At 46.1% G+C, this 72,089-nt stretch overlaps 1 protein-coding gene and 1 pseudogene across 1 annotated transcript; both read right to left on the bottom strand.

Annotated features, from left to right (window-relative positions):
* Positions 1-30,763: 30,763 nt before the first annotated feature.
* On the bottom strand, positions 30,764-46,023 carry LOC142559288 (5'-3' exoribonuclease 2 homolog). Its single transcript, XM_075670908.1, has 10 exons — positions 45,957-46,023; positions 44,096-44,203; positions 42,301-42,380; positions 41,033-41,090; positions 39,582-39,639; positions 36,053-36,102; positions 35,915-35,959; positions 34,540-34,596; positions 32,493-32,584; positions 30,764-31,013 (listed from the first exon to the last, which is right to left on the bottom strand). Exons 1-10 carry the CDS (start codon positions 45,996-45,998, stop codon positions 30,764-30,766), a joined length of 840 nt encoding a protein of 279 aa, XP_075527023.1. The 5' UTR covers positions 45,999-46,023.
* A 10,955-nt stretch (positions 46,024-56,978) lies between these two features.
* On the bottom strand, positions 56,979-57,160 carry LOC142562578 (U2 spliceosomal RNA; annotated as a pseudogene).
* Positions 57,161-72,089: the final 14,929 nt, after the last annotated feature.

Below are 72,089 nucleotides of genomic sequence, written 5' to 3' on the forward strand. Positions count from 1 at the left end.
GCTCCATTTGCTTCAGCACACTGGTTATTGAAGACCGTGAGATTGAAGCGGAAAACACAGCCATGATAGTTAACCTATCGAGAGGAGGGCTGAAGTTTCCGCAGCCATGCACCCTGCATATGGTACTGATGACTAAATTAGTTGCAGAGAAATTATTTTTCGGAGTCAACGCGAAAGATTTTATCTCCTGTGGTAATCAGCGTGGTGTTGTGAGCTCGCAGACGATTTCTCTCCTGGAAGAACCAGACATTGAGACATGCGAGAATGGTCATAGTGCACAAACTCTCTTGCGTTTGGTAGTTCGTGTTGCAGCCAATGTAGTTTTAAGCAACTTTTGCATCTTAAGAAATTACACTATAAAAGACAATGCGCAGCAGAAGGCGGCAGCCCGCAAAGCAGCAACGCTGAAGAACAAGTGAACGCAATAAAAGTGGATGCAAGTTCTTTCTAACGCAATAAAAATGCTTTTGCGAACACTTCACTGCTGGCGTCTCATGGTTTCTTATTACAGTGGTTGGACTAGCTACATAATGCTTCACTTGTGCACGCAAAGACGACTTATATGGCACGCCGTAATAGCATTTTGCCCCTATTAACACATATGGTTGAACTCTGACAGCTCAACGTTCTTGTGAGTGCACGCCGTTATATCCGAATGTAAAATATTAACAGCGAAGCAGAAGACATTTTACAAACTTCCTGAATGCTCAATATAGTATCGTCGCAGAGTATGTGAAAATGTTTAAATTAATAAGGGAAAAAACTTGATTCGGAGCTCAAAGCGGGAATATTTTTCAGTATATAAGGCGTCCTGTAATAAAGAAACCAATTATAAATAAAGCAGATAAAAACCAGTATTAGGCATGCACAAACTACTCCGCTTCATTTTTTTTTTTTTTTTGCGGTAACCACGAAAGAAAAATGAACAAATCACTCTATCAGACAGTTTGGAACTTCTTGGCAGCTAAGGCGGCAGTACCCTAACTGCAGTGCAAACGGGCGAAACGCTTCGAAATAGCGAAGCGCAGCGCCGGCACGGTCACTTGGCGTGACGTCATGCGACCGGTGGAGAGGCCTTGAAGAATATTGAGAGGGTGTTGCTTCACTTACACAAAGTACAAGCTCATGTTCTAATTTTCAATTTGGTACCGCCACATGCCCACTGTTCATGGAGCCGCTTCGTACGGGCTCCAACCTATTCCTCATTCGTTCAAGCAGCAACGATAACACCAGGATCTTAAAATCTTTTATGAAACTACAATTCTAGACAGCGAACATTTCCCGGTGATCAAAACCTATTACAGCTGATCGCACAAGTACAAGAAAACTTTTATATAAAACTCTGAATGCAGGAAAGTGAAGTTCGTCTGAAGCACAATTATCACCAGGAAAAAAAAATATGTGCATTGGACGTGCATTTTGGGCTTTATATGAAGGGAAACTTTACTAAATAAGGTATTTAAACGTTTTGCAGCAGCTATGTGTACACATTTTTTTTTATTTTCATCCCATGCCATCAGATCAAACGAAAGGCTGGCATACAGGCACGGCAGATACGCGGTTGCGTCAGGCACATTTATTCTTCCTGGTTTACGATCATCACTGTTGGTCCTACTTGGAATCAGCTATATTCGTAGCCGAAAATTCATTATTGCAAGCCATATTTCGTGTTAGCCAGTGTCACCTGCTTGGAATACCCTCCACGTAAACGATCCTGTCACTGTCAGGCAACATAACGTAGTTTTGAAAGGCTCAGACACCATCTCTTGACAGCGACATTAACTTCCTCGAACAAAAAAGAATGACAGAGAAATGGAGGCTGGGGGTGGGAAGGGGAGGTGGTGGTGCGGCAAAGGCGTTGTTTTCTTCAACGCTTGTTCGCTCTACAAAAAAAATGCTATTCCTAGTGTCCCTATAAGAACGGCTAAATACCAAATACTGAAACTTTGATGAAGGTACGAAATGACAACCACTACTGGCCAATCAGAATACGCGTTATCGCTGTGTCTGGATACTGTACTAGAGCGGCGCCGAGACAGGTGCGACTCTCAAACGAAGACAAATATTCCGCACATGTCTGGTTGAGGACAGCTACATTAATGAGAAGGAAAAGTCAAAACAAAATTTATTCTCATGTATGTCAGAGAAGCTTGCCTTCTATCTTCGCTCATCGTTTCCTGGCGAGCTACGCGATGAAAATGAAGTATGGAAAAGTGTAGCTCGCATTTCCGCACATACTAATGCTTTGCATAATATTGATTCTCAAGAGCGTCAAAAGCATTTAGCAATACAACCTTGAGCCCTTCAGTGGTAAAGAACCAACTGAATTAGTAACGCAACATAGACCTTTTTCGCTTAAGCAGCGACATTAACAGAAGGTTCTCAATCTTTTCGGAAACTATACTCATAAAATCTGCGAACATTTCTAGGTGATCAAACTTCGATAGAGCGCATTCAACAAGAACCACAGAGCTTTTCGTTCGAACTTCTGAGTCAAGAAAATCAATGTTTAGGTAAAGCATAATTCTCACCGAAATATTGTCCAGTCGTTCACATTTTTTTTTTCTTCGTGCTCAAGCTTTTGGCGATTTCTCACATGCATTTGAAACGCTCCTGGGCTATTTCCTGCCAACTGACCCAACCTTGACGCTCGACCATCGGAAGTTTCCAATTGCACTTGTGAGGCCTTTCAGCATAACTCGCAAAGCCGCTCCTTGAAATGCCGTTAGAAAAATAGTTTTTCTTCTGCTATATAGCAGCACTGTAACATTATCGTAAGGCACGGAACTATGCGTCACACAGACACACAAAAGGAAGCCCTGCCTAGATTTTGAGAGTGACCTTTTAGGCGAAGCTGCATTCACGATGTCAATGCATTTTTTGTGATGAATCTCGGTATCTGGACGTTTTCGTGGACTGATCCCGTCGATTCCGCAGTCTAAAAATATTTGCTTCTAGGGCTTAGCCTGTACCTTCCGCACATACAGGTTGCTCCACCACTTGCTGCTCCTCTTCAGATTGTGGACTTTATTCGTTACCAGAGATTAGGAGGTTCTTTGTTTAATAGCGTACTTACAATATCCAAGATATAAGGGGAAGTGAACTGAATGTGCTGGAGACCCGTCGAGCTCGCTTGCGCGACAAACGCCTTGCGCCTGCTGGACTCTCTCCTCGATTTGTGTCCACTGCGCGACAATTCTCCGGGCACGTGTCCCTCTCTCTCTCTCTCTCTCCCTCTCTCTCTCTCCCTCTCTCTCTCTCTCTCTCTCTCTCTCTCTCTCTCTCTCCTTTCGTCACCTTGACCCCCTACTCAATAAAGACGCCTAAGGGAGGTAACCGAAGGCCAAGGAGAACAGAAGTTCCACCAGATAATTGGCCTTGTTAATCGGAGCGCACGACAGAACTCACCGAAATCACTGCACCGACTGAAGTGGACCAGTGCCGTGGGTACCTTCGCACGGGAGTTGTAGTATGGCCACGCTGGCAGCATGAGCAGCATGGAGCCAGCTGTGGTAGAAGAACACGACCAATGCGCGAGCAGTGGTATGAGCGAGTCTCAGTGACCACGTGAGTGAGTGAGTGAGTGAGTGAGTGAGTGAGTGAGTGAGTGAGTGAGTGAGTGAGTGAGTGAGTGAGTGAGTGAGTGAGTGAGTGAGTGAGTGAGTGAGTGAGTGAGTGAGTGAGTGAGTGAGTGAGTGAGTGAGTGAAGAAACATTTATTGTAGGTCCGGCGAGGACGCGAACTCGTCGCGCACCCGGCTAGTCCCACGTCGGGACCGGCAGGTCTAGCCCACCGGCCCGGTCGCGGGCACGCCGGACAGCCAGGATTTGCTTTTCTAGAGCGGGGCTACGCAGAAGCGAGTCCCACTCCTCCTTGATGTACTTGGGGTAGGTCGACCCACACTCCCACAGCATGTGCGCTAGAGTGGAGGTCTGCCCGCAGGAGGGGCAGGCGTCGTCGCGATACACGTCCGGGTAAGCCTCGTGGAGAACGGACAGACACGGATACGTACTGGTCTGCAGAAGCCTAAGCGAAACTGCTTGCGCCCTATTCAACTTGGGGTGAGGGGGTGGAAAGACTCTTCTAGACATGTAGAAGAATTTAATAATCTCGTTGTGAGTAGCGGGAGCGTCCCTGTGGCTGTAGGGAGGAGGGGAGTCGGTGCTTCTTGCAGAGGAAGCGCGGTCGGTGAGGTCACGCGTAGCCTCGTGAGCAGACTCATTGAGGTTCGGGGGAGCACCCTCGACCGACCCTACGTGAGCTGGAAACCAGTGGATTGAATGATGCGTGAGAGCATCTCGACTCGAGCTGCTAAGGAGACGAGCAGCTTGCTTGGCGATGCAACCCTTCTGAAAAGCCCTAACTGCCGTTTTGGAATCGCTATATATCTCGGACCCACGACCGTCTAGCAGGGCGAGGGCGATGGCGGCTTGCTCGGCGACACCGGGGTCTGAAGTGCGAATGGAGGCGCAGTTGGAAATGTTGCCGCTGGAGTAGCGGCAAGATTTCTCCCCGCCGTTTCAAACGAGTTCGAGAATATTGCTCTAAATGTAGAGTATGTTGTGAACCTGCTTTTTCGCGCTGCGATAAGTCGGCACTGGGCTCATCGGGATACAGAAAGTGCAGCTCCATGAGTAGCCTTGCCGAGCTACCGCTTGAATTTCGCGGTATATTGACGCACGTTGTCACCTGACATTTGAACGTATTAACTATATCGAGGTTGCACCAGTGGCGTTAGGAAAAAAATTTGCCGACGATGACGCTTCTTGGTAATGCGATTTTTGAGCGCAGCTGCTGCCTTATTTCTAACAGGCAAGCACATGCAGAACATGCAGTGCCGAACGGAGACGGTTTTGCGTTTCGGGTTGGGCCGCACACACCGCCATCCGCTGCTATCAAACGGGTGCTCCGGCGACGCGCCATCGAGCCATCTTATCGTGGGTCACCGCCACGGACAGGGAGGGGGGGGGGGTAGATTGGCAATAATTATTTATTGTTTCTTCTGAGGTGGGATGGGGGAGGGAACGGGTGGAGAACAGGGGTATTGAGTAGAGGTGACACACTCATTCACTCACAGACAGGCCTCAATGTGGCCGCACAAGGTTGGGGTGGGAAGTGGAAGTAAGGGGACGAAACGCTATAACTGCCTTTCGAGTCACCAGACCGGCAATACGCCAGGTAATGGTAGGTATAGGGCAAGAGTGGAGGCGGGAGAAGCACAGCCAGGTGCAAGCACTGCCAGAAGCGACAAATGTCACTTAGGAACGCGGCGCGCAAACGGGTAAGCGAGAGACACGGCTGAGAGCCGTACAGCCCCGCGACGTGGAGACGAAGCAGCTGAGAGCCGTGGATCACGCGCGAAGCAGAAAGGAGCGCCCGCCGCCAGCACCGGGCCAGTGCCGCTACAGCGGGAGAAAGGACGGCGACGGTGGAGTGCACTGTAGCGGCGAGAGTCACCGCAACAGCGCTGCACGGAGGAAGGGGGCGAGAGGATACGCGAGAACACGCAATCCGGCTTTGGAGAACAAGGCGAGAGCAATGCTGGCGCCGTGGCGCGAGAGATGGCGCCAGGAGCGCGCGCAGCTAGAGCAGCGCTCGCCCCGGCTACGGAGCTGGTTACGGCGAGGCACAACGGCTAGGCCGACGGCGACGGGAAACGCGGAAACGGGCGCCAAAGAGCTGCGCTTTGAAGTGAGTTTAGAAAAGGAGATCGCCATAGTGTGCGTGGTATTCTTTGCAGTTGCTTACGTTTTAAAGTACGGCAGTCATGGTTTCAAGGGCACAGTAAAGGCTTCATAAGTAAAGATATTACGAAGAACGCTAGGCAATACGTGACTATTCCCCAGTGGGCCGGGAGCTTCGCCCCTAATTTTTTTGTCTTTCTTTAACGCACCCATACTTCCCCCGTTACAAAACCAGCAAGCTTGGTTTGTGCTGTGCCCATGAGTAAGGCTTAACACACTACGGCAGATCAGCCATGAATCGTGGGGCAATAGGTAAAAAGGGAGAGAAAATAAACAGTATTGTTTGACCAGAGTTCTTTGACTTGAGTCCAAAGCTGGGTGGCCTCCTCAGTACAGGTAGTCATGGCTCGCTGACGCCGCCTGAGCCCTGTTCACCAACTGTAGCTAGTCTTCAGGGTCTTGCGTCATCAGCAAGGTCTCCCACAGGTCTTCCCATTTTTTCTGGTTCCGCTTCTATCTGCGCGTTACCGCCTGGTGGTGGTGATGACGGTGGTACGTCTGGGTTATTCCTGCACCCCAACATCATGTGGCGCAGGGTGTTGGGCGTGTCTGGGGGGCAGAACTTGCAGTCCCGCCCGTATGTCCCCGGATACATTGCTTGCAGCAGTGTTCCATGCAGGTCTGTTCCAGCCTGTAATCTTCTGCCGGTCACCGCTTGTTCCCTACTCATCATCCTATGTGCCGGCGGGTAGCGACCCCTCTGCTTCCTGTAGTGCGCCAAGATCTCCGAGTACTTCTTGGATATCCGTTCATCCCCTACGCTACAGCCGTTGGTCCGTGTTCTCTACGTGTCGGAGATGGCTCGGCATGCATGATACCGAGCCGCGACGTGCGCCGCCTGGTTCCCCGCCAGAGATTCGTGTGCCGGCGTCCAGAGGGTGTTCGCTTCTTCATTCTCTGTGCTTCCTAAGACCTGAAGTGCTGCCTTTCCGATCTCTCCGTTCGTATACCCTCTGCACGTTTCTTGCGAGTCCGTCTTTGCCATAGGCCGGGTCTTCCCGCATGTCGCGATTGCCAGGGCTATGCCCAGCTCTGCCGCTGTGCTCGCGTCCCGGGCGGCACGTATGGACGCGGCTGTGTGTTCTTCGCCCTTCTCGTCAGCCACGCTGATTGCAAAGCGGTCGTTTGTTCTCTGCACCACTGCGCCCGTGTATCTCACGTTTTCTTCTCTGCTGCTCTTTGCGTTTGGGCCTTTGCTTGAGCGCTTGTATTCTCGCCTGTCACCGTTCCTTGTAGTACTCGGGATGCATGTTTCTGAGCATCGTGCTTACGTGTAGCTTGTCTCTTATGTCGTGGGAGATACGCGAAGGTCGGTGCTCTTTACCCTCTGCCTGGTAGCCCAGATTTTGGAGCAGGGCCCTTCCCGTCTTTGTCATCTTTAGTCGCTTCAGCTGGTTGACGTAGTGCGCTTCTGCGAGCTCTTCCCATATGTTGTGCACCCCCATTTTGAGTAGTTTCGCTGTGGACGTGGTCGGCGACACGCCCATGGCAATTTCGATAGGCTTTTTCTGATGAGGACGTTGATTTTGTCACATTGACTGTTCTTCGTGTCAACGTATGGGGTTCCGTACGCGACGATGCTCGTGATCAGCGCTTGTATCATTCTGGTGCAGTCTTTTTCCTTGAGTCCGGGACTTTTGCTCGTCACCCTTTTGATCGAGTTGGAGGTAAAAAAGGAAGAATACTTATATAGAATTTTGTAATTATAGAATGAGACATTAAATGAATACTAATGGCCAGTTATTTGAGACGCTCGGCTCGTTGTACCCCTTTCCCCTTTGTCTTTCCTTCTGACAGCTCACGCTTTGAGACACCGTGCTAGATTAGAGTGCACAATCTCTGTGACCTACCCACTTTGGCCGATACTTTCCTCGTAGCAACTTACGCTACGTACAAGCACTGAGGCGTCGTGCGGAATTCATGATCGCCCAAATTAATCAAGATTTATCATTTCTTCGCCGTAGTACAAATGTCATCGTCGTGTTAGCATACACGACAGGTAGTAGTACTAGGTGCGTACGATTGCAGATCAAGTAGTGGCTGCAGATGACGTCACAATCCGCGCTTCTCTCGCTTACGCTCATCCACTAAATAGGTAGGAGCAAACAATCACAATGACATAGGCTATACTTAAACGAAATGACCAATTTATTTACCAGAACGTGTTTAAGTGCACCCTCGATTCCTATTTTACCGGATACAGCGTCAGTGCATCCAGATACAGAAAATTTTGCCGGCAAAATAATTTTGAGAAAGCATCGCTGAGCTCCAGAGTTTCACCACCTTGGCTTCTGCATGCTATTATAAACAATGGTGTTCTTCAGGGCTATTGGAATATACATACGCCAGAATATGCTACGCATCCCACAAGTGACTTTTTATTTTCGTAGAGCTGGTATGATGTCCCCTAACTACCACGATTGTAAGTAAATTGTATCAATAGACGTATTGTTTTGATCATGCCGCAGGTAATAAAACCAGAGAAAGCTATCACTCGAAGCTCCAGTCTGCGAAATAGGGTTCCGATTATTTATGCCGGTAATATTATCATTTGGGGCCTCGACACTAGGCTATAGACGCAAAGTATGTTGGGTAGTTTTTTTATTTTTCTTACCTCAGGAAAAGCGATTACCGTACCAATTATTGCAGCTTTATTCTACCTACCTGATCAGCACTTATTTCACTGAAATTTTATCTTCATGTTCTTCACAAACAGTGTCTTCACTCTCTGTTTGCTTATAACCTGGCTCTTTTAAAAATTTTCCCTTCAGTTAGTCTGACTGCTGTCTCGCATACTAGACTAATTATTCCGGTATCTCCTTTTGTTTTCTCCTTTTAATTTGCGTTTCTCCTCTACAAGTAACAATTCTCTTAAGTTGAACAGAATTCTGGGGTCGTACGTGCCAAAAAACCCGGTGCGATTACGAGGCAAACGGTAGTGGGCAACTCCGGATTGCTTCTGACCACCAGGGGATCTTTAACGTGCCGCGAATGCACGAGACACCGGCCTCTTTGTTTTTCTTTTGCATTTCGCTTTTATCGAAATTTGATCCCGTGACCTTGTGCCTAACATCTCTGCACCATAGCTGCGAAGCCACCGCGGCGGGTAATTCCTCAAGCTTCCCCTGCCGCCCGATTCGTGGCCTAACCACCTTCAGTGGGTGCGAGCCATGAAAGAGGATCATCACCATCATAATCAATTCATCTCTGCGTGCTGATCAAACCAATGCTGTTTCTGATGAAACATGTATCTTTCAATATGTCAGTGCCGGCGCGTTTCTTGTGCTTATATTGCCCCGTAAGAACTTTGGGGGGGGGGGGGGGGGGTGGAAGGAGCTAGAAGAGATTTCTTGCACGTTCGCCGGCAAGGCACGAGAAGTTCAGTTCCAAATATGCATATATGTTTTCCTCGCGTTGCTCTTACCAATGTGCCGTCAGATAGACTGAAGCTTAGCAAACCCGTGGGTTTGTGTAGTTTTACAAGACCAAAAGAGCCTCAGAATCGGACCACACCTACGGTTCGAGATCCATCGCAGTGCCTTATCCCGCGTCTCACTCTAACGCGGCCAGCGCAGATTATAGGTGGACAAACAAATTGCAACACCGTGAGGGCTTAGGCTAGTCCGTTCACGCTCGACGGGAGAACAGCGCGAAAAAGGAAGGGGAGCACACTCCAGCGCTGGCGTGTGTTCCCCCTTCTTGTCCTTCGTCTTTTTTTCGCGCTGTTCCCCCGTCGACAAACATACGGCCGGCAATCAATATGAACCTCGACGTTCGTTTCGCGTGTCGCCCTCTTGGGCCTGCACCCATTGAGCTCGACCTGCACCATTTACGCGCATCTCGTGCTCCGTCGTAAGCTGGTGCCCAGTAGTGCAGTCGAATCGAACGGACGTACAGCGTTCCTGGCCTAAAAGAAGCGAACGCAACGTATTAAAAGGACGCTCCAAATGTATTGCACGGTATTTACATTTTTGTCTATCGGTGGTGCGCAAATTAAAGCACGCGGTGATTGCATCGCGCTTGTCTTGGCCGCAGCGAACGTGTGCCATGCCTGGTGCGGTACGAATTGGTGGTGCACCGAGCAGTAAACCAAATTTTCGGCTAATAGCACGGTCATAACTTTCAAACACCTTTATTTATTTTTTTTACGGCGTCACGTCGTGGCTCGAAAGCTTCGCAAGCCTAGAGAAAAAAAAAACACTGCTCTTCTGTCGCGGTTGCAGCGAGCGTGAGGCGTCGTCTCTGCAGCTGCGTTGCAGTTCAAGGCACAGCGCTGTCGTTCAGGTACCTCTGGGAGCAGTACGAAAGTACAAAGTGTAATTAACATCAAAAATTCGAACAAAGTAAGGCGCTGAGCGCGGCTAATTTTGACGCGATAGCGTTAAGTAGCCCGCGTCGCACAAAATCCGGCGTCCGGCGCCAGACATCACCTCAGCAAAAAGAATTTCATACGAAATTCCGGATCCCCAACCACTTCTTCACCACCAAAGTTGCTCATACCTTGTCTTTCATTCTTTACAAATTTATTCCTCGGAATATATATATATATATATATATATATATATATATATATATATATATATATATATATATATATATATATATATATATTCCTCGAAATATTTCTTCGTCAGACGTCTTTGTGTATTATTCATTTATTTTTTTATCAAGCATCGTATTAGACCACACACAGCGATACCATAAATCTGTGAGTTAATGCATAACCAGTGCGGATTGCTGCAACGCAATAATCATTTTTTTTTTAATTGCCACAATTTGCAAGAGTCACAACGTCATTTTAAGCCGGCAGGGCACAGTTTCGGCAAAGCCAACTACTTCCTATGATTCCCACGCTGACCAAACCAATTATACCTGGAGCTCCCTGGAAGCAACAGCGTCATAGTTCCCTCTAGTAAATTTTACTGCGATAGCAGTTATATGGACACTCCAGGCGCATTTCTGCCGTCGCCGTGATGCTCCATATAAAGTCCAAAGGCGATAACATCGTCGCAGCACGCCGTATGCTGCATGTGCGAGTGAAAGCGTGAGAGGGTGAGTCGAAGATGACGTCTCAATCTCGTGCGCGCAAGGTAGGAAAGCGGGCAGGAAGCGCCCGTCGCGCACAAGGCACCGGGGGGGGTTCTACTCTGGCGGCTGCTGCGTATAGCGTTGCCATACGCAGCCGCAATCTGCGATGAGTTTGCACAGTCTGGGTGCGCCGACGGCTCATAGCTCCGTCTGTGATGTTTTTTCGCTGCTTAGTTCGCGTTGAAGCGAGAGGCAGCACGAAGGCAAATTCACTCGCTGCTGCTGCCGCGCTTCAGTATTCCAGCGTTTCGACTGCGAGTTTCTGCGGTCATCGAGTGATGTGTGTTCATGTTCGCTTGTGCCCGCGTGACGCTGCGCTTGTTGATTTGTTAGTATGTCTATGTTTACAAGGTTATACGGACGACAAAACTACTATCCTTACTTCCTATAGCTGTCCACTAATGTGATATCCCAATCGATACTTGAACTTCATGGTGAAAGTGCGACTTTTTTTAAGGGAACTACGTCTTGCAGACGCCAATAAAGTTCTTTGTGCGCACACATCTTGACTGGGCACTCGTACTCAGGGCCTTGGCTTGTCGACCGACTGTCCAGAGTATATACATGGCTAGAAAATGCACCTCAGGCCAACCTCTGAACTTTTTCTAATTAGACATTCTACGCTCCCTCTGCCAATTCAGCAATTGCAATCTGTTGATTTTACGGTGAAATCGAAAAAAGTTAGTTCACTAATAATAAATAAAAATATCAGTTTTTTCTCTCTATTTCCGATATCTGCAAGGATATTATGCTGCTCTAAAGGTAACTCCCTCCTCGCGACTGCTCTGCGATAAGGTATTGCTGGAAATCACAGGTGTAACAAGCTGTATTCCACATGGGTGCTTGTTAGAGCCCAAGTAATAAATTTGTGAGCGCTAAGGATACCAAGATGCGAATTACCATAGTTTTTCGAAGAAAGAATCTTTTATGGTAGCTACAGCGTGACGGACGCGGACAAAAGGAATAGAAGGGGACACAATATGGCCCTGACTAACAACTAAAGTTTACTAGAAGAGAAGGAATAGTTACTCACCCTATTTGGAGCTCCTGTGGCGAACGCTAAATAAAGCAAGAGGCACAAGGAAGAAAGCTCCTCAAGAAGTTATCAAATTATAGACTGTGAGAGAGCGATGTAACTGCAGCGTTACTGTGCGTAATGACACGATTCAGAAATTTACACGTAGATAGATCTATTGTGGCTATATCTACGATACTTTATGGCAATTCTGGGGTAAATGGGTAGATTATTGCCTGCTCTTGAATTGCGAGAATGGTCGATGTATGCGCAAACGACAATGCAAACTGTTAACAACGTGTTTCGTGCATCCAATTACTACTTACACATCCGATCCTTGCGACGTCATCCAAGTCTCACGTTTATTGCTGATAGCGAAACACTGTATTTCTTGCCTTGTGATGCTACCTTTACCTTATTGAACCACTGCAACAACTGAAAGGCATTAGGACAGGAAACTATTTTTTTAGCGGTTTAACCCTAGGGCTTTTAGCCCAAGTTGGCATCAAAGAGGTTCATTTGAGACTATCACACACCGAGTGGCACATATCCATGATAAGCGAAGACAGGCTACGCAAAACTAGGGTTAACGGTGCTAGCACGTGAGAGTTTGTGCTCAGCCAAAGCTAAACCGTCAGCCATATTTTTTTTCTGCGGAGTAGGAGATGTGAGGGGCAATGCAATGCGGTTGTGGGTGGCAGAGGGGCCCCAATAAACACCGCAACGCTGTTGGCTTTAATTAATGAAGGTAAATTTTTGTTTGTTCATTTTAGGCCAGTACAGCTTTACATAGATTGCGCAGGAGCTGACACTGAAGCTGAGGTAATTTTATAAATGATATGCGAGATAGGTCACGTTGGTATGGCTTCAAAACCAGATTGTGGAGCGGGCATCTGCGTGAGTGTTGTACGCAAAAAAAATATATGCTACCACATTTAAAAATCTTGGCAGATCTAGTTTACCTATTGGCTGACTTACAAGAGAAAACGCCATCAGAAGGCAGTGAAGCAAAGGAGGCAGGCAGCGATTTTCGTACAGAATTCAAGACGCCTTGCAAATTTCTTGATTAAAGCTATTAGGAACTTACCAGACCCTCATTAAGTGACTCTCTAATATTCATGTCAGGTCCCCTGACAATCTGCAAAGTGTCACGTGGACCGCTCACACAACCGAGGAGTCTTTGTAAAAGCGCTTACGAGCGCGATTTCCACTTACTTGCGTGGTGGGACATCATAGAAATGTTAGCTTCACCCAAATGACTGTGCCCTCACTGCCAAGGTAACTTCGAAATTTTTTATTCATCGAGTATGACTTAACCGGACAGAGTATAAGACACTCAGCCTGCAAATGCTCTTGCATTCAACTACACGCTTTCTTGGCAGAAACTAGTAGGAACTAGCGTATCAAAATCAAAAATCTATCGCGCGCACCCTAGGGTACCAGAAAAATGGCGAAATCGGGCACTGCGACAATATCGCTCCCGCCCCGCGATGAATCACACCTGGCCGACAGCTCTGAGCGACAACTTTAGGCGGAACAAAGAACGGAATTTTTTTAATGCGATAGCATTCTAAAGTATAACCGATGGTGCGTGCCTTTGGTATCAAAGCCAAACTCCATTTCGGGAGGGAGAGCCGCTGCCGTACTTTGCAAGCAAGGAGAAGGGCAGATACAATCACGTGTAAAGGAGCGTCACAGGTCACGTGATGAGAGGGAGTAGAGGAGCGGAACAGAGGGTGCAAAACAATGCGCCGGCGGGATGCCATGCATTCGCTCATCAAGCGAATGGTCATCGAATGGTAAGAGGCCACAACGTTCTAGCATGACGGTCACGCGGGCGTCGCTTGGACGCTCCGCGAGTTTTTTAGTAGCAACCATGTGAAGCCTACTGTCGAAGAAGCCGAGGGAATGAGTTATTCTCTTTATTTCTTATTCAACTGACAAAGAGGTTATTATGCAGTAACTTCGATAAAAACAAACAAGGCAAACTTGAATTAACAATGGCAGAAAATGCAGCGTTTCCGCCGACAGTATAACGAAGCCTACAGCCCACCCGGTTGATGAGCGTCGTGATGCACCTGCTCGGCAGCGGCAAGGCCTGCGCCTGCTGACAACATGCAGAGTATTTTTTTAAAGTTGAACCGCGGAACACGTGACTGCCATCCGCGATTTCGGTAAATATCGAACGACTGCTCTTCGCGAGGCAGACACGGCGGGTATACAATACCCGGGCGGATGCGAATATTGTAAAAGACCACGTAAACCTAACGCCAGATGTGTTTTCGAAATAAAATCATGGAGTTCCTTCTAGCGGGACAGCCTAAAGGTGCTTACATTGAACCATCATTGGTCACAGCGATTCCTTTGTTAAGTTAGGTCACTGCACTACTGGTTCTTCTCCGCAGGCGGTCAATAATTGTATGCACGTTTCTGTAATCTTCATGAAATTGTTAATTACTTCGCACGAATTTCCCGTTATTTTCATAAAAGCAGCAAGTAAACATCGAGAAACTATCGTACTGTAAGCGAAACGCTTTAAATTGTGCCTTAATTCCTCATTTCCTTAGTCACTGGCTCCTTAGAAGTAGAAACAAGATTGCTTTATTAATAGCTCAACATGGATTCCGACGAGGCATTTGGTTTCGTCCGCTTGGGAAGTCGCCATTGCCACCATTGTGGCGTTTAGCTCAGAACGCATGCGCAGAGTGAGAAATACCATCGCCATCTAGCGTATCGATGCGTTTGTTTCTTGTCAAAGCTAATTTAAACGGTCGCTTTTCCCCAGAGCGCGACTTTCTGCTGTTTTTCAAAGTTCTTATCTCGCACGATGTTGTTCATATATATAGACGAAGGGCTCAGTTTTGAATGACGGGCATACGCTCACCATGTAACAGCGCAGTCGCGAATGGGGTCCACACCGTCTACCGGGGACGCCATGTCACTGAAAGGCAACCGGAGCAAAGAAAAACGTTGTCGGCATAACTTATCCTTCGTCGCGATTCGACGAAAACGGCGGCAGTAAAACTCACAACTGTCAAAAGCAAGACGCAACCTTTATCAGAGGGCTGCCATCACCGTCAATATAGGTTTGTGTATACGCTCAACAACATGCGTACTGGCTGGACGAATGAATGGATGAATTATTTAATTCAAGAATTTTGCAAAAGTTGTTGTAATATCCGGTAATCCGGTATGAAGGCATTAATTTCCGTATAAAGTCCCCTATTATTAGATTTGGTAGTTGTGTGAATCGTTTTTTGCATAGATGTCCGAGCAGCGGATAAATTAATTAAATTAATAATTAAAGCTTGCTCGTGTTCCAAAACATACAACGGACACGCTGCCGGGGCAGCTAGATAAAATTCGTTATATTCTGTCATTGATTTTTTATTCCTGTTTATTTTTTCCTTTACACACGCCGGATCAGTGCAGCAGGAATGTTCCAGACGAAGCCAAGAGTTGCGCCGTCATCGCCATAGTTTATTTTAATCAGCGTAATTATATTCACTAGGAAATTAACACGGCTGGGCTTCCGGCCCACAAGCAGCAGAGAAAGAGTTCGGCAGGACACAGGAGACCGATGCAAGGAAACATGTGACAGATAATTTTACCATTGAGGTGAAAATAGCTTCACGCACAAATTAAATTGGTTAATCGCACAACGGCCGTCGTAATGCTACACTTCAGTAAAAGCTTGCCCTTTCACTAGAAGAACACAGAAAAAAAATGCAGAGTGCATTCGTGCCACAGATTCACAATAAGTGATTCCTGGCGTGTATTTGTCCGCCTTGTTTCGTGCCAACAGCACCGTGTGCTTCCGTGTCCGGACTTCCAGAAATATATGTCAATGCCTTGTCTTCGTCTATTTTATGTGCTGAATTTCGTTGTGCAAGGCTATTTTGCGGTCTGTTATGTCCTGTTGTGCTGTGTTGTGTTATATTATGTATGTCGTGCATTGCAAACCGCATTTCTATGTTGTGTGCGCTTGTTGCTATTGCTTGTTCATGTAATATTATATCTGTGTACCTATATGTTGTACCATTTCTCTGCGCGCGCCCATGCGAGTACCAGCGGGTTGTTCCTGGTCACGTTAAGAAAATTTGTTGATTGATCGATCAATTGACTCATTGATTGATTGATTGATTGATTGATTGATTGATTGATTGATTGATTGATTGATTGATTGATTGATTTTACATTTGCAATGCTTACCTTCCTTTCGGAACCACGTTCTGGCTTAACAGGATTTTGCCTCCAATGCCGCTGAAGTACTGCGGCTCCAGCTCAAATTCCTGCATTGAAAAAGACCTATATAAATAACGTATGAAAAAAAGTTTATATTCGCTTGTCTTTCCTGACAACGAAAGCAACGTTATCGTGTCATGCGTGCCAACCAGTGAATAATTTATTCACAGCGGACATTTGCTACGGTGGCTCGATAAACGGGCCCACGCAGTTCCGAGCACAGGCACACACGCACAGAAAGCAGGAAGTCCTTTTTGGGATTTTCTTTCAAAAATGAGTTTTCATCCCACAAATAACGGTGTATAAACTGCACCTTAGCTGAAGCTTAAGTATTTCAACCTTCCTTGTATCGCGAACATAACCTTCCTTCGATCTCCGTTGTTAGAGCTACTGTACGAGCGTAGACGCCTAGAGGAATATTGAAACGTATACCTAAGAACATTGGCGCTTTGGGGGACATTTGGCCGTGTCGTGGTTAAGAAAAGCTCGCACAACTGTTGTGTCGCAGTGTAACACTATATTAAGCTTGTCTGGAACGCAAAAGCCGTCAGTGGCCTAATAACGTTTATGAAGGTTTTGTTGCACCTTTTTTTCGAACCAAAAAAAAGAAAAAAACGGAATGATCCAGCAGCAGCGGAACCTTTCTGGCACACAATGATTGATCAAACTGTCAAAACGTGTTACCATCCACATTGAAGTTTTCGGATATATAATCTGGTGCAGAATAACTTTTTTGTGTGGAGAAAGTAGCAATGCTGCGCCTCAAAGTGCGCCATATTTAGCTGAATGTCGCTCAGTGATGGTGATCACGGGGACACTGCAAAATCTCTTTTCTTATGAGTTAATTTTTCTCAGAACACTTTTGCTACTATTTGTTTTATTTATAGACTTTTACTGTTTCCTGCAGTGGTAAGTGAACGGTAGGAATGTAAAAAATAAAAAAACACTCCCGAATTTCTCAAATGGATTAAATCTCTAGGTAGTGCTTGCCTAGAAAAGCTCTCGGTTGCCTCACTAGCAAGGTATTCCGCATGTCTTTCGAAGTAGCCACAAATGCAGGCGCATATATCCTCCATTAGAACACAATGGCGGCGAGATATTGCACTTAGTCAACGCCCCTCGAAGAACTTCACCAGGGCACGTTATTGGCTCTTTACGTCAGCAAAACGTCAGAAAAGGTCGCTAAGGATTTTCATAACGACAAGCTTGTTGATGACGTGACGAAAACCGAGCTGAGTTAAGCTATTTTCTCGCCAAAGGATCGAACACTCTTCTGGTACTACACTCTTAAGCAAAACTGCACACTTTGAGTCTTACCTTTCCGCACAACAACAATCGTCATCTGTCTTGTCCGCATTTCCTTTCTTTAACGCTGCGAGCCCGGTACTTCCAAGTCACGAACGGAACGTGCATACAGTTTGTCACTATATTACCTAGAAGAAAATCTGGTGCTGCGACGCTGTAGTATGCATGTGAATGCCGGTATATTGCGACTTCGGATTGGCATCGTTCTCGGATAGCCAGGACACCTTGGAGACGCGCCTGGCAAGCACCGTTCCGTCTGCCACAATGATTCGTTTTCTACTAAAACAGCACGTAAAAAGGTGCCCTACCTTTATTACCACACAAAAACTTGTTTCGTATAACTATGCGAACTTGTTATTGCGTATGCAATCATATGAAACGTAAAAAAGTAACAGCGGGCCGCTAAAGTTGGCGGACAGACGACAAGATTCGCGCTCGCTTTGGAACAGTTAGTCGTCTGTTCTTGCTTTTCTTCGCTTGGATATGCATTGTAGGAGAATAAACTTCGCTGGAAGATGTAATACGCGTCAATGGAAACCAAATTTTATGAAAATTTTACTTTAACAATGCGTTATTTCTGTAGCCATATGCACGTTCTCGACGGAGCCTCTTACAGCACAAACCAACTCGCAGACACAGCCTCGCAGACACATATACCGTCATTCCCATGACCGATGCCTCCTTTAGAAGATTCCTGCCACGTCAGCTGAGAAGCTCGTTCCAGCCCTCGCCTCTTTCCTCCTCTCCACCAGCGTCGGCTGCGAGCGCTAGTTGCGGCGGCTGCTCCAAACTTGAATCACGTTTCCCTGCCTCCGAGATTTTAGCGGCCTCTGTTGCGATCCCGGAGGCAGGACCCGCGGTCTCTCGTCAAGCCATTGGTCGAGTGTGCGCTAGACAAGTAGTCGTCACTTCCTCCGCAACAGGAAGTAAAGTCGGCAGCAAGCGCCCTCTCTCCGCGACTACCCCGAACTACAGGAACCTCCACTCCAATGGGAAAACTGGCTACGTGGCAGGCATCTAGTAGAGGAGGCATTGCCATGGCACATCGCCCCTTAGGAAACTCCCATAGATGGTGGCGCAAGATTTCTCTCTAGGTGTTATAAAGTAAGAAACTCTATGGGCACGCGCGTTATCAGCGTGACAGAGCATTCTCGACAGGAAAGTATCGAGCGCAGCGTTTTCCAGAAATGAAATGCAAGCAAGCCAGATGACGATTATTTTGGTGCGTAAATATACGCCCTGAAGAGTGCAGATTTGTTTAACAGTGTACTAGAAAGTCGCCGATATCCTAAAACTCTTGCGGCCTTGCAATACCACGCCACGATAGGTAGATCATGGTAGCCGTAGCCTGCCGCCATGTCGCTGAAGGAGGAAGGATTCACTAGCAGATCCAGCTGCGTTATCTTATTTTTAATTAGTCGGTGACTACTTAAGAATTACGCACAAGGTCCTCTAACAAAAACACAGTGCACTTGAAGTTCACCTCTGAACCAGAGCAGAGAGCTTGCTTGAGTCTCCTCGCAACTTACAGAGATTGCTCTGCTAATATGAATTCTATCGTAAATGAAAAACAGTAGCTAGTCGTTTCAGGCTAAAATGATGGCCACGAATGAGCAGTGGTATCAAGATCACCCGTAGAATTTTCCCCGGACATTCAGGTTTCATCATACAGGCAGTGAAACAAAGGCCGATCTGTACGGAGGAAACAGTTGTTTCAAAGGCATGACACTGCTTGACGTCAGGCAAATAAGAGAACTTAATTGGCTGGCGCATCAATGCAAATTATGCTCAAGTAGCATACCCTGCATATAACGCTATCGTTGGTAGCTTGTCCCCTAATATACATCTGTGTGTGATTCGTTTACCTTCTAGAAGATGTTGCTAAGGCGGCTCCCATGGCGATGAGTGACAATGTAGAACTGCGAAGGCGCGCTACAATACTAAATTTCGAACCAACTTTTTTTCCAACCTGTCCTCAGACAGCTCGAACGGTTTTGATTTATTATGAAAAGTGTTCTTATACTGTCACACGTCTACATGTGTTGCCTGCCCTTCGTTACTCCTGAGGGCGGCACACAAGAAAATGAGAACTTCTTTTGTTTTCGGGAATAAACACCGCACGTCTAGCGTACCTCGTCGTAGTCATCGTAAGAGTCGTAGAGATCCGTGAAGTAGTCGTACCCGGGTTGTCCTTCGCGCACGTACAGGAGGACGTCACCTTCGGTGTTGCGGTCGGCTGCGTGTCGGGTTACGTGACGGAAGGGTTACTCGGTGGCAACTTGCTGCTGCGGGCTACGCACTGTTACAGATTACCTTAAAACTCGGAGAGAGAGCGAACGTTGTTAGCTGTAGTAGAATTTGATCTAACGAAGTGGGGGGAAGCTTCGGCTAGAAGCTTTTCGATCAGATCCGCATTACTATTCATGTTTAGCGGGGTGAACAATTTGACAAGGCCGATGGAAGAAGAGAAGAGGCCGACCGCAAATCGCGCACGCCTTTACGTCAGAAGCTAAAGAGCTGAGCTGTCGCATGTTTCCACTGTGTGCGATCTAGTTGACATGGGTGCGATCAAAAAAAGAAAAATGAACGCTGATGATTCCTTTTTTGCGGGAGTGAGTGCCGATGGTTCTTCCTTCGTTTGGCAGAGAAAAGTCACTTTAACTTAGCGAGAGTTCGAATATCGAAACTCAACAGAAGTCTCCTGGATATCTCGATGCTTACGTTATTTCATTGTTACTGACACATTGTCTTAACCATCTGCGCGGGTAAGACGTCCGTGAAAAATAAATACCCCTCTAGGTCTGCGGCACTGCTCATGAATTCCGAAACCCACTGAAACAATGAGTACATTGGCGACACGGGTGAAAATACAAGAAACGCTCAAAAAAATTACGAAAGTTGCCAGAAGATATTCCAAAATGAGTTTCAAAGGGGGTTATCTGCGCAGTTCGCCCTCGCGGGCTGTCAGTGGCGTTCTCACTGACGCCCATCAGCATTCAGTGGTGTTCGTGAGTCGGCAACCAGGTGGCGCTACATGGACAGTTTTTTGATCCCGTAGGGACACTCTGCAAGTTTCTTTACGGGATGCAGGAACATTTACTACTGCTGAAAGTATTGATAAACTGTAAGGTAGTGGACACGATATAGAGTTCACTAATAATAATGTCCCAATTTTACTTGCGGGTTGTCCCCATAGTGGCTGCGCTACCTGTTGTCAATTTTTACTGTGAAAAACCTGCTATGCGTCGCTACTTTTTCTCATTTACGTGGACCGTTAGGGCCAATACCACGCTAAATACTAATTCTCAGAAAGCTCGTCTCGTACCATCTTCCTGGAGTATCGCGAACGGCCTGTCGATAAATGTCGGTGTTCTTACGTGGCTCTTGCGAAGTGTTTCAGCTCGTATTTACTGGAAGGAACAAGAACTGCGACAATGATCAGGGCACTATGTGTACCGCCGTCAAATTTTTGAAGATCTAGTAGGGTTTATATGTCAAACACTTGCGCGCAGGTCCGTAGACATATTCACAGAAGATCACAATTAATGCTGCGTCACTAACCTGCGTTTACAGTGAGGTTGAGAGTATGCGCGAGTTATTATTCAGACCTACGCGAGCGTTTACGAACAGCAACTCTCTGCGAAGGTCACGTGACAAGCTAAACGTCAAACCGCAAAAAAGGCCGCCCTCGCAAATGTGAAGCATCTGCAAACCACGAGGTAGGTGTTACGACTGGGCGTCCGCTCAAGATACGGTCCATCAGAAATGGCGCCGCTTCGACGGTTCAATGGTAACCTAATGGATACTCGACGGAGGGATTAATTGCTACTAGTCGTACTTAGGACAAGTCATACGTTCCCAAAGACAATCGGGGTTGCGCGAGGATGCCCGAACGTGTCCATGCACGTTCCAAATTCATTCCCACTTTGTTGCTATAACAAGACCTGCTACCAGCTGTATCGAAGTTCATTTGAGAAGTAACGCAGCATTATTGTTTTAAACCTTTTCTGTCCAGATAGGCCTCGTGCACGTATTTTGAAGCATCACCAATCGACTAGTATTTCGGCAAACTTGCTCAAAAAGAACTATTTCCGATCTACTTAGCGCCCGTCTAACACTCGACACCACATACCTGACACTTGTAGGTCTAAATGGCCTTGCAGTTAAAACATTATTAGCGTCAGTGCTTACATTCGTTCGTGTCCAGGAGCGGGTATACCACGCGGAGAACTTCGAGCAGCCGCCTCTCTTCCACAAAGGGCAGCAGAGCGACACCTGCGTTCATAACGTGTCTGGTGTGACGAGATGTGTACACAGCGCACTTAGGGTACAACTCTGCAAACACGAATACTTGCGAAACTAGCGCTTGCGGACTGAATAACGCCTAATGAGAACACGCAACTAGCGTCACGTTAAGTTAGAATAAACTGGCAGTGACGTTCAAGGACGTGTTTTCTCGCATTCGCCGGCAAAATTATTGCGAAAAAAGTTTCACTGAAGACAACGATACTCCCTAATGCAAAATTTGAGCGCAGCTCTATTCTTGTTTTCATATATTGGCTTGCGCGGACAGTCTATCTCACGCGGCACTTTGCAAACGGAGCGAAAAGTAGCGCGACTGCCTCGTTAATCGGGAAGTCGTGAGAGGCAGCGCGCGATTCACACCAGCCGCCACAGATAGACGTTCACTCATGCAGCGCTTTATTTCCATATGTCTGACGCGCGCTACTCTGGCGCCATCTCGTAGCCATCGTCGCCGCACAACCCGCCTTGCGTGACACTACGCTTTTGTTCTCATGCTTTCGCCGTACCCGCCTTGTCCGCTTTCCGCCTCATGGCTCCGTTGCAGCCTCTTCCTCCTCTGCTTTCTTTCTCGCGTTATCTTCACGACCGCCGTCTTTCATCTCCCGCTGCGTTCCGCGTTCGCTTTCATCATTCGCCTTGCTCCTTCACTCGACTACGCGGAACTACACCGACGCTCGCCGGAGGAACCGGCTCCTCAGAGCTGCGCTCTAAGTAATTTCTAAAACCATGTGATGTTCCGCTTTTTCTTCTTTTATAATGCAATGTGATCCTTCTTTATCGGCAAGCAATTGGCTATGCACGACTTAACGCTGTCAAACTGGACGACGTCAAGGCTAGAGAGTGCGGAATTTCAAGATGGCATCGCTGTCTTTAGTGTTTGCGTCCCTTCAGGCTTAGCCAGTCTACCCACATCACAAAAACTAAGATTACTCCAAACGCACAAGGCTGGCTTACATGCACGCCCTAACTAAATATTGAAGTGCCTGTAAACAGTCACAAAGAAGCTAATCGAAAATTTCTTCAGCAATTTTCCTTCACTGCATAATAATATTAATTTTCAAAATAGATAAAAATGGAAGTGACAAATGTCTGGCAACATCTTGAATGTGTGGCCTCCATATTCTGCCTCCGAGCACGTCATAAGAAAGGCGTGTCATGCGACGTCAATTGCAGTGCTTAGGATGGCGAAGCGAGTCTCATAGCCCTCTCTCGGGGAAGCTCAATAGCACTGTCTCAGTCAACGACCGTTAAACATTTAGTCGCATATGCCAAGCAACCGAATCTATTGGCAACGAAGAACTTAATAAGGATAGGAAGGAAACGAGTCCAAATCCTTATATAGCACAAACCTTGCCGGTTCCACTTGTGGCCATTGAGGTCGATGCTGAAGTTCTTCGGGTAGAAATCAATGATAGGCGACTTCTAGAAGACAAAAGACGGCAGACAAAAGAAAATAAAACATTTTCCACGCAAATATTTCGTTCCTTACGAGCAATGTGGCATACAAAACTGAAGCAAGTACCTTATGGCGTGTGTCCCAGCTAACGTTAGCCAATTTGTTCGAGGAAATTAACGACTAAAAAAGTCCCGGTACAAGACACGTTGAAAGACCTACGGCGTTCGGTCGTCAGAGGTCTAGTGACCAAACACGACAGCTATTAAAATGGTATCGTGAATTGTTATTTTAACCTCTTCCACGGCCCACGACCGTGCGCGAGAACTTGCCCGCCGCGACGGTCCTACGGCCTCAGAGGGGCTGGACATTCAGTTTAATGACCCGCTACTCACTTATCACGAAATCACCTCATATTATCGAAAAGGCAGAATGAAATATCCGCTCCCGCACTCCAAACTCGAACGCGCGCAGGCGGCCGCGTTTCGAATGCTACAAACGGACTCGTATCCTTCACGAGGCCTACTGAGTCACTATAACTCAGACATCCCGGCAAATTGCCCAGACTGCCAAGAACTCTATTGCTCACTCTCGCACATGCTATGGCAATGTACCGCGTTACCAAAGGGCCCTCTCTCTAGTGAGCCCGAATGGGAAGCAGCCCTCAAAAGCCCGGACCTCAAACTCCAGCTCAAGGCCGTCCAGAGGGCCCAAGAACTGGCGGAGCGTCACCACGTTCCCGTCCCGACTTGGGCGTCGCCTACGGTTTCGGCCCGAGGAGCTCCCCGCATGGGATCTCTAACGGCTTGAAACTCCTCAGGACCTCACTGAAGTTCTTGACTGACTGACTGACTGACCTCTTCCTTGTAACCGCCTGACTAACGTTAACAGAGACACCCTTTTTACGCAAGTACACACTGCACGTTCACAAGCTCAAACTGCACTTGGCATTGTAATAGCCGGTTTACACGCTGTAACAAGATCAAGCAAATAACAAATTCCATTATGTACGGTTCGCGCTTTATTGTGGACAAACACTCCAGTACGACTAGTATTTCTTGGTTCTACTTTTTCTTCATAACTTCCTCTCGCTTTTTTCTTTGGGAGGAGGGGGAGTAGCTGCTTACACAATACTTGAAAAGAAATGAAAATGACAAGAAACGTATACATACAGCAATGATAAATTGCGCTTCCGAGCTGTTACTATTAGGATCTGGACCTATATTCCTTAATTTCTCATTCTCGAATCATTCTTCCTTGACATAGAACGGTGCGGTAATATGAAACATAACTCAAACCGTTGATGTAAAGATAATTTTCCTTGTGGCTTTAGTGAAATGAAGTTGCGTTGGGTGAATCCTTCAACAGATCTACGCAAACAGATATCAGCGAGGGAGGTTGTGACTTGATTGCTTAGAAAAATCGCATGTTTGAACAGAAACGAAATCTTCTTTTCGACATGTACAAGTAATTCACGATATCCACAAAGCACATCCTCGCGTGAGCCGCCACTCTGCTAAGTAAACTCCATCAATGGTTCCTTGTCACGCCTAGCTTTCCAGCATTAGGCGTATTCCTTTTAATATTGTATGAGTGTACCTCCTTTCATGTAGCAAGCCAGAAAATGCTGTAACGATAATATACATGACGATTGCTTTTGCAGCGAGAACAGTACGGCATTCTGCAGCTTTAAAGCTCAAAAGAAGCACTAAAAATATACAGCGACGCTACGCATATAAGAAAGGCAACTTGATCCTATAAGAAGGAAAAAAAGCAGCTCGGGGGCATCTGATGACGAGGAAAATACACTCCACCACGCGAATTTGCAAGACATAAAACATGCATAAGCTACAAAGCCGGGTGAAGATCCTTAAAAGAGCAACCTTCTCACGCGATGAATTTCTCATATTTGAAGAATGCAAGCACCTACCCGTAGGTGTTGCTAAGTATAATAACCACGCTTTTTTGTAAAATATTGCGTAAACAGCCGATGTTATAATTCTTGTAGTTCTTATTTAGTCGGAACCTGTATTGTTAGACTGCAAATGTATATATATACATACATAGAGAGAGAGCGAGAGGGAGATACTTTTTCTGACTGCACATTTGTATTTGCCATTTTGTAGCGACTCACGTTTTTAACGTCGCTGGCTCTGGTGATGTCATCCATCTGCTTCGTGTTTTTTTTTTTTTTTGCATTGTTTTTCCTGATAGTGATCCGCATTACCCGTTCCTGCCTAAAGCCTGGCACTCAGGCTGGCAGTATTTTAAAATAAAATAAATAAATTCACAATTCTATTGACGAGGCTTGGGTGGTATGCCCGATATAAACAGAAGAAAATTCTTTCTTGTTCAGGTAGCGGGCGCATGCTTCAATCACCAGATGGCAGCAGCAAGGCACGCGCCAATTGTCAATTCTCCATTTTGGTATTTGGCCGAAATTTTGAACTCCTTTTCCTGAAAATGTATCGAATGATAAATACTTGCGTGTTCTGCCCCCCCCCCCCCCCCCGAATAAGAGAGGAAAAGACAGGCACAGGGACACGGTGATGAGTACGATCAAGGTTGGACAATCTGACAAGGTGGGCAGTATGGTCAGCCGGGCCACGCAAAGCTGCCCTGAGAAAAGCGCTCACCGGGCCCTCCATGAGGTCAGCCAGCGGTTCGGGTAGGTGACGGCTGCTGGTCACCGGCAGGACGAACATCAGCTGTTCCATGGGCTTGAGCTGCAAGCGAGGAACAGCGGCTAAAGGAACCGTGCGCAGTTGCTCACGTTGGCACGAACGAAGAATAGCGGCACGCAATTAACACGACAGCGTGACAAGATTTGAAACAACGCCAAAGTGTATTCACTCGCACGTTACCCGTTTTGCCACGGAACGTCAAGGTCCGTGCACGGGCTTGCATATTATGATGATTTTATCGCGATATGGCAATTAGGGTGACACTCAAGGCACGCTAGCACCGTTAACGACACCGCCGGCGTGCTGCCACGATATCGAAGGCGCATGCGTCGCCTGCGGCCCGCGCGTAGATAGCATAAGGGTCGCCGGAGGTGCCACAAACGAGCAGTGGGCTTGGCTTTAGGAACGAAGAAGGCAAACAAGACGCACAGTCACAGTCACAGCACATCATTCTGCATTGAACTACTGGCACGAGCATTGCGCGCACAAGCACTAAGGTTCCATCCAAGCAACTGTGCGCATACGCCACACGGGGGTGCACTACCAGGACGTGCATACTTCGCTTAAAGTATTCGAAAAAAAAACATTTCTGCGCTTGTCGCTGCACTCTTCTTTGCCGAAAGATCGAGTTTTGGAGTCTACGTCGTTCAGTGCAACATCTGGTACAGTCAATTGCCTCTTTGTTTTATTTAAAGATAAAAAGTGCGAAGTTACCTTCGTTTACGAGGATGCAAGGGGCTGCAGCGACGACGCAAACGTAAACTAGTGTCACCGCCTGCCTTCAGCTGCAGAAATCAGCCGATCGGGGAGGTCTACCGCGTGTTTCCCACTCACATTCCTGAACTCTCCCTGAGCAACTACTTTCCGCAGCTGCCGGCAGGCGGCAACACAAGTTTGTGCTAGCGCCGTCATCGCAGCAGCCATTTTTCTCACTGACGAAAGCAGTTTGTGGTTGTTTTCTTAACAAACAGGCAAATAACTGTGCCAAGTGGTACTCTCAACGACGCAGACTCCAAAATGCGACCCTTTGGCGAAATTTCAGCAAGAACAGTGCAGCAGTAATGCAGTGCTTTGGGCTTGTTGGTAAGCGCAACATTTTTTTTAGAACGCTTTAGACGATATATGCTCATCTCTGTGCAGTAGTCTGAGAGAAGTATAGCTGAGTAGGGTGGCTGACTGGGCAGGCTGGTGATTCATATTCGTAAGTGTACAGCGCGAATGTCAAACGCGCACGACACAAGGGACAAGGACAAGCGCATAGAAGCCGATCGCGAACAAGTGCGGAAAGCCGACCGTCAGCTACGAACGATGACCCTTTTTCTTCGGTATCAACTTGCGCACCATCGAGGTGTATTGCCTCCAACATCCGGTGCGGGCACTTCTATTCACGCCAGCGCCAACGCTAGCGTTGCAAAATGCCTAGTGTCAGCCATACCGCTGTTTCCACGGGCATAATTAGCGCCAAAACAGTAAAAAATTAACTACATTGCACAATAACCTTTTAAAGGGTGCACCGCTGTAGGTACACCCTTGCTGAGGCGAAGACGCTGTACGATACACTTTTTGAAAACCGTTAATGCAGGGCTCGCGTGAGGTAATAATGTCGGGAAGCCGGCTTTGCTGGTGCCCACATGAACCGAGAATTAGTCGCATAGTAGTTGGAATTGATGGCACGGGCATAGCCACAATATAGTTCAGAAGTAACCACATTGCCCAGTATCCCTGTAAAGGGTGCACCGATGTAGATATACCCATGCTGAGGCGAAGCCGCTGTACGGTACACTTTTGGAAAACAGTTTTAGCAGGGCTCATGTGAGGTAATAGTGCCAGGAAGCCGACTTTGCTGGTGCCCACGTGAACCAAGAATTAGTCGCAGAGTAGTTATAATTGATGGCACGGACATAGCCACAATATAGTTCAGAAGTATCCATATTGCACAATACCCCTGTAAAGGGTGCACTGCTGTAGATATACCCATGTTGAGGGGAAGCCACTGTACGGTACACTTTTTGAAAACGGTCTATGCAGGCCTCGCATGAGATAATAGTGTCGGGAAGAAGGCTTTGCGGTTGTCCATATGAACCGAGCATTCGTTGCAGAGTAGTTGGAATTGATGTACAGGCATAGCCACAATGTAGTTCAGAAGTAGCCACATTGCACAATAACCCTGTAAAGGGTGCACCGACGTAGATATACCCATGTTGAGGCGAAGCCTCTGTACAGTGCACTTTTCGAAAACAGTTTTTGCAGGCTTCGCATGAGGTGATAGTGTTGAGAAAGTGGCTTTGCCGGTGTCCACATGAACCGAAAATTAAACGGAGAGTAGTTCGAATTGATGGTACGGGCATAACCACTATACAGGTCAAAATTAACCGCATTGCACAATGCCCCTATAATAGGTGCAATACTTTAGATATAACCATGTTGAGGCGAAGTGGCTGTACGGTACACTTTTTCGAAACGATTTATGAAGGACTCGCGTAAGGTATTGGTGTCGGGAATGTGGCTTTGCCGGTACCCACATGAATCAAGAATTGGCTGCAGAGTACTTTGAACTTATGCAACCGGCATAGCAGCCCCCCCCCCGATATAGCTCAAAATTAAACACACTACACCATAGTCTGCCCATCTCCGGGATTGGCCCACTTGGTCATCAGTGGCCAACTTGGCCCACTTCCTCTTGGTCATCAAGCCGCAATCAAGTGTTTTCTTGTAAGAATACAAGGTCGACGTAATTGCGCGTGAAGCTCGATGCGAATAAAGTACGAAATGAGTGAATAATGAGAGTGAAAAGGAAACCGAGAGAACAGGGTGAAATAATCAACATTTAGACATCGAATCATTTGAATCACCGTGTAAGTCAACCTTTTCTTTAGCCTAGACCCTTGGTTGACGCTTTCTTTTCCTCATGCCAGCAGCTATACAAAATGTGCTAGCAACCATATAAACGTATCGCTCCATCCGCCCTCAGAAAATGGTGCTATCAGCGTTCAAAATCAAGTGTCCGTTTCATTTTCGTAACTATATAGACGTGTACTAAAAGGCTAAAGCTTGCAACTGCTGACTCCGGGGCTCAAGGTTCAGCGCATCTTGTAATCCTACCTGCCCCTCTAACTTGTACACTGGTTGCAAGGAATTTGACTTACAGGTTCGGTCTCTTGGTTAGTGTCGACGACAATGTCGGCTACATTGACGAAATCCGACGCAAAGGGCCCGTAGAGATGCGGGAAAAACCACTTCCATGACCCGGATCCCTTCAAAAAATACAATTTTAAAGGAGGAATCAATTCATTCAAGCATGATAGCAAAAACATAAAAACAATTTTACAACTAGTTTCCCGTTGCCGTGCTGTAGCTTTTATTTCGCACAAATGTGCTTGACTAAGTTTTAACATCAATGATCGCATTTCCTAAAACTAGACATTACGTATTTTTAACACGAAACTTTGGACAGTTCTACTCTTTTTCCGCATCCTCCCCAAGACCTACGAAAGCCCGCAGGATCTTTTTCAGGTGCCCGGGGCGGTAACACCTGACTGTCAAGGTAGTGAAAATATGCAGCGATAAGATAACGACCGTCATCAGCAGCATGATATATCTAGTAAAAAAAAACCTGTACGTTCTAGGTTATTGTTGGAAAGATCATGTATGATAGCCATATAGGAAATTGCTTTATTATTTTTCTTCTCTCTCATTCTTATCTATTCTTCCCCTTTCACCTCTTTAAGTGTAAGGTAGCTAACTGGGCACGTCCTGGGTTAACCTCCCTTTTCGTTTCTGTCTCTCTCTTTCTCTTTGTGAAATCTTCTATCACTTCCAATTTTCTGTTTCTATGAAATTATCTTATTCAATGAGCAGCATTTTCTTTAGTGTCTTATTCTTAAAACCAGCATTATGCAGTTCTCGACTAGCAAAAAAAAGTCTGTACAAATCGAAGTTCCGAAAGGCTCGGCCGTATGTACAGTCGCTTGAAAGTGGGACGTTGGCTGAGTTCATGCGCACAGTCACCGTCGCCCAGACGGTAAACCTCTTATGCACGGCGCGCAAAAAATAATCAAGTGCTACTGATGCTGTTTCTCTTCTGCGACGCCTCCAGCAGTTCACCAAGTTGTGCTCGTTGTGAACAGGTTTTCTATGAAAATGAAAGTTTATGAGAATGAAGAACTAAACGCACCACCAAAGGCAAACGCATAGGCGCTCAAAAGCAGCGGTCTCACGTCTTGGGAACTCGCAACCGGTGCTGAAGAAATGCTGTCGTTTTACAAGATTTATCTGCAAGGACGTGTGCAGAAAGGCTTACTTTGACGTAGTACCGAAGCACCCAGCAAAGTCCCTCGGTGTATTCACGAGCCTGCACGAATGGTCAGCCATTATTGAGCTTTTATTCGCAGTAACGTCAACGTTATTGAACTGCGCAGTCCAGAACAGTGACACATTACATTTGGCACGCACCAACGCGTTTCTGACCCTAATTCGTGTGTACAGGAAACGCTCAGGCGATAATGGTCTCTCCCGAGTTTAAAGATGACTACATTGTACAGTAGATATGAGAAAACGTTACTTTCTTTTTTTTTTTTTGCGAAGTAGGGACCACCTTCCTCAAATGACTAAAAAGTGTATGTCCTTGTTTGTTCAGTTTTGTTGAGGAGCATTCAATTAAAATAGAATCACATCGCACTTTTCTTCCGCTTCCTGCTTCACCGGTGGATTAGCGGGAAATAGCATGATGCGAAAATTGACATGTCTTTTTGTGGCCGAAGTTTATATCTTTCTATTACAATTCTCAATACTGAAAAAAAAATGAATATCTATGCCACTCGACAAATACGTTTAAGACGAAAGTTTTTCTTTCTTTCTTTTTTCGAAGCGTACATTACGGATGGCTTGGCGGAGGCGATTTAGGAGGATCACTAGGGAAATCCACTTTCTGTCAGCCGCCTACTCACGGTCATGTCGAGTTCGTTCCTTTTGTATCTGCTTCTTCTTAAAACGCGCGCCTGATTACTACTTCCGGAAACAATTTTCGTGACCATCTGTTTCCCTCATCTCTTCGTGAAAGCAACTCCTTCAGCACAATGCTCTTCTGTTGCATTTCTTGGCCAATGCGCAAGCATTCGTGCACGGTAACAGTTCCAGTAGTGGAGCCTACCAGGTGGTGCGGAAAGGCCTCGTTATCCGAGCTGACGTCGAATTTGGCCACGTAGTACCGCTGTCTCCAGCCAGGTTCCCAAAGACTGGAACAAGAACAAGCGTTTGTCTTTGTTACCTTCCGTCATTCAATGTAGCCCTGCAGACGTGCCTAGCGTGCTTTCGTATCAATCTCGCACGTTAAAACCTCCTTATAACGATGCTGAAGAGGGAGGCAGAATTATTTCGTTATATCCGCCATTGCATTTACTGCAATGTGAAGCGTTTGCCTTTACCAACCTCTACCATTCAATGTAGTGCTCTACACGTCACAAGCGCGCCTTCATACGAATTTAGTGTAGTATTAGACGGACTTACACGGTCATTGATATGCAGCGCCACCTGAGGACCCGATGTACGGTGGGTTTACAAAAAAAAATACTAGAAGCGTAACAGCAGCGGCCACTACACGCTAGAGAAACTGGTACGGAATAGTACACGAGGCTGCGTAGGAAAATCAGCGACCGAAAAAAAATTCGTGAGGTGATATGACAAAATAACATCCCACTTCATTAAAAACGACTTAAGCAACTCGAAACGACCAGGAAGCGAACAAAATAGCTCACTTTATTAGTCAAATTATCGGTTTGCCCCTTTAAAACACGACCAAGGGGCCTTATAGAAAGCCAAAGGCTACAAAAACATCCGTTAACGAATTTTTTTTGTATAAAAAGGGGAGTAGTAAAGCTAGCTTAAAACCTTTAGAAGCTCACTCTTACTGCGTGCATGTCCTTGATACAAAATAAGAGCCATGGCCGGGCCACATTGGGAACAACCTTCCAAAGGAGCTCCTTGTGATCTCAGACGTGGTAGAAGCTACTGCCGGGGGCAAGTTGTTGATGTTGCACCCCGTCTGTGCGCTTAGGTTTGATAACGGTTGACATAGTACGGTTCATAGTCATCATTGCAAACATCAACTTATTATCTAAGACCACTGCGTGACGTAGGTCACTGCCAACTATATTTAAGTAGCAGTTAAGGCTACCCCATTATACAACTGCAAATTTTCTCATCTTATCACACCGATTTTTTCTTTCGCATCCTCGACTGGGCTTTCCTTCGCTCCGCATCCATTCTGTCATATCGTGACACCCGCGGTTATCTACGGTGCAAATTTATCTTTGACAGGAATATCACCTACCCGCATCCACTTGGTGTAGAATAACATGATCGTCTTTTTCCGTTAATGTTACGCCTTGTCTTTTATTTTTAGTTCGCTCTCAAACTGTCCTCTTTAGCTTCTTTTTTTATCTGAAATAATCAGTAAGCGAAAACATACAATGCAAACGACGAAGAGGAAAATTGTTTCTTCTTGGGCGTGCGTTTGCTCAACTATGTCAAGTACACACCGTCAAGGCCGCAAGTGAGTCATCTTTGAAATTAATACACTGTAATATACAATTGGTTGGCCGAAGACGGATGCAGCGTGATCACATTTGCGATCATCACGCGCGTTTCCACCCGTAAGTCCTGCGAACGACGACCCCTCGCGACGCCGGCACGCACAGCTCACGCCGACAGCTCACCGCACTTCATCGTCGATGGCGTCCTCTTCTTCGTCGAGGCTCTCGTCGGACAGAAAACGCTTGACGCCCTGTGTGGACACGAGTACGTCGTCCTGCGAGTAGTCAAAGACAGGCAGGCAGTTATAGATAACTTAATAGGCAACAAAACTACTTTATACGAAATGCAGAAATTTAAATTTTCATCTTGTGCCGCGATATTTCGACCATGTTGCGTAGAAATTGTCAATGCAAGTACAGCACGATGACTGCAAACCAGATATCCCAGCTTTGCAAGCTTCACATGCCAGAGCATCTCAAGTGGATAGATGTCATTAGAGCACTACAGTTTCCGTAACATTTTTACACTGCTTGCAAGGGTTTTAGAGACGTTTTCTTCAAGAATTAGTGTTATATACCAGAGCGGTGCGCAGTGGATACATTTTACTCGACATATATGCTTCAAAAGGTGCAGTGGAATTAACTGTGATATCGCTTTGTTATTCCTCAGCTAGAGTCATAAACTTGATACGCGAGTGTTTTGATAGTTTGCGATTGTCAAAACATTAAAACATTGATGGCGTAGATCAAAAACCTACTCCTGACCTCCACCAGGACTTCACTATTTCTTTTACTTGTAACAACCTCACAAAAGTAGACGCAGTGGTTGTCTATAAAAAACAGTTGCCTCGGTCTAATGTATATTTTTTTCTCTATATATAATAACACACTTTCGATCTTCATGTTCAAAAAAAAGTTTTTGGACGTTAAGATTGAAAGTCTACCCGGGCAAAAAAAAAATTAAGAAAGAAAGGTTGGAGCTGGTCTTGCTAAACTCGTAGTTTATTGCGTGAAAAAGATTTTCCACCTTCAAACAAACAGATAATTCACCCGTGAATTCAGCTTCGTTAAATTCATGCTTTCTTTTCTGGATTCCCTTCTTCCCTCCCTTCTTATATATGCGTTTAAGATGACGTTGAGTACTAAACTCTAACGGATGCTTCAACACACGTTCTACTTGTTCCAAATTTACGCGCTGCTTTGGGAAAGAAATTGGGACCCTCTGACAATTTGACTTCGTACTAGAAAAAAATATTGATGCGTTTAGTCGCACACAACGGCGTACGGGACATGGTTTGCAAGAGAAACGTGAATTGTTGCTCTATTAGGCGCAAAGCGACGTTATTATATTGAATCACTGCGTAGATTGCCAAAGATACCACAAATCGAATTTTCGAATAAGGGGCAATGTACATAGGTTTCACAGTGATTGAGCTTTTTCGGGAAATTTAACATCGCGTAGACACTTAGGTACTACAAAAGCAAAACTACTACAAAAGCAAAAAGAAAGAACCTAGAATCTCGAAGGACACTTGGTCATTAAAGTTGCCTCCCCTGTGCGCCAATAATTTCGCCTGTCCTGCCTTCTTCTTTGTGATCGTCTACAAAGCGCATCCAATTTTTCCAAATAATTTCTCGGTGTTTAAAAAAATTTTCCTGCGCTGAGGAGCTCTTCTGTTTTGGAGCTCTTACTTCCTGCGCTGGAGCTCCTACATTTCATTCCATGATGCGTGCTAGAAAAGCTATTATTGGGGGAGTTATTTCACTAGCCGCTTTAATCGAAAGTCGTCCAATGTACATGGAGGAATAAAGTCCATCAATGTAGATATTTGGGCTTGTTGGCGTAACGGGCTTGTTGGGCTTGTAACTTTGGGCTTGATGTTGGCGTGTTGGTGTTTTGCATCTCTTTTCCTGCTGCGCAAATAGCACACTGACGTACAAGGGAAAACAGATATACACAGGCGCCTGTGAGTGTCTGTTTTCTTTTCTACGTCTTTGTGCTATTGGCGCTGCACGAAAAGAACTGCATAGAACGAGTTTTCGAAGGGATAATCTACATTTATTTCTGTTATTCTGATGCCTGTCCTTCTGTCCTTCTGTCTCTTGGTATGCTGATTAAAGCAACTGCCCTGTTAAATTTTAATGTAGATAAGGTGAAATGTTGTTCTCGCTTGAACCAGGCCCAACTTCGATTCCCAGAAAAACGGAAAATGTTGTGGCGTATGCTTACAACGTCGGCCAACCGTTCGTCAGTGCTGAACGCTCGGTCTTTTTCCTTGTCGGCTGCCTGAAATCAGGAAAGTGAAAAATTAGGCGTTTAATTACACGTGACTTTTCCGTACCGGCAATTCTACGAACTTTAGACTTAGCAAATCGGCGCATGGTCCTTGCAAAAACAACGCCTTGCACCCTTACAGTTCTTGCGCTTTGCGGCAGTTCGAGGAATCAACGCTTAGTACAAGCTATGTTGCCAGATGTGTTAAGATGCCCGTACTTAAAGTCCGAATAGATAGCGCTGCATATGCGGTGTTGCTTTTCGGTTTGACGTTGTGTTTCAAAAGGCACCATCAGTACAACGGCTCATCGAAATCAGGTTTACGTATAAAAGTATTACCTCGCCGCGACTTGAAATGATAGCAACAATTTTCTTTTCTCTCGTGCGATATAATGCCTAAACTTCCAAGTCCCCTTACGTAACAAGTAGACAAACGAGCAATCAAAACAACCTTAGGCCCCGCAATCGAAATACGTATTGCACATACTACCTTGCAGATGTCCCGTTTCATTGTCAAGGGCGTAGGTTGCAAGAATTTCTGTGCCATTCTTGCGTTCTACTCTTCTATTGTATTCTACTTCGTACACGTAGCACAGAATTAGTTAAGCTTTATTTATACAAACTGGCAGAAACATATGCGTGTGGCTCAGTGGACCACTCATACCTGTTCAGTAACTGCCTTTATTGCGTTGTCATGTACGTGTGTTGACGGTCGCGTTGAGTCAGGCGTGTATGCCAACCGCAGTGCATAGTGTACAACAAAAAGAAACGTTTTAAGCATATCAGTGCACACAGTTGCAAGACAACTTCACCCGCCGATAGCCTATGTCCCCGTAGTTGTCCTTAAAATGCCAGTGTATAGGATTCTAAATTGTTATCAAACGAAAAAAAAAAACGTCACGCCACCGTTTATGCACCTTTTTATAGGGGGCCGCGAACGCCCGGATATGGGTAGTTTGTATCACCATGGAAACGGCGTTGCACAAAAAAAATCTTAATGACTAAGCGAATAGTCAACCTCCAGGAAAAGGCTCCACTACGTGTGGCTGAAACGTGCCATGAGAACCGACGCAGCGTGTGTTCAGAGCCCGTTCTAGATTTCCTCCAACTATAGCACGTCAGACATTTCGATCACTTTCGTGAGTGAGCGATGTGCGACGAAGGGCTTGGCCTTGTAGCTCACTAGCGATTCGCCTGTCAGTTTAACCCTTACAGAAGGGTAACTAAGTGACCCTCGAATTCGAAGTGGAGTTTCTTAAAGTTGCACGATTCTAACAACTGTGCTCGAGAACCACTGTCTAAACTCGAGGAGTCGCCGAGTGATGCTCACCGCCTTCCGCTGCTGCTTTTCTCTCTCTATCGTTCCGGCATTCACCTGTACAGCAGAAGCGAGGGAAGAAAGCGTTCGCTTCATCTAATAAGTGACATCGCCAAATCCACGCGAATATGTCACGGTCACGAGACTCACTTCGTTTCGGCGGCGCCTCCGGAATATCTCCTCTTCCGACTTGGCCAACTCTGCGCAAGAAGTGCGCGAAAAGTCTGCAGTCTTTTTTTTTTTTTTTTGTAAAGTATAGTGAGTGAACTTGTACCGCCTCGCGTGTTCGTCGTTTCCACAAATTTCTGTAGATTGCATTGCGTTAGTCTTTCGATGTGAAGCATTCTTATTTAACCCTCCCCCCCCCCCCCCGAATTTCGCTGACCGCGGCTGCCAGCACCCTGCTATACTTGACAAATAGCTTACGCTGTTCTGACACGTGATCCAAAAAAAGGATCACGTGTCACATGGTGCACACGTGCACACGTAGGACGTGTGTGCGTGAGAGCGCCGCTTCACAAAAGAACTTTGCTTCAGATGATTTATGACACACGCGTGAAATCCGCCTAATTTGCTTCTATCCGTTCTTCACTACCCTGATAGGTTTTCTCGGGTCTCCATTTCCGTGCTTACGCCAGTTGTTTCTCACTCGCTCACTCAGTCACCGTAACTTTACACTGTCTCATAAAGGTTCCTCTTTCTGTACGTATTGACACGTGTACTTGCTCATCTTTGTCCGGTGACCGCTTTTCACCGACTTACGAATGTTAACCGTTATCGCTCGCCGCAGGACGCGCCTGCATGCGTGGGAAGTTTCTCCGATGTTGCCGATGATTCTATCTGTTGCCTGTTGTCACCGAGGCTTGTGTAATCTGACTGCATGAGCGACGCGATTACCGTGGTACTTTTTTTAATCAACATCATTTTATTTTATGAAGCCAATAGTGAAATTTCTGGAAGGCACTCGGACGCCGCCGACAACACTGCAACGTTCGACGAGTCCCGTATAAAAGCCGGCGCGCCTGACCCCGCTGATCAGACTTTCGACGATCGCCGGATGTATTCGCCGCTGTCGTCACGCTGTTAACGTCACTTGCATTTAGGGGCGTAAGCTCGCCCAATAAATAGTTAGTTTCGTCATTCACAGTTTTGCTACTGTGTTCTTGACCGTCGCCACAACGCGATAATGTGCCGAATTTTCTGCTGACTTACTTGACAGAGAACCTCTATTTCTGGCTGTGCCATCCAAGACCGTGTGATTGTCCGTAAAAAGCTTCAAGAAATAAATTAATAGGCCCATTTATGACGCGTGCCCCAGTTTCAGATTGGAAGGTTAGACATCCGATTCGGGGTCAAGAAAAAAATTAATTTCCATACAGCTTTCGCAAGCCCATAGATACCTTACCGTAGACAAACGCCTCAATCACATGCAAAATTACAGGAGTCACTAAATTATTTATTTATTTATTTATTTATTTATTTATTTATTTATTTATTTATTTATTTATTCGATTATATATTTATTTGTTTTCGCTCGAGGGTAAGAAAAGACTGATTTGTCGTTGGCCTTTTCGGAATTAGAAAACTGTCGAAGACAAAGAAAGATTGTTGAAAATTGAAGTGAACCTTCGCAGTAACAAAGCTGTTTAGAAAGCACATCCGGGTAATGCGGGTATGGTCGTTTGCACGAAGCGGGAAATGAAACGCAGAACAATACCAACAAAACACATTCCAGAAAGAACTTGCGATTGATCTTTTCTTTAATGTTTATGTGGCATGTGCAAATGTGCCAAATGTTTGTTAAAGTGCGCGAAAATTGCTTACGTGTTTTTCTTTTTAATTTGGTGCCCAAGAATAAGAAGCAAGACGCGAAAATAGAACATGAGTAATATATATATATATATATATATATATATATATATATATATATATAGATAGATAGATAGATAGATAGATAGATAGATAGATAGATAGATAGATAGATAGATAGATACATAGATAGATAGATAGATAGATAGATAGATAGATATACTGCATGGTCACGACAATCGCATTTTATCATGCACAGTACAATAGCTTCCCTTGTTAATAGTAAAAGTATTAAAACAGAATCTGGTTCTGCAATGTTTCTTTTGTGAAAACGTGCACAAAATTATTATGCACGTTATCCAAGTTGAATTTAAAAAAAAAAATAAAACGCTTCGCGTTCGTAAAAGGACAGAAGGAAACGCAGAGTTTCAGGACTAATATTGGCTGCGGAAGCTGTAGCGTCTAACCGTTAAGTCCCCGTTTGAAATTCTAGGGAATACAAAGACTTTCTTTCACTGACAGTCGTCGAGAAACGGCACTGTTCTTACAAGCAGTTATGTTAACTGCTTGCAAGATAACCTTTCTTCAGCGCCCAAAACGTGTTTCGCGTTCACAGCCTATGCATTTCTTGCAATTTCCGCAGTTTCGGGAAAGTGAAGAAATCACGAGACTTCAGTGTTCGAGGGTCGCTAATAACTCTAGGTGACATAAATGGAATGGAACAGTCGCTATCGTATATACTTTTCCGCGCCGCGATCCAACTCTTTGTCATTGATTTTCGAAAAGCAGTCAAATGAGGACAAGTTCAGCGACAAAAACTTTTTTTTTTTTGTTTGCAGCCACCGGGAAAATTTTTTCACGACAGATATGCTTCGTCAATTTTTGTGAATGGAGTAGCCTAAGATAACGGACGGAATGGAATAAGAGCGACACACAGCCACTCGCAGCATCGAACCAGTTACGAACCTTCTTACCGCTTCGAGAAGTCTGACGGAGTCTGGGCTGGTATTTTGTAGCGATGCCTTTTTCCGATTCTATGCTTTTTCAGGCTTTTCGCGCTTGGCCACTGGTCAGAGCGACGGTCTGCCCACATTATCAACACGATCAGGCGGCCGTGTGTGGTGGATGATAATAATAGCATAGAATGAGGCCTAAAGGAGGCATCGCTACAAAATAGCGGCCCTGGTGTCTGGTGTCGAGTAGTCTGGTGGCCACAAGGAATTTCAGAAGCAGAAAGCAATCAACTGAAACGAAATCCGCGTCTGGCGGCCATCGACCATTTGTCTTGCTGGCTTACTCGTCATATTCGCATCCGCCGCGGTTGGTCAATGGCGTCCTGCCACCGAACACGAGGTCGCCGGGTTCGAATTACCGACCTCGGTTGCACTACAGCGTCTCTCAAACAGTCACCGTGTCACTTTTGGTAAGTTATAGCACATCGATGAACGAAACGACACGCCGAAGCCACTCGAAAACGGTGAGCCAGAATACGTTATTACATCGCCATCCCGGCTGATTGCATGATTAGCGAACTCTGCAGCAAGAACAAAGGCGTCTAATCGGAGAATAAATGAAAGTGTAAAAGCAAACACACATGTAAAAGAAAAGCAATTGGCTGAATTGCCACATAATGATAGATCGCTATCTCTCTCGGAATCGTACTAGTGCTTCCAGGGCAGTTTATAGCGATGACACGTTATTCAACTGTAGGGGCCATTTTTTCTTATTTTTTTACACGTAAAGAAAATGCGCGACAAAAAAAACACGACCTACAGCTGAAATCGTGTCACCTTTAATTTCTACACTCTGTGAACGAGCGTCTAAGCTCGAACAAATGCAACAATTTGTTTTATTGTTATTTCGACCTTACCTGCCATGAGCGCTTCGAATCGTGCGAGCTCGACGCTTCCATCTTCCGTGAGGTAGCCCTGCAAGAGTGGATAAGCCTTTTGTGAGCTCCAGCCGCACTCGTCTTAACTCCAAGATGCGGCAAAGTCCTGGCGCATAATGCCTCAAAATATGCGAAAGGTAACTACTCAACAAAAAAGATATTTGACGCGTACATGTTTTAGAAAATGAGGCGCAACGTACGCAACCTGATAACTGTGCGACAACATATAAAAAGAAGAAGATCTCAATTCTGAAAACTTTACCTTTCAGATCAGCTAGGCCCCAAGAAAATTGAATATATTAGTTAACAGCTTGAGTATACAACTGGCACAATGTTTTCATAAAGTCTTAAAATGTCCCGTTTTTAAGTTGTCGTAATTATTTAAAGCGGCATATAACGCTTTGGCGCGCTATACAGAGTGCCCCAGCTAACGTTCTTATTTTTTTCAATTAAGGGCCTGATTTAATTACATTGTGAAAGCTGTTACGCCATGGCGCACCCAACACCAAGAATTTCGTGTGATGTCCGCGCCCTGGCGCAGTGACGTCAGCAGCCCCCTCCCCATCCCCCAAACGCGACTTCATATAACTAACTATGCTCATTCGCCCCTCACTGCAGACAACCAACTTGAATTGCCAAGCTGTCGGTAATAGTGTTGGCTTCAGGTGGCCGTGACCACCATTCACCGCGAGGCAATCTCAGTATGCGCAGTGGCCAGTTGAGTGAGGCAATGGAAGGAGCTAGTTTCTTCTAATCCATTTTCTGGAACTACTGGTTTCGTGGCGCGCAGTTCAGTAATGACGTGGCACTTTCAGTTATTCCGCGCGGAACGACTAAAGCGTGAATGGCACACTGTAAACACCTGAATAGGCTGCTTTAGACGCGCTAACACCGTCTCATTGAAAGTCACTCCCTTAATTCAATAATTAGGTTGCTTATTATTATTTGATAATTATCTAGATAAAAATTGCACAAAAATTAAATCTTGGTGGCTGAAGAGTGCTGGGAAACATTGTGGGTGTCACAACTGCATAAGGAACCAATTGTTTTAACAGCTTTGGTAACGTTAGCTGGGACGTCATGCAGATGTCTTAACAGACGCACTTTAGCGAACTGAATCTTTATTTTTTTTTTTTGACAAATTGAACGGCTGCAACCCCGGTCCCTTTAATTAACATTTTCTTTCGGAATGTTTGCAGAATACGACATTTGCCTACATAGAAAAAACACTCTCATCGGTCGGTCCTGCTAAAATATATTCCTCTAAAATATGGTAAACAGAGAAAATTACCCGGTAGATAGCCGGTAGAGAACAACCTGATTAATCTTTCCATGTCTTTAGATCAAAGCCACAAGGCTTAGGTCTTGCCCTGAAAGCATCTTTGATGTCCCTACGCGGTTTGAGCTTGAAGGTAACAAAAGCTGCTCACCTTCAGTTTGCACAACGTTTCTTTGTAGATGGTTTCGAGCCTTTCAACGGCATTTTCACTGCGTGAAAAAAAGGATTGCATGTGCACCACACGCAAGTAGTACGGAAGGCCTTGAAACTTAGAAGTGCGTGACTTTATAAGCACAAGCCTTCTTATAATGAAACGGGACAAAATGAAATAGCTTATTTAACGAAGAGAGTGAAAGTCTCATTGAATTCCTCAGATAGATTCATGTTGCAGTACATCAACCAACCGACATACTAAGGTAATGAATGTCAGCAATTCTGGCTCCACTTTCAACTTCGTTATTACGAGGTTTTGCTGCATAACGTAGAATCTCGGTAAACGGAAACTACCCAACGCTTATACAGAATAACAGCCGTAGTTGGTTGGTTTTGCATTAAAAAAAAAGAAAGGTTCGTTAGACAAAACTATATTTCTTTTTCCAACTCTGGGTAAAGTGGGTTAAAAATATTACCGAATACGCAACAGAGCGGCGAATTTCAGCGGCATCACGACAGACGTCAGTCCTTGCGCCTATCTTGCCTTTCCTTTACGGGTTTTCTTACCAGTTCACCACGGTTGTGGCCAAAGGAAGCCCAGGTGGCCTCTGCTGCCCTTCAATAGTGTGACCCTAAAGTGGACGCGGCTTGCTCTGAGCGGCGGGGGGGGGGGGGAGGGGGGGGCAATAGTCGACCTAGTGGACTGTCCATTTCCGCCACTGCTGATTGGCTAGGGCCGCTCGTCTCCTCCTCGCTCGCGCAACTACATCCAATCAGCAGCTGCCGAAATGGGCAGTCCATTAGGTGGACTCTTACAGAATACCCTCCCCTGGCTTCTTTGTTTTGGCGATGTCGGTGGGCCACGGAGATTGATTAGCGTTTCCGATAGAGGGCACAGCAATGACCGCACAATGACCGTTCAAGCTGGAAGGAAGGTCGAGGTTAATGGTAACTTTGGGAGTACAGTTGCTTGAAAAAAGGAGCATTTTTCTGACTAAATGAGCCTTTTTTTTCCTAATAAAGCTTTTTTTCTTCTTCCCGCTAGCTCTAGCAAGCGGCAGGACGCTAGGAGAAATTTCGCAAGAAGAAAGCTTTGTTATCAGACCAGCTACACTTATGATCTTCTGGTGGAAATAAAGTATCTGCTACTTTAAACAAAGCATAATGTGAATTCCTTGGGCTCAATCTCTCCGTAAAGGCAACTGCTAATAAATGGAACTGGTCTCCCTGGTTCCTTGAGGTTCCGTTTAAAGAAAGCAACGTTACCTGACTGACAGGGATGGCAGGTTCGGTAGGAAGTCGTTTTCAACGACAAGGCACAGAAACACCCAGTCGGCAATGGCCCGCTGAAAAGAAGAAAAAAAGCGCACAAGGCCGTTACATAGTGGGCGGAAGAAAGTGAACTAGAAGCTGTGTCCGCGAGAGACATTCGCTCTTTGATGAATTCGCATTGTGTTCTCTTCATACAAGGAGGACGAGGAGGAACAAACTTTTATTGAAAGCAGCAATTTAGTTGGCTGGGCCTATAACAGAAAAAAAAAAGAAATTCAGAGTTAACCTTTTCCTAACATCTTTGAGAATGCGATAGTCTTGCTGCTTCGCGGTGCAAGATCTCGTGATTCATAAGTTCTTGTACGTTTATTTTGGCTAGATGTGCGATGTCTGGGACGTCTTTGAAATATCGTATAGATAATTTACTTACAGGACGGTGTACGCAAGAGCAAAATGTGTAGCGTCCTAAACTAAAATTCTTTATATCTAACGCGAACATGTTACCAAACACATCATGTGCTTGCATCGAGTACAGATCAGGCCCTTATTTTTATCATGCTGGAACCAGGGATTTTGTATTTTGCAATGCTACCGCAAAATTGGCCAATAAATACTATATATATATATATATATATATATATATATATATATATATATATATATATATATATATATATATATATATATATATATATATATATATATAGGTAAAACGCGTCGAAAAACGTATATTTCTGACGTTTCGAACTTGCATAATCAAGTTTTTCTGCTTGTTACGGTATATTACTTTACAATAAATATAGTTTCCAGGAGCACTTATCTGTCGACTATATATATAATCTGCTTTCGGTGCAGCCCATAAATATAGGACAGCCAGACGCAGGGCTCTATTACATCATGTAATACAGCACTGTAAAGCACGCCTGCCCGCAGATGTAGCTGTACCTCCACGCACGGCATTTCTATTTACGTGTAACCAGGCAAAGGTGAACATGCGAACCACAGGAACGAGCACGAGGACACTGGAGGACTGGCGGAGAAGGGTTAGAGAACGTGTCTGTTGTAATGACAAAAATTCACAAAAATTCAACATTTTTTTTATTCGAGGCAAAGAAAGCTGTATACATGCGCACTTTCTAAATTTGTCTACAGTAGAAAACCTTTATAACGAAGTGCTCGGAGATTCCGAGATATTTCGTTATACAGGTCGCTTGGTTGTAATGGTTAAAAATTAAATTATGGAGTTTTACGTGCCCAAACCACTTTCTGATTATGAGGCACGCCTGAGTGGGGGATTCCGGAATAATTTGGACCACCTGGGGTTCATTAATGTGCACCTAAATCTAAGCACATGGGTGGTCTTCGAATTTCGCCCCCATCGAAATGCGGCCGCCGTGGCCGGGATTTGATCCCGCGACCTCGTGCTTAGCAGCCCAACACCATAGCCACTAAGCAACCACGGTACGTTTCGTTGTAAAAGTGGAGCACAGTACCGCCCCCGATAGAACCCGGACACAGTTATTCCTTCGCTATATCGGTCATTCCGTCGTAGAGGCGTTCGTTGTAGACGCGCTCGACTGTATACGCCCAGTGGGAATTCTCTGTGGAACAAAGAACCCCGCATCGTTTCCGTCCGTGTTCCACGAGGTTAGCGCAACAAAACCGGTGATTTCTAGTTTACCTACGCTCAACGCGTACTAAAATACGCCCGCCACCATTGCTTTGTAGCGAGAGAAAAAAAGCTAGGCGGCGTGGGCAAAAAGCCAAGCGTGTCGAGCTGCACGCATACCTCCGGGTCGAACGGAAACGGTACGTCCTTCACTCGAAGATCACGTGCCAGCCGGTCACGCAGCACGCCGATGTGGACGAAGGCCAGTGGTACTTCGGGTGTGGGCACCTGCAGGTCAAGTGTATTCAGATTTTGCAACAACAACAAAGAAAAAAAATTACAGCCTGGCGTTTCGCCTCTCGCTATAGCACCGGTAAACAAGTCTACGAAATAACGTTCGAAAGGCCCCCCTTTCTGTTACTTCAGACTGCAACGCGCACTTCTATCCGCGCTGTGAGATACGCATTTAAAGATAGAAAAAATACGAACCACGCATCAAGTACAATTGGTAACAGCATAGGAACAAAAATCATTGCTTTCGCCTCTCTTGTCCAACGTAAAATTTTCTTCAAATATGGGCGTCCGGTCAAGACAAATTCATACGAACATGGAGCTACGAAGGGATTAACAGTTGTTGAACAATAGATGTCGCTGGTTCCCGCTAGGGAACTTGTCTTAGTTGCTGCCTTAACGAGCCGAAGTCCCCTTGCGGAAGAGTTGAGTCTAGGCACATCTACTATTCGACCCCTCTCGGCTTAACCTAAGCTCTTTAGTACAGCACAAGAGTCGTATTGTGGTAAAGATAATCAGCCTCGGATGTTCCATAGGATTACTGATAAAAATGTAGCCACGATCGCTAAGCCATCACGAGAACCATGGATCACACGTTACTCTTTCAACTATTACGCAGAACTTCGTTTAGAAGAAGCTAGATGGTCTTCTTTCCTCAACCCTCTTTGAGATACAAATTTGGGTAATCTTTCATGCTGTTATTATCTGTTTCGTTAATCGTGATGATGCGTTGCATGCAAACTAACTGAACACATCATATATACCCACGTCGGCGGTCATCTCGATAATAATTCTTTCTTTTTCCGCAAGCGGCACGGCTTTCGCCCCGCGTTATCATGCGAAACACAATTATTCGAATTCACTACAGACCTTAACTTGAACTTGGATTCGTCTTTTCAGACCAATGTCGTTTACATTGATTTTTCAAAGGCATTCGATCGCGTAGCTCATCGTCGTCTAATGGCAAAACTCAGTTGTCTTAATCTTGACCCGCTTACCTTGTCATGGATCAAAAGCTTCCTAACAGCACGAGCTCAGCTCAGAGTCATTGGCGGTAAGCTTTCAACAGCAGCACAAGTAGTATCCGGTGTCCCTCAGGGATCAGGTCTTGGCCCTAATAACTTGCTCCATCCCATCGTTGTGTTTTACCTTTTTTGCCTTGTGTTTTCCACTGCCCATTACCGTACCCCTTTTTGTGCGCTGTCTACTTGTCACGTAGTTGGTTCATTGTTTAATAGCATTCGTTCCATTATATGTAAATTCAATACTGTCCCCTCCCCCTTTGTAGTGTCCTGTTAAGTATTCTTATTTAAGGATTAATAAATGATGATGACGACGACGACGACGATGCTGCTGATGATGATGATGATGCTGCTGCTGCTGATGATGATGGTGATGATGATGATGATTTACCTTAAGCACAATATTTCGTATGCTGCATATGTGTGCTGTAAGGCCTGCGTTGTTTCGCATTTTGTGCTGTATAGAACAACTCAAGTAAGACCAACAGCGATCAAAATATAGGCGTCTCTGGAGCCACATTTCCACAAACAGGGGGCTCGGTCAGGGCAGCTAAACCACGCTCTTGTTGCAACACGGAAAATACACCACTCCTTTGCAGCTTCTCCTAAATAGTTATCTGTACTGCTCCTCGGCACCGTTGTGTTAGTTAAAAAAGTCACCGCGGAAAATAAAAACGATAATGAATTGACCGACGGACACAACATACAGCGAAAGAGAAACGACGCACCCGTTCTTGGCGGTCGTCAGGAAGGCCTTCGCATCTGTCCATATCGTGACCTGCACACCAGCGTCGAGGATGCAGCAATTTCAACGTCTGTTACTTTCGCAGCTCGAAATCATTTGTGCATGCATTTTCCCGTAACAGTTCCGGATACACGCCACACATTTCCTCGGCAGCGCTGTTAATGTATTTCCTTTCAATACGTTTTTATGTAATATGTTTCTCATTTCTGGAGAGGGGCACACGAGCGCAAAGGGACATAGAAAATCAGAATTATGTAAAGTTACAAGATATATATGAGAGTTCCCGAGCAGATGGTGTGACCACAAAAAAAAAGAACCGAGAGCCTTTGATACGCGAGAAAAAGAAACACAAAACGACGTTCTCGCATGTAACGACAGATGTCGCCATTGTGAAAGTATACTATCACATCCGATTGCGTCACGCGTCTCGTTCATATCAGGTTGTATACATGTCCTCATAATAACACGCATACAGCATTCACTTTTATTATGAAGCCTTTTTTTTTACAGAATAACTCGCCAGTTTGTCACGCCTGCGTTCACGTGCTACGTGAAGCCTAGCCGCACCCGCCACGCTAGCGCAGTGGCCGTGGCGCTGAGCTGCTAAACAGGAGGTCGCGGGTTCGATGCCGACCCGGAAGACGCACTGTCTCTAATGAACCTCACCCACTATGCGGTACATAAGAAGGGTCTTAGGCAGTACCCGATACAACTTGGCCTCCGAGACCACCGGTAGAGCTAGGGATGTATACGCTATTCAACTTAAGATAGAACATGTATACGTAAGTCAACTTAACATAGAACAAACGTTGCGAGGTCTCTGTATAGAATGAAAATCTCTATCAATATCGATCGATTCCGTGCTTGCGTCTACTGTCCATTAAAGAACTGCAGCGGACACTGCTTTCATCTTTCGCCTCCCTCTACTTTGTAAAAGTGGGAACGAGAAAGTGTCATTTATGTATTATTTATATTTCCATTTGAATTCTGCATTTGAAATTTATTGAGAAATTCCACTCACACAGTAGTCGCAGACAATCGAGCGTAAGCGCTTAAAAACACTCACGCGTATATAAAAGATGGCTCTCGGTACAGTACTAGAGCAATTCTTCGCGATGAAATGTGCATTATCACAGTTTCGCTGCCATGTACCGAAGTTTAAAGATTTACACGCTGCTGTTCTCACGAACTTATGATGCGACAACTGAATTGCACTGCTCTTCTATATTCGCAACCTTCTGCCTTACAAGGGCGTCAAATACGACACGTTGGCGACGGTAAAATAATTTTTACAATGCAGAGTTGTTGGGTTGTTGGGCATTTCGCATCAGCGCAGCAACATTCCCACATCACAGATTTCTTTTTTTGAGTAACCAGTTGTACAACGCTCTAAGTTACGTTTGCTCATTTGAATGATAGAGCTTAGACTAGCGCAGATGTGTGCAAGGCAGCAAAGCTCACCCGTCTGTTGGCAGAGTCGACAGAACTTGATGTCAAAGCGGTGGTCCTCCTTGATGATGGTCATGTTTGCGGCATGCATCAGCAAGCACATCATGATCAGGTCAGCTGCAAGTAAAGAAGAGATTCCGAACGCAAGACGTGACACTCGGATATTTCACGAGAACAAACGCGACAAACTGGCGCCAAGGTAACGAAAGCGTGGCAGCAGGCTTAAATGTCACCTCAGACTTTTTCGCTCAGAGTTTTCACCACACCAAATAAGCGGAAAAGTAGGTTGTCTTCAGTTTCGATGCTCCCCTGTCTACGCACTCCAGTCGTTGCAAGTGTGGCCAGGAAAAATAGATATCGGGAGCAACTGGTTGATGGCCGAAAAAGAGTTACTTGAGGTCATGTGCTCAATGCATTTCGTCGGAGACATTGAAAATATAGTATATCTCAACTGCTGCAGTCCTGATAATTCGTTTTAAGTGGATACGTCTTTGCGGACTAACTGGCTATAATTCGTAGGTTTAAATATGGGCCGCAAAAAATACGTAATTAAACAGTTAATTCGTGTAACGAAGTAAATTGTTTGATTAAGCGTTCTGATTTTTCGGAGAAGTCGTGGCCCCACCTCATCGAGTGATATAGATCAAGGGTTAGAAGTGCGTTATCTGCCACTGGCAATCTTTTATAAACTTGGTGCAGCTAAAAATACACCCTATATATGTTGGCCAAAAGAAAATAATGTATGTCAGTAGCAGGCTGTAATGGTACATTCTATGCGAAAGGCAGAGGCCAGAACGCTTACGACACGCCCATGGGGACGGCAACTAAACAGGTCTTTTCACGTTCGTGAGGTTGGCATGACGTGTTTATTTCAGTAAGGCGGAAACAAGCAGCTCGATTTTGAATGCGTTCGACTGCATGAATTTCAACGAACTTGTATAACTTTGCGTGTCGATGCATGCTAAGCAGTGTGACGAAACTTCCAAGTCGGACGTCGAAATTTCCTGCCCGCTCATTGTTCTAATGTAAAACACGAGACACGTCGTACAAATGACCTGCTTACCATCATGACCGTAAATACAGTGCTTCGTGTTCGGGTCGTGGTTGGGGCGCTCTGCAAAGACAAATCCAAATAAGGAACATGAAACGCATTTTATGACACTTAAATGTGATCGTCATCCATATACAGAGAACTTAACGAAGTTGTGAAACGAAATTTTCGGGATGCGTTTTCCAATGTGACAAGAATATACAGATGGTTCAAGTGCGCTCGGAGTTGAGAAGTTATCGTGGAAGAAAGCTAGAAAAAAAAAGGAGGATGCAGGTGTAGGTTAGGAGCGAAACACTGTTTTAAAGGACGAGGAAACTAGGAAAAGTGCAGTGAAGAGGACGCAAGTGCAGGCCTTCCACAGGCTACTACGTCAGCGTCACGTGACAGCTCAGCATCACCCTTCTTTGTGCCCTGGGTTTGCCTGGCCGCTTAGCCAAGTATATTTACTACATGGAGGAGTACATCTACCTAAGTACATCTAAGTACTAAGTACTAAGTACATCTACCGCTACTGAGACGGATACGCCATAGACAGGAACAAGTTGCTCCACAATGTCACGCAGCGAGAACGTCCGAGAAACTCGCTGCTCGATCCGTAGTAGCTAAGTAACCGAAGGGTGCGTAGTGTACGAAAAGAAAAAAGGCGACGGATAAACCGGAAGCGCGTCATCACGATAACGCGCATGCATAAATGGGAAAGCCGTCAACGTGAGACAGCGGCGCAGCAAGAAGCGACAACTTCAAATGTCCACGATGTTCCGCGAGGAGGTCGCGGAGTCGAACGATAAGCACTGAACCTTCGTTATTTTGCACCTGCTGCGTAAATAATTATCCGTCGATTGTGGTAGGCGTGAATTCTTCGGTTGTTGATAGGAGAGAGAGAGAGAGAGAGAGAGAGGTGCTCTTTTTATTAAGCTCGAGATATTTGCCTGGCTCACGGCCTGACATGCCACTTAGAGAGTTGTTGAGTCAAACACGCGATTGGTACCATCGTCATACCGACGGTATGATGACGGTGACATATTAACGCAGACGGTACATACGCCTATAGACACGCACATACTCAGACGGTTCACATAGTCTTCTTTCAATGGGGGCGAAATGCAAAAGCACCCGTGCTCCGTGCATTGGGGCAGGTTAAAGATCTCCGTGGCGGTCAAAATTAGCCCGGAGTCTCCGACTACGGCGTGCCTTATAGTCAAATCATGGTTTTGGCGTAATGGGAGCAGCAATTCCGGGCAAGCTGGTAATCCGTTACTCAAGTAATATTGCGCAACAAAAAAAAATTACCGACGATTACGTTACTTCCTAATGCGAAGTTTGAGCGCAGCAAATAAGCTGTTTCACCTTTTCGATAGATTGAGGCAAAGAAATCGAGCAACACATGTATGCGCTATCACAGAATTTTTTTTTTATTTTTCACACGTATTCCTTTAACAAAGACACCACTAACAGTTCTTGACAGTCATGAAGGAAGCTTTGTGATCGGAGAAATAGACTGATATATGTTCGACTTGGTACACCAATGCTTGATTCTCAAAGACGAGATGTATACAAGTGCCTCGCGAGGTTGTCACAGCCGTGGGACGCGTTACGAGCGAGAGGAACGGGATGTTCTCCCGCATAAGTGTTAGGAAATTGCTGTTTGTCTTTATGTCAAGCCGCCACCGATCTGGCTCTCTGATTGCCACCGCACAGGGCGAACGGCAGCGGCAATTTCGGCTCGGGCGGTGCACATATACAGATCCGCCGCCACCGATCTGGCTCTCTGATTGCCACCGCACAGGGGTTGCATTGGAGGAGGAGCGAAGAAAGGAATTAAGTTCGAGCCGGCGCTTTGACAACCGGAGACTCGCAGGAAGAAGGGGGGAGGGGGGCGGCGTGTACACCCAGCGGCAAACGATGGGGGCAGAAGCGCGCGCAGCAAGCGGACAACACGATAAAGGGAGGAGGGAAGAGATAGCAGCGACTGACTGATGCCGCTGACGCCGATAGTGAGTCAACCCCAGCTGCGGAGTTGGTTTCAGGGACAACGAATAACCGGCGCGTCGGCAACTGAAGAGCACCCTATCCGCCACACAAGAACAGGGGGGGGGGGACCTTTTCCTCCTCTTTCTGCATGGCGGCGACGGTGTTCTATGCAGTCACGTTATCTTGACTCTCTAGCGGCGTCAGCGGCATCCAGCGGTATCAGTCGGTCGCTGCTAGCGCTGGGGGGATGAAAGGGGGGCGGAGCTGGTTACGAGGCCGACGACGACGACGACGCGAAACCCAGGAACGGACGCCAAAGAGCTGCGCTCTAAAAAAAAAACGACACAGACGTAAGAGAAGAAGATACGCCAAGCGCTTGGTGTGTCTTCTCTTACGTCCATCTCGCTTTTTTTTTTTTTGCGCAATATTGCTTGAGTAATGGTTTTGGCACGTAAGAACCTAGAATTGATATAGCGATCATAAGGCCCGTAGTTCAAAATAAAATTAGAGCGCTTTCGTTGGACGATGTCTTTTGCCGCGGGCCAATAAGGTCCCGCAGTTTTAGGCCAGAGTCGTGGTACATATGCAGCGAAGTCCTCATAGACTGTCCGATGACGATTGACTGCATGTCGCAGAAAATATGCCGCAAGTCCTTAGAAACTCTGCACACCGAAACCATCGGCGAGCGTAAATAACCGTAGTTTGTATTTCCGTTAAACACGCTACGAGGCCTAAGCAGACAAAGACCACGCACTCGTTCCCGACAGCAGACTGAACGAGACGCACAACAAGATCTGCAAACGTTGCCCATAACTGATACACTAAGGATAGCGCTGACAAAAAAATTAAACTCACAGGGAAGCAAGCGAAACGAAACGTTCACAGCATTCTGCCACCAAATGTTTCACAGTACACACAAAACACGAGTTTCATCCAGAGCCAATGTGCTGGAAATCATCGACTGAGAGCTACTCCCAAATGCCATCGCGTAAACTGCCTCGGTTTATACATAACGTGGTGTGTTCGCAAGTTTCCTTTTTTTTTACAGTTTCGGTTTAGATTAAACAATGAGCAAGCTACCAAGGAGCACAGTCGCCGACGCATTGTGCATCAATGTGCCCCGGAAAACTGGACATACGAGAATATTTAATGAAGTATTTTCGGGTTCCATTTTCTGGCCTTTTGCACGACATCCATTGTTTCATAGCGTCGAAGGACTCAAAGCAGTAAAACGCCTATGAGAGACGGTTTTGTGAGGGGACATTAGTTTTGACCACGTGAGCTTGTTTAACGCGCATCCAAATCTTGGTCCGCGGGATTCTTCTTTATTTTTTTTTACTCAGTCTCTGTAACGTGTTGCCCCGTCGAAAGGGAATGGCACCCAAGAACGTGTGCGCTGGAACAGAATTCAGCAGCCACTGAACTTCACTGGATGCTTGAAAAAGGTTACGAATGCACACGCATTAACAACACAACAGATTTTTCACACGCTAGGAAAAAAAAATGTGGGACAAAGCGGGCATCCTGTCACTGCTACATTGTCTACTGCCGCCAGAGACTTCTCCCGTTGCAGTAACGAGAAGGTGTTAGCTCTGCAGTAAACATCACCGTCGCTTGGAGGCCAGATCCACTAAGAGCGTAATTTTTGTTTCAGATAAATTAGCGTTATAACTGAAAGTGCTGATGTGGCCAGTTTCCTGGATACAGCTCACAATTTAGAACCAAATAGCCCCACAAAGATGCATTGACAAGGAAATTCCGCTACCTTGCATGAATAATTGCAGTGGAAACCATCGTCTACCCGCAGCTTGGTAATGTAGAAAGACGGGTCCACATTGCAGTTCCGTGTGTCGCGTCCACAAATATCTGACTTGTGGCTTTTCAGCGGTGGCGGACCCATTCCGAATGTTCGCTCTCTTGTTCCCTATTCTTACACGAAGTTGTTCAAATCTTACGCGTCACAGCGCGTAATAACCTTCAGACTTTACCTTGACCACAATTTTCTTAATTGCCGCACCGTTCTCCACCGGAACCGGAACATACTCCTTCGACAAGTTTCAAGGTCACATCAAACCTCTCCTCGTTATCACGTTACAGAAGCAATACACTATTTCACCTACAGAAGAATAACACTTTCTGACTCTTCCGTTGTATTTTTTGTTTGTTTGTTTGTTTGTTTGTTTGTTTGTTTGTTTGTTTGTTTGTTTGTTTGTTTGTTTGTTTGTTTGTTTGTTTGTTTGTTTGTTTGTTTGTTTGTTTGTTTGTTTGTTTGTTTGTTTGTTTGTTTGTTTGTTTGTTTGTTTGTTTGTTTGTTCCTTTGTTCACTATTCTTACAGTGAGGCTGTTAAGGCGAGTTCCGCAAGTTTTCTTACTAATTTTCTGGCAATCACAGAACAGCGAAACAGTCCAACATGTGTCGAAACCCTGAATTCCCTTCAAAACCTAATTATCAATCACTATAAAATAAAGGCTGTCTTGTTTGTGCATAATATAACTGAAACACACAACAAATTGCTTGCGTGGTTTGTTTCAACCAGTATTTTGTATTTCCGTTTCTCCATCATCCGGATTACCGTCGTCCTTCCTGCCTATCCCGCCTCTCTTTTCTCTCAGTCTGTCCCCCCTCTCCCCATTGCTATTCTCGTGTAACACAGGAAGGTTCTTATGTGGCAGCACGATCGAAATCGAAACCACAATAAAGCCGCCACCATAATTACCATTTACAGCGCTTTTTCAGTTTGACAAACTATATTAACATCATTTTGTATTGCACTAGATTCTGTTTAAATAAAGATAATGATGTAAGCAATACGGGCAATGGGCGTCGACGATGGAGTGATGGAAGCCAACGCTCACCCTCTTGTGCCCGGATGAAGCCCATTATTTTCTGCTTTCCTTCGCCGGGCACCTTTGAGTCGGACAGTGCCACCTGCACGTCCTTCCAGCTGTCGTCCCAGTTGAGCCGCTGGTGAATGTAGAAGTGGAGCGACTTGGTGACCCGCTCCATGAAATCGGTGCCCTGTGTTCCGGAAAGGCAGCTGTACGGCCACTTAGATGTGCGCGCACGGCGTTGTACTACTGAAAGTACCTCTATTTCAATACCGCCGAAGGTAGTAGTCCTAAATCTGCTACAGAGGGCCTCAACGAGCCCGTGATTCTACTCTCGCTGGAATTCAGGAGCGCTTCGGGTGTACACCGCGCATTAGGCGCCCGTTGAAGGAGATCCTATCAAAATAATTCGGAGTGGCCCACTCGGGCGTGCCTCCTATTGAAATCCCCTCGCTTTAGAACCTATACAGACCAAGAAGTAAATTTTGCATACGTCATTTAAGGCCTTCGCTGGCGCTAAATCGGACTTGCTTGGTGATGAATAAATTAAAATATGGTGTTTTAGGTACAAAAGCAACCGTAATGAGGATTGCCACAAACGGGACTGCTGATTAATTTTGACCACCAGAGGTTCCTTAACATGCGCTTAAGCCTAAGCACAAGAGCGTGTTTTATGCATTTCGCCCCCCCCTCCCCCCGAAATGCAGCCGCCGTTGCAGAGATCGCACCCGTGACCTCAAGCCGGGCAGCGCAATGTCAGAGCCATTAAGCTAGCGCGGCGGGTCAACCGCGGTTTACAGCATATAATCAAGTGGCCAATTTCGATGCAGAGAATGAGATTATATTGGTATAGAATGTACTTCTTTTTTCAAATTTCTATTTTTAATTTGCTTGAACAGACACGGTTCATGACTGCTGGTGAAAATGAACGCCAAATTTTTCCAACATGAGGTTTCCATCCGAAAACCCGAACGCGAGTACGTCGGTGAAGAATCAACGGTTTCAATTTGTTTTCAGGAATTGGGACATGCTTCGGTAGCGGCGAGTCACTGAAAATTGCTTATTTAAGCCTTTGCATTGTTTTTTTTTGTTGTTGTTGTTGTTTTTAGAATACAACAAATGCCTCGACTAGAGTACATGCTACCAGAATCCACGACGGCACGCAGAGCGAGTCTCTTAACCACCAGTCCCTTAACTATTTTAACTTTGGGTTTCATATTTCGAAACGGTACAGTGATTTAATCAGGGACACCGTCGTGGAGAATTCCGGACTAGTTTTGACCACCTGGGTTCTGTAACGTGTGTTTAAACCTAAGTAAACGAGCGCTACTGCATTTTTCCCACGCCAGAGTTAGGCTGCCGCTGTGGTGATTCGAACCCAAGACATTGTGCTCAGCTATTAAAACGCCATGGCCTCTGAGACACCGTAGCGCGTTCACTACGTCTTTCCTTTAAGCTGCTCTCCTTGTTATTTCAGCGCGACAGCGTTAAGGGCCCCGTGTCGCGGAAAATCCAGTGTCGGCGTCGGCGTGGGCGGAGTCGTTCGTGAGCAAAAATTTCCGCATATATTTAAGCATATGTATCTGCCACGCCTTCCTGTATGACATGCGGTATATGAGGGTTATATTGCCACACCATTCTATCACTAAAGTTGCTCATACCTTGTCTTACATTCTTGACCAAGTTATCTCTCGGATTTTTATGACGACAGCTCATAAACAATTGTCATGAAGCAAAATGCCGACAGCGCATGCCTTTTATGTTAAATAATCTAAGGCTTAAATTTTAAAAGTGCGAAACAATAACAGAAACCTCAAAATAATGATTTTTTGGCGTGGCTGCGCACAAGCTCCGGGATCGGCCCACGCAAAAGGCCGCGTTTCTACCAGAAAGTTCGCCTTCGTGCGTATAGTTCGCCGCCAGCGTTTCCCGGTACACATCACGGTTACATAAGCTGTAGTTGTCGGGAAACGTGAGTTAGGGACCTTTGAATGCTATCGCGTTCCACTCTTAAAGGCGAAGCTTAAGCGTCCTCCTTTCTTTTTCGATGGCATGTTCTCTTCTGGCATGACGTGAGATCACGCTTCCGTATCGAAGAATCGTAATTCACATACACAGCTCAACTAAATTAACTTTGGTGTTTCTTTAACAACCCAACGTGCTTCGCACCATGACGTTTTGGAGTCATCGCCTCGGGTTCTTTGTGGTGGACACAGTTCAGGAATGAGCTTTAGCTCTGAAGATTTTATCTAAATGTACGGGAACGAAGAAATCAATTTCTTTCGGCAAGCAGGGAACAGATTTTTTGTGAGGCTTCCTGCATCGAAAAAATTCGGCAGAGACACTTAAGACTGCTTACGCCTAGGAATGAGATAACATTATACCGTATGCAGACCTCGGAGCATCATGAACGCGTTTATTTTACACGCTCACGAGGCGGCTCCACCTTCTGTGAAGTCACGTGTCCAATGACGCACGCTCTAGGCACCTCTTTTGTCAGCCAGAACCGAGAAGCCGCCGTGGTCGCGGGGAATCGTGCTCGCCTCGCACCTCCAAGGCCTGGGTTCGGCTCCCACCCAGACCCCCGAAGTGTACTAACTTTCCTTTTCGAAGTCATTCATTTAATTCGTTTACAGGAACCTTCTTGGGAAATTTGAGGTCAACTCGAGCATTTTTGACGTTTCCTTACTCGTTGGGCCGTTGACGATTTTTGGTACCCTCTTTGGGTCACGCCGACCACGACGGATTCTTGCGTAACGGAGCACAAAATGCTTTCGCATGAAAAGAAGCAAGAATTTAGCAACTATAAGTAGCGTTTTTGCGTTAGCGCCACCGATTCTTCTAGAAGAGTTGAAAATGGCGCTGATGCAAGTAGCTAAATTTGCAAATAAAAAATAATGCAGATACACTCAAGCATCAAGTTCACAAATCTATAAGGCAGCAATACAAGGCGACATCACGATTCAGTAAACTGAGCTTATTTAGACAATCGAAGCGTACAATACTGATGTGTAATACACGGCCCGGGGCTACCCGCCGTGGTTGCTCAGTGGCTATGGTGTTGGGCTGCTGAGCAAGAGGTCGTGGAATCGAATCCCGGCCACGGCGGCCGCGTTTTAATGGGGGCAAAATGCGAAAGCAGCCGTGGTGCTTAGATTTAAGTGCACGTTAAAGAACCCCAGGTGGTCAAAATTTCCCGAGTCCTCCACTACCGCATGCCTCACAATTGGAAAGTGGTTTAGGCACGTAAAACCACATAATTTATTGTTTTTTTTTAATTTTAATATACGGCTAAGTTGTGACTACGGCTTTAGCGAAAATCATAACGTTATCAAATGTCGCATGAGCTTGAAATTCACATTTTACGTATTCTTGGTTTGTAGCGCGAAGGGACACAGACGAAGACTAGAAGAACGCAGGACGAGCGCTAACTTTCAACTAAATCTTCATTTTGTCTGAGTCCCCCTCGCGCTACAAACCAAGAATGTGTTACCGTGCCAACTCGCCCAACTGTCCATCCTTTCGCATCATATTTTGCGATTGTGCGCGTTAGACCCTCTGTAAGATGCAGTTCACACAGCCGAGATTTGCTTTTGGTGCAGAGTTACGCTTTTGTACACTTCGAGATTGTTTTTTTTTGTTTTTTTTTTACAGCGAAGGCGATTGGCGGCTAAGGTTCCGTGCATGTTTGTTCTCCGCGTGCGGAAACCGTGGGCCGATCCCGGAGGTAGCGCAAAACCGGGCCGACCAGCGGCGGAGGTGAAGCAAGCTTCAAGCACTCCACCAACTTCCACCGATCAGTTTAATATCTTGGGTCCAAATACAAACCGTATCAGATATTAAGCTGATAAGAACAGATACTGCACTTTGACCCACGTCGGCCGTGTCTACGTTCGCACCACCCTCTCTTTGTCAGCGTTGCAAGAGCTTGCGCATCTACTTTGCTTTCCTTCCGCTCTCCCCTGGTGGCGGTCCCGTCGAAACGTCACGCGTGTCTAGTTTCCTCCGCCTCCATGGGGTGGCGCACCCATCGTCCACGCAAATGTATATAAAAATCACGGTAAACGAGTTCGCGCCTTCGTTCAATAATTATGTGTCACCTCTGTGTCGTGTGCTATTAAGCTTCGCTGATCATCCACCTTCACAGAGTGGAATGGCTCATGATGTTTTTTTTTTCAATTTTAATATTTCGAATTTTTCGTAAAACACCTTAGGTCCCAACTAAACGCTCTGCTTCGCAGTTGCCAGAATACGACTTCCTTGAACGCCACAAACGTCGTTGAAAATCGGCCCAGCAGAGTCCTCGCGATAACGCTTATGCGTTTTAAATTCGTTTCTGTACAGGGGAAATCGCAGTCCGGGCGCAATTGCTAAATCTTTGCGTCAAAGCCCGAAGATGCGAGCGAGAGATCGCGCCTATATACCGGCACGATGCAGTTGGCGTCGAAGTCCGGACGCTCGGGAGGCAGCCGCTCGCCGCGTTCCTCCAGCGCCGACCGCAGCGCGTGCTCTTTCGTGGCCCGCTGCTCGGACTCCTCGGCGCCCTTGAAGCGTTTCGAGCGCTCAGCGTTCATTCTGGCCCTGGGCACCTGCGTTATGCGGAGAGCGGAGCCGGTGTTCGGGGCCACTAGCGTCGCTAACAGCTGTTCGCCCACGATCGCGCTCCGTTGACCTCCATACTGCACGGTAACTGGCACCCCTTTTCGAGCGATATTCACTGATCACTGGCCTATGTCAGCCAACTTCACCCTTTCATATTTCGTCGTAATCTTGGTAGAACCAGCTGCGGTACTTGTTGTTTCATATATAGTGTACAGCATGCAAATGCAGCATTCTTTTGCGGACGAGAACGAAGATTTGTATCCTCGGAACAGAACAAACTTGAGAGTCAAATACGTACAACGTTTCTACAGGTTGTACTGTTTCTTACAATAGTTATCATCACAGATGTGTTAGAATACGGAAATGTTACCAATGTTTCTAACGTATTATAACCACTGCCGCAGTCGACTACGTTCGCTCTAAACCTTGGCACCAGTTCTGCTAACTACGAAGGACCAACGATTATCTGTTCTACGCATTTCTAGACGTGTCGAGAGTGCCTTAATTTCAACAGGAAGTTTTAGCTAGGAACGACTTCATCGAAGCTTTTCACGTCTGAGAGAAAAAAGAAAAAAAGATTTACACTTTACCGCATGGTGTGGTATACACTCAGAAAACGAAAAAAATATTCTTATATGCTAACTCGAAATGTGCGTCATGTACATTGATTAAATTCATAAGCAGTGCAACTTGGATATAATTTTAACGTTATTGTTTTGGAAGATGCATGAATGCAGCTCGTGAGAAAACACGCCAAAAATTCGCAATGAAACGGGGTATTTTGATCAATTTTACGCCTGAAGTAGGCATGGGAAAATGCCAGGGTATTATTCGCTGTTCATAGGCGTACTGCTAGGTCGTTTATTTGTTTTTAAGTATTGCGAGTAGCTCCGTAGAGCCAGCAATACTTGTTGTTTCCCATATAATACAGCGTTCCTTTGTAGATGACAGCGAAGGTTTGTATTCTCGAAACAGAACAAACTTGGGGCGCTATAACGTAAAACTATTCCAAACTTTTCCATTCCAATTTTGAAATCAGCCTTCCGCGATTGGTCAAAAGCTTTGTGGACCACCGCCCTTTCACCTGTCTGTCACGCGACGTCACGAAAACCGCGATAACTCCCCACCTGATATAACGTGTACACACAGATTATGCATGATTTGACCGAACAAAAGAAAAATAGTTATTTCTGATTCGACACCTCTTCGCCATTAGCCCTCGGCCATTGTTCAAAAGTTTTCGGGATGCGCCCACTTCACCTGCCTCTCACGCGACGTCGCAAAACCGCAAAATCTCACCGCGTCAAAGTGACTTGTACGCGATAAAGATGCATTAATATGCCGAACAAAACTGAATTTTCTTCTGAATAGCCGCAGGCTGCCCCGTTTCGAAAGGAATAGAAGATAGCTGCCGCCGATCGCTCAGGCACTCGCTACTCGCACCTGTCGAATAGCAAGGGTTTATTTGCGTGTAATAAAACTTTCTACGTGACCGTGTAACATTTTCGAGCACTTTCGGCCCGTTTACGACCTCGTTCTGCCAATTTTCCTTTGCTGAGGATCCGTTTTAGCGTCATTCTTAAGCTTCCGTTGCATGCCGCCGCGATTGTCGACGAGCCACCGCAAGCTAAGTAAGGGAAAGCGGACCAATCGCAGACGCCGGCACCACCCTCTTCATCCGGTTATCGATTTGCACTGTAGTGGCTCGGCCCTATTGAATCCCTCTCCCCTTGAGCGTGCTCCTCGCCTCTTGTGAGCCAATTAGATAAGACAAGCCGCTCAGTGTAGGCAACGTTATTCGTTTTTTAAGCAAACAAAAGTGACCTCCTATGAACGAGGAGAGCGTTTGATTGGTCTGTTCAGAGAACTCGGCGGGTGACCGCCCGATGCTTGCGTCGGCGGTTACGCAAATTTGACGTCAGGAGATTGGAATAAAAACACATTGGAATAGTTTTACGTTATAGGGCCCTTGGTAGCCAAATACATATAACGTTTCTACAGGCTGTACTGTTTCTTATAACCATTATCATCATAGATATGTCAGAGTATGGAAACGTTAACAATGTTTGTAACATTTTATAACCACTGCACATTGAAGGTAGCGTGAAGATTCTGCGTAATATAAGCATTGCGGAAGGGCTATGCATCAATGGGTCTGCCATACTTTAACACCACCAAGTGGGTACGTGGCTCTTACCTGGAAAGAAATGTTAAAGATCCAGTGAACACATCATTAATAAACGTGAGCGCGTGCGTCGAACCTATCTTCACGCACATCCCTTATTAGATCGTTTATAATTTGCGTTTCAAAGAAAAATTCGGACACTCTACGCACAATGCGTAGCTGTTAGTGTTATGCTTGACATTTGATATCGTCAGCTGGGTTCCCGGCGAGGCAAGAGTAAAGTATTGACGCCAGTTACCCGTGAAAAGTTCTGGAGGCAGTGCGCGGAGGGCGAGATAACTGTTGGGAGAATAGGAGGAACAGTGATGCCGGAACGGGCGTACTATACTCGGATGACATCAGCGCCTCGGGCCATCTCAGCGCCCTATAAATGTCTTGGCAGCAGCACTGTCGTAGCGCACACAGACACGGATGCAAGAAGGCACACGAAGGACACAGACTTAGCGTTAACTTTCATGGATATGTTTCGTTTCCGGGTGCCGTGCCTACTTACACCCTTTGCTTCGCGCACCAGCGAACGCGTGCATTAGTGAAATCACTTATTCAACAACAAAAACAAACAGTATGCGCAAGGCAGAGGGTATTAGTAATGCATTGGGTAGCCGGAAATTAAACCCATTGTTGGAAGTTAGCGCTGTACCTGTGTCCTGTGCTTCCTTCCGTACGCGTCTTTATGCACTACAACAGTAGTACCATGTGATGTCGTACCATCGAGCCCAGATTGCAGCACAAGTTGATTTCATTTCTCGTCTCTCTCTTACTGTATATGTACACCAGGAACTTATGCTTCCTTGCATAGTACTCGCTTCTGGTCCTGTACACCTAAATCAATAGAAGGGCATCAATGCTAACGCATCAGTTGCTCTTGTTTACCATGAATACTTGGAAGCTTTTTTTTTCATGTTAATAAGATGCTGGAGACTTCCCTACAGAATTAGCCAGAGTAGCATTTGAAGCCACTAGTAGAGGACGATAAGTCCAAGGATAAAAAGCGCATTAATCACAATGCAGTGTCTCAGACAGGCTGGCTGACATTTTTTTTTTTTTTGATAGAGTCCAACCATCTTTGTTAAAGGCGGCCTGGTCATACTTGACAGGTCAGTTTTCTGTGGTTAGCGAAGGTGCATCACGCAGTGCCTTTTCACAGCTGCAACTTGCAGAGTGAGAATTGGGAAAATTTTTCGTTTCGAATCATTTTCATACTACATGTTTTCGCACATCGCTGCGCCACCAAGAACGCATCGTGACATGTTTCCATTGATACACACATCTACGAGTAATTGTACTTCAGGCAATAATAGTAATCGTCGCAGTGGGAACAGTTGTGACTGTGATGGTAACAGTTGCTGAAGTGAGTAAGGATAAAACTAGTACTATTGGTAGTGCTCGTGATGTCAGCACACATAGCTGTAGTAAATGTAGTAGCAAGCAGTAGCGGCACTGTTCCTAATTAAATAGTTCCGGCATATTAGTATAGCGGTGACAGAGAAGGAAGACTCGATCTCTGCCACAGGCGCTGAAGAAGGTATTCCTTCGTTGAGCGCCCTTTGCTTGAGCACTAAGATGGTGCCGGTTAACTGAGTGAGAAAACGCTTCCGTTTTCCACGAAAGCAAGAATAGCGCCGCACTTTAAACGTTCCATTTCGTCAAGTCTAGAAACTTACGATAAAATTTCAGCGAGAGAAAATCTCGTTTTGTACTTAAGCTACTTTGTCGGTTCATATAAAGAGAAAGAACGCCCTCAAACATGACCCTGTTCGTCAAACAATGTGAAACTATGCTTAAACAGTTGTCCAACACTTGCCAACGTCATTGAAGTACTTTAGTTTAAACAATTAGTAAGTCGTAAAATAATAAAATAAAGGAAGGCATGGCCCATTTACCAAGGTTTTCTCTTTGCGATAGAGTTAGCGAAACGGACAACTGAAGCTTGCTCGATTTCTGATAGGACGGTTTAAACGCGAAGCACGTTTACGAACTGCCGAAGACACGCACTTATGCAGAGGACACGTCAGCCATCGTGGCGCGTTTACTCACCACACCGTCCAGGGCCATGTACAGTAGTCTTCTTGGCTGAACGATCTTGAAGACTCGGTCAATGTAGCCAAAAATGTCCCTGATTATTTCGTCCTCGCTATTGGGAGCAGGCCTGTGCGAAGATCAGCAAAGATTCGTTTGTTCTCCCGCTATCTAACAAAAAAAAAGAGGCATTGCAGATCATTTATTCACGCTACTATGTTTCGTCTTTAAATGCGAATAATCAAACAATATTTTAGCAGTTCCCTGCCGGCAGGACACCCTGCTTCAAGTGGCGTCACCGACCTGCGCTGTTCATTTGGTAGCAATGGTTTGAGCTGTACAGACTGTGTATTGACCTGTAGCTGCATTTCACAAAGCTTTGTGCTTGACACGTTGTTTAAGTTCGAGTTCTTTACTGTTCTACCGCACCCACTGCTGCCCTTAGCATACTGTGTGATTTCGTGACTCTCAGTAACGCAGAGTGGATGGCGGAGGCACTTCGTGATGAAGTCGAAAGTATGCGCGAAAGCATGAACATGTGTAACGAGCTGTATGAATCGGTCAGTACTAGCAACGCCAGCAAGCAGTTATAGCTATACGAGCATATTTAAAGTCGCAGAAAATACATAGATCACACGCACCGCGGGAATGAGCTTATGCGAAGCTATCGTTGGTGCTTGTGAAGAATACTTCTTAGCCGCCATTTGCAAATATAGAGCACACGACCAATTGAACATATTTTCACTGGAAAACGCCTCACTCAACATAATCTTATGGCGCTTAACCATGCCTATACCACGAGCGACGAGGCAGGAACGACGACGATGGAATGGCAACGAAACTGTGATGACGACGGCTCGACGATGGCGGGGTGACGATGACGACATGGTGACAACGGGACGACAGCACCATAATGACAAAGACAGAACGAAGACGATGAAACAACTACGACAGCGTGAAGACAACTGAATGAAAACGACGCAATGATGATAGCGACGTGACGACGGCTTGACGAAGACAACGGCTCGTCAACAATGGGAAGAGAAGTATAGAATCAATGTTATAACATGATGCCGTTGAAGCGATGGCGACGACATTACTTTTACGCAGTCACGACAACGCCACGACGAAGAAAGAATGAATAGGATGGAAATAAAGACGACGCAGGTCGACGACGTGATGATGACGGCTTGACTACAACAGAATGACGACGATGGTATGACGATGGCATGACCCCGTCGGCATGAGGACAATAAAATGAAAATGCTTCAGTGGTGACGATCATCGGACGACGACGGCATGACGACCATGGTATGGCCATAATGATGAGGTGATAGTGAAACGGCGACGACGCGATAATGACGGCATGACGATAATAAGCCGACGACACTGAAATGCCGGTGACGGAGGGACACTAACGGAACGTTCCCGACTGCAGCACGCCACGAATGAATGACGATGACGGAATGAGCATGACGGCAATATCACGAGGGCGTGATAAGGACGGTGTGACGACAACTGCCTGTTTACGATGGTGAGACGACAATGTTATGATGACGACGGGACTATGATAGCGGCGTGGCAACGACGAGTGAAGAAGGTGGAACGGTGCGACGGCATGACAAACGAATGAATGGTCACAATTAAATGAAGGTGATGAAATGAACGGCGGCATGGCGACGACGGCGCACTGGTGGTGGAGCTCATGTCCGTCCTCGTGTGCATGCCCTGTCCTCTGTTTTTCACGTAATCCGGGGCTCGTTTGCCCTATCTGCGGTACGAATCAATCGTGCAAGACAGTAGAGAGCATCCAGCAGCCGGCACCGGATAAGTGATGGGGTTGAGTGTGGGTGGGAGGTGGGGAGCGGTGGAGCCAAAGAATGCTCCGAATTAGTATGCTCTCTAGTGCCCCGGAATGAGCGTGTCCATACTGGGATCAAGTGAAAGTCTCGGCATGAGTTCCGTTGTGGTCTAAAAGACCGGCCACATGACCGCACCACGTTCGCAAACAAGCGCCCATCTTTCGGAGAAGCCGGTGTATGAACGGAGAACTGCGTTGATATGTGATCAGATAAGGTACGAAACATACAGGCGTTCCACATCGCTTCGAAATGTGGATTACTATAGGTTACTCCACCGCGCCGGCTCAGTGGGCAATGGCATTGCCCAATGGCGTTGCGCGGGGAATGCGAGAACGCCTGTGAACTGTGCTTTGCTTCCAAGTCGAAATTATTTCGGAGCCCTCCACTAAAGTGTCCGTCCATAACTCATTGTGCCGTTTCTGGACGTAAAACGCCACTACATAATTACGATATGGTCACGTTGTGCTTGCGCAATGTGTTCGTAAGTGTACCTACCCGAGATCTGCGCAACGATCTATTTCCGTGCTACATGCAGTTTCCGGTGCGTTAGCTAAGTTTTCATCGAACGGCGGCCACTCGTCGCGCCATCCGCCTTATGTTCGTGACGCTGCCTGGATGCATAAATCGCACCGCGTATTTCTTTTTTTTTTTTTAATTGTGCGATTTCCAGAGATTCTCGCATGCGTTTTCCCTAATTCGCTCGTTCTCTGTATCACGAAGGTTCATAAAAAGAAACGCGTCTCTTCGCGTTTTATTTCCTCGTCACAGACATTGCGCCTAACTACGAAATACGTAAAAGTTCATTAATTTATTGCTTCATGAACTTCTACGTGCCCAAACGACAACCTGGTCATGAGGCACGCCGTAGCGGGGGACTGTGGTTAAATTTTGGCCATCTTTGTGTGTTTGTTTGTTTGTTTGTTTCAGTTCTTTCACGTACATCTAAATCGAAGTGCACGGGCGCCTTTTGCAGCTAATCCACATCAAAATCCAGTCCTCGAGCTCAGTAGCGGAAATGCCATAGCCACTGAGCTCGTGTAAAATTTGTGAAGGTGAAGCTATTGTGTCACGTTAACTATGGATATGCAAGAAGCACAAGGGCTCGTCCTATTCGGTGATTTGCCGCCACATCAATGAACCTACGTGCAGAATAGATAAAGCACACCGAGCAAGTAATCGTACTGGGTAACTGAAGCGCGGTCGCAAAAGTCCCCACGGATATTAACGGGCCCTGCCTATGACACGTGTCACAGTGCCACCTCTCGTTCCACGGGTTCTTCTTGCGCTTCAATATCGCAGGTGTATTCCGCATGGCTGCACTCCGCACTATTTCAAGGAGTGCAGCACTATCGTATTCGTTGTTGTTATTGTTATTGTTGATGTTACTGTTATTGTTGTTGTTATTGTTATTGTTGTTAGTGTTGTTGTTGTTGTCGTCGTCGTCGTCGTCGTCGTTGTTGTTGTTGTTGTTGTTGTTGTTGTTTCCTTTGCTTTTTGTTTCGTTTTTCTGGTGCCGCGTGCGCTTTCGGCACTCTCCTCTTTCTTTTGCGAGAGTGTGCGCCGAGTTCGCGGCCAGTCCACGACCCATGGATAGGAGGTGCAGCCTAATCGTAGCGACATGTCCGCGCCGCAGTCAAGCTTCGAGCAGACGACTGCGTGCAGCTTGTGGACGTTGTGGAAATGACGTTCAGCGAAACGTTCTCGCTTTACATCGTTGCACAGTGCTCGTTAGGGAGACAAGGGGCCTTATAACGTAAAAAAAAACTCTTCCATTCTCTTTTTACTACAATCTCCTGATGCCAAATTTATGCAATCGCCAACGAGCGCATCGGTGGGTTTGCTGTAGCCTCGTTTGGACCTGTCCAATCAAACGCCCTCTACGTTTGTAGGAGATCGCTTTTGTGCGATTTCGAAGGGAATGGCATTGGCCAACTTCGCAGGTTTGTTTTTTCTTATCTTATTGGCCGGCAAGAGGCGAGAAGCATGCAGGAATGGGGAGGGTTTCGGAGGGGCCGAGCCAGTGAAGTGAAAATAGATAACCGGATAAGGAAGGTGGAGCCGGCGTCTGCAATTGGTCCGCTTCCCCTTGCTTAGCTTGCGCTGGCTGCTCGAAAATGGCAGCGGCGTGCAGCGGATGGTTAAAGATGGCATAGCGCTAAAACGGATCTTAAGCGAACCAGAGTTGGCAGGGCGATGTTTTATATCTGCCGAAAGGGATCGACAACGTTTACTGCTACGCAAGAGCTGTTATTATGCACAAATACATCCGTTCTCCACGGCAGCTCCGAGTAGCCAGTGTCAGAGCGATCGGTAGGCAGTCGTCTTCCATTCCTTTCGGAAATCGAAAGAAAAAGTCTGTTTCGTTCAGCATAATCATGCATCTTTGAATCCGTACCGGTAACTTAGACGTCGTGAGTTTTTCGCGGTTTTGTGACGTCGCGTAAAAGAAAGGCGAAGAGTGCGCAACCCGAAAACTTACGACCAATAGCGAAGGTCGCTTAATGGCGAGAAACGTGTGGAATCAGAAATATTTTTTTCCTTTTGTTCGGTCTAATCATGCATAATCAATGCGCACACGCCGCTATTAACGTGTCGTCACGTGACACAGACCAAGCGGGAGTAGCCGGAAAAATTTTTTTACTACTCGTGCAGCTCTGGCTGTAGAAACGTAATAGAAACAGTTTTAAATAGCTTTACATTATAGCGCCCAAAGAAATGGCCCTATGTTTAGCACGCGATAGGCAAGTAAAATTCTTTGGGCGTTGCAATATGCATACAGTGAATTTCTATTTGAAATCCTTGGTCCTGCTTCTCGGGCGTCAGCGCTCATTATCAAAGAGAAAAAAAAGACGAATTTCAAAGCTTATTCTTTCTTTTTTTTTTGGCGCCAATACAGATTGTCAGCCTTTCTCACTTCCATTCAAGGAGCCGCAAGCAACCGCGGCTGCGTACTACCAAGCCCCGGTACAGTTAAAAGCAAAACAATTCTTTTAAGCACGCGAAGCAGCGTTGAGGCACAAAACCATCGAGGAACGCTGTGGTGAGGAGAAAAAAAAAACTAGCCACGATCATAAAAACGCCTACAATGCGCCAAACCCAGAAAACTCACCGAACAGAAGACCACCATGGTTTCACTTTCATATTCATTTTGGAAATAGACACGCAGCGCCAGTGTCTGCACTGCACCTCAACTTTCTGAACTCGCAGTTCACTCTCGCGGGAGCGCAACGGAATTAGTTCAGCATGTGCAGCCAGATTAAAGAGACTGCGTATGTCCACGTGGGCAAACGTCTGAACTAATACTCGCACGTGACATGCGAGGTTACAACTACTCGCATTGGGCAGAGAGGGCTGTGTCATCTCCTCTGCGCCCTGCCTAATCGTGCCGCCAGTAACGCGATCTCTCAGCAGTAAAGTTTCCGTATTCACAGTTGGTCCGCAATAACACTCAACACCCGCCGCGGTTGCTCAGTGGCTATGGTGTTGGGCTGCTGAGCACAATGTCGCGGGATCGAATCCCGGCCACGGCGGCCGCATTTCGATGGGGACGAAATGCGAAAATACCCGTGTACTTAGATTTAGGTGCACGTTAAGGAACCCCGGGTGGTCGAAATTTCCGTAGTCCTCCACTACGGCGTGCCTCATAAAGTGGTTTTTGCAAGTAAAACCCCATAATTTAATTCAATTTTTTAATAACTCTCAACGGCTTTCTTTCTTTTTTCCTTTGCCAAAGCAATTATGCTAGAGTGGGTGTTTTGCGCGCAACTTAGAGGAAACGCATTCCGAAGCTTTCAAAGTCACGGCAAAGCCTTGCACCTCTTCCTGGGGTAACAGCATTGTATCGTCGCATGACGCGACGCTATACGAAGGTAACGAATGAAGTATTGTACTTTAGTCATTTGTTTTCTGCAGGCTCATATGTGTCAGAAAGGTTTTTCTCACGTTTACTGAGCGGTACACAAACAGCGGGCACTATCCATGCCGGTCATTTCATACTTGACAGACAGACAAGCTCCCCGCCCTGAAAGCTATTCATTGTTACTGCAACTCAAGCCAGTGCACATCGACACGACCTCCACGCCCCCCCCCCCAACCCATCCCGCCCCTCCCCTACATTTACAGTTTCAGCTTGACATGTTATTAAACGTGCCGTATCATGTCTGCAGCCTGCATGCACATCCAACACTCGACTCGCATTTTGACGTCACAAAGAGGCATTCGTGGACGGAGGCGCGAGAATGACTGACAGCGACATCTCGTTTCAGCTACACCAACTACGTACAGAAAAGCTATACCTAGTCTTGGAGGATCATGGAACTATGAGCGCGTCGAAAGGCAAAATGTCCCGTCCAGATGGTGCGGTGACCGTCCTTAATGGGTAGGAGTGTGCCTCCATGATCTACATCGCTGCCTCCTGTCATCATGAAACTAGCGGTCCTGCGTGCCATGCGCGCCGAGAGCGAAGGTTCGGGTTCAATGAGCAAAAGTGCACAAACGAAAGCTGTAGCAGGATGTTAATAACTAATTGTCAAATGCAAGTTCCAAATAGATAATTAGCAATTAGCGAATAATTAGCAGGGATATACTACTGCTGAAATGATCGTTCTACTACGCAATTTCTCATTCGCGCTACTTAAAATTTTATTTACGTTATCGTTACTTCTTAGTAAGTTAGTGGCATTAAGGCCGGTCTCTTTGACCACCACGGTTTAATAAAAAAAAATTATCCGGCAGAATCTTTTTTTTTTTTTTCTGGTAAAGTAGACCCCTACTGAATGACGCGCTATATTCTTGGGACCTGGTTGTTGTTTATTATTCTGCGGTTCTGCGTTCCACAAACACCATATGATTATGAGGCACGCCAAAGCAGGGCACACCGTATTAATTTTGACCACCTCGAGCTCTTTAACGTGTGCCCACTGTACAGTGCACAGGCTTCTTTTTATTTTATTTTCCTTTTATTTTATTTATTTATTTTTTGACTTCGCCCTCATTGAAATGGGACCGCCGCGGCCGGAATTTGACCCCGCCACCACGGGCATAGCAACGCAATGCCAAAGCTACTACTCCACCACGGTACTCGTTTTTTTTTCCTTTTTGCACACGCGGTATATCTTACATTGCCAAGACAACGTACTTAAGTCAATGTTCTATAAAGGTAAGGCCTTGCAAAGTGAAGAGGAGCCCTACGACTCACTTATGAACTGGATTAGCGCATATCCGTAATATGTATCCCAGGTCGAGAAACAAGTTGTCAAAGTCTGTCGAAGTTTGTTTCGGATTGCTGCTTTCTCCTGGGTCGTTTTTTCCGCCATCGACGCAGGGCTGTAAAACAGTTAGAGGAAAAGAGAATGACTTGAAAGATATTCAAAATTTTTAGGACTGTTTGCAAAATAACGCTGTCCTCTAGTTCACCTCACTACGGTCTCTTAAGATTACAGTCAACGACAATGTTTGCGGCGCTTTTCCTTTTTTCTCAGCAAACTTGTGTCATAGGCGCATTCGGCACAAACCGTTTACACTAGTATCCCCCAAGGACCTTCTATACTCTTGGACAACTTTCTGTGGCAATGAAGGGAAAGATACGGGCGCGTGGCTGCTGCACATGCGTTACGGCGCCAAGTAGTCCGGCAGCGCTTGACAGTGCTTTTGGTCGCTCGGAATAGACGCCGAACCGACGCTGCTTCCACGTGCGACGGTCTCGCGTTTGCCCAGTCGCGGAAGGCAAAAAGCCCGCAAAATAAGTAAACTTTTACATTCAGTGGTGTGTTTTATCTTATTCAACTGTTGCTAATAAGGTACTCGTGTATTCTCTTCCCCAGATTAAACTAAAGTTGATGAAAACACGGGAACTCTCTTCAGAAGCGCTCTCACTTGTGCGCGCCTTGTCTCCATAGCTGTCCCTTCATTGCCCCAAAAAGTTGTCCGCGAGTATAGCCTAATGTTATCTTTCCACCTAGATGGCGCTGCGCCCACTATGTTGTCGTGTGACGCGATATTCGTCAGGACTTAGTTGCGTCATCAGTCTACATCGACATCCTCTCGCAGTTGTGTACTCGTTCATCGTAGTTCTTGCCATCGACCATCGGCGTCATTATGCGGTAGTTATACTGCCATCGTGCTGACATGCTCGTCATAAAGTAAGTATCCGACTCGGCTCCGCTGCGGCAGCATGCTTGTGGCTTCGAAGATGCGGGCCACGATGTGTAGCTGGCAAGAGTTGCGCAGTTCTGACGCAATTCTTTTTGTCTCAAAAATCCTACGTGCACAACATTTTGTCAGATCCACATTACGAAACGTACACTGAACGTAGACACCGTGAGCGTAACTTCAGGGACCGTCGCTTCCAGTGAGAAACAAAATTTGTTTAAACATGGCGCGCGAAATCGACTCCAGGAAACTCTGATCAATCCCGAAACACCACAGCGCATTCAGACACAGTGTACAGACATGTGGTCTGTACACTTATCTCCTTGAGTGTACTATCGCGCTTAGCATAAGCTACAACGCGAAAGCGCGTGTCAACGCGGTCGCACGTTCTAGTTCTTACTCAGCGCGATAGAACGGCTCTCCGCCATATTGAACACTGATCGCTTTCTTTTCCCCAAGCTTGATGGTAGCACCGGCTGACCTTGTCCTCGACGACGGTTGTGATGATGGACGGATAACGCGTGGTTACCCACTTCAATAATCCTCTCTCCATCTTCGTACCTGAGATACGGGGCAAAAAAAGGCAGTTTTGAGTTGTCTCCCTGAAGTACCACCATTATTGGAGCGCCGGTCTAACAAGACACAGTACAGTGAACGTGAGGGACATGCTAAGGGTGTGACAAAGGCACTCGCGCTGAGCGACGTCCAAGGACACGTCTACTAAAGCACGCTGCTTGGTCTAGAAGCGCTATCCATCTTTAAGGGCAAAATTTATTTTTCTTGATATCCTAGGGCATAGGCTCCCTGTAATGAACGGACACGTGACGGAGTCCCACCAATTAGCGTCGCCGGTGGCAGGTGGTCGCTATACTCCGAGGGCGGCTATAGCTCGCCGTCACCCGCACCAGCAACATGGTTTTCATCCGAGTTACCGCAATTTTTTTCTTTAAAAATTCGGCATTCTCGCGGCAAGGGCGAAACCTTGACGCGGATAACATGGTCCAGCATCGCTCTTGTACCAGCATTGCTCCTGTTTCTCGGTTTTTCCAAAACTAGACGCCGGGCTGCCACATGCTGGCACAGTGCAACCACGTAAGGCGACTACTGCTGAGCAGAAGTAATAGCGTGATGTATACTTGAGAGTGGCATACATGTTATATTCGCCACGTTACAGTGTAAAAATGTTTACACCCTTAACGGTGTTTGCTTGTCACACGGGTAACACCCCTACCATTGGGGCCTTGGAATAAATTTATAGAGGACAACGGAGCTCTAAGTAGACGTGCGATGATAAAAGACGTAGTTGAAAACTACGTAATCATTCTCACAGCCTTGGGCGCACAGAAATATCCGACAGGAGAAACTTTAGTTAATGCACATGTTATGTAGCCTGTAACAGTTGTCTTTTTTTTTTACTTCCAAGAAAAAAAAGTCGCCAAACAGGATGCCATCAATGGTTCCCGCCAACAATTTGATCTTACCCCTTAAACGTGAGCGCGTTAGCCACTCGACAACCGAACACCCTTTATGCACCCATAAAGATGTAAAAAATGCTTATGGTGTACACTTGAGTGAGACGTACGAGGCTGGACGTGTGCGTTTGGCCCGGTTTTTTTTTTCTTTTTACGATGGTGACACCCTTATGTGCACCTCATTGGATTATGCGCGCGTTTTCTCGTTGGAAGAACAACGGCAAGACCCGCCGTTTCCATGGCACCACTTGCAGCTGCACCGTGCTTGCAGCCGACGCTGCCGTGTAGCTTCCGCATTCCCTACGCAGAAGTGAGACACACTCGTGAGCTGTCGCGTTCTCTTCGCCGCCCCGACATAGTCGCATCCCCAAAGGGGCGGCGCCTCGCTATAGGCCGTCCCTTGGACTCTTTTGCTGTTTCGACGTGCCCTCTTGTGGACGCTCATTGTTGGCGTCCAAATCACGGCTGACGCGAAGCTCGGAGTCCATCGGAACGAACTAAGCGCCGGGGATATTCGGCAGACACA

This window comes from Dermacentor variabilis, chromosome 10, assembly GCF_050947875.1.
Source record: "Dermacentor variabilis isolate Ectoservices chromosome 10, ASM5094787v1, whole genome shotgun sequence".
In the NCBI taxonomy this organism is placed as follows: domain Eukaryota; kingdom Metazoa; phylum Arthropoda; class Arachnida; order Ixodida; family Ixodidae; genus Dermacentor; species Dermacentor variabilis.

Bases quoted from the DNA above. Each gene is read 5' to 3' on its own strand.
- LOC142559288 (XM_075670908.1), bottom strand. From the start codon at position 45,998: ATGGACAGATGCGAAGGCCTTCCTGACGACCGCCAAGAACGG. The intron at 42,381-44,095 runs GTATGCGTGCAG...TCTTCTTTTCAG, and splicing joins CGTTTCCGTTCGACCCGGAG to CGGGCCATTGCCGACTGGGT. The intron at 36,103-39,581 runs GTAAGGTCGAAA...CTTCTTGCGCAG, and splicing joins ATTCGAAGCGCTCATGGCAG to AGTTGGCCAAGTCGGAAGAG.